We start from the raw sequence: 72,089 nt of genomic DNA on the forward strand, positions 1-72,089 counted from the left end.
ATGTCACTGTTGCCCATTCTACCTCTGTGATATAAATTAATATTAATGACTTTTAATGTGTTTCACAAAAAAACTATTAATAATGATGTAATTGGCAGATTAAAACATGTATAAACCTTTACGAGTGTAATCTTATATGAGTGTAGTCTTATAAGTTGTACCTCATATCCTCATATACTATATAATCCTCTACCATTATCACACCACATACTCATGCAGGTTTGCAGGGTCAAGACATTCTGCCACAAATTAAAAAATCACCTCAAACATGCCTTCAGCTCACAGCACCCAACATTCACATTACATTCACAGGGCCTTCGCAGGTTTCCTCTCTCACTAAACGATTCACTCTTTATTCACAATTGTTACTTGCTTGAATGCAGTGATTTAGTGATGTCTAATCTGTTTTTTCCATCTCGCTTTGCATCTGCTGTCATCTATCACTCTGTCATCTGGCCCAGTGTAAGTACATACTCTCCGCCAGCAGTGGCCAAAGGATGTGAGTAATATGCTAAAGTGGCTTTTCCTTAGAACAGCTTGGCTGAACTTTACTATAACAGTCGACCTGACCACTGTCTACTTCGCCAAGACCACAATGAGACTGTCTTTATTGGGTAGGCCCTACCTGACTGTCTGAGAGAATGAAATAAGCTGTTTCTGGCCCCTGGTGAACAACACAGCAGGAAGAGGTGCATTCTGGGTCCCTGAGGGGGCCCCCTGGAGGAGAGACGGTGGGTGTGGCCCCCTCTCGCTGTGGTTTTACAGCTCACTTGTCATCGCTGCAGATGCACTGGCAAAGCAACCAGCACTTTGCCTCAGGCTTGGTGTTCACACCGAACATAATCCTGGCTCAGGCTGTCATTTCTGCAACCTCCAGCTTTTCTGAAGCACTCTTTTACGATGTTGTTGTTTGGCCCTGATTTGGGCCTTGCTTTGTGTTTCTGTTTTGCTTCAAGGACAGTCATAACAACATCCATGGCTTCTTTTCTTAGCCCTGGACATTTTGATTAGCGTGTGTGCTTGCGATAGTGAGCATGTGGCTGAGTCTGGGAGTATCCATAGGGACTGGGTAGGCTATCCTAAATCAATATTTAAAGTCATTTTTACCACCAAACAATCATTACACCAAAAGTCATATTAAGAAATACAAAGTTAGGAGCTCATTCCAGATACATAAGTACTGAGCAACTTTAACCATAAAACATCTCTTAGCATGTAACTGCAGTTTGTGAAAAACAGATCCTCTTTCTGATGCCCATTTAAGAGGCACTAGTAAAATTTTAAACCTTTGTAACCAAGCATTTAACAGTGTTACAAAGTGAAATGAAACTGAAAATAGAAAGTCCATCAAAATTGTATTTAAAGCAACACCAAGAGCCTTTTATCCCCATTTGCCGTTTTTGTGCACTTTCAACATTCAGATTTAATTTCTGCCTTTTGCTGGATATAAAAGTCTTTGGGAAAAGAAAAAATGCAAGTGTCATGTGCATATGATAGCTGCTGTTTTCATGTGTGAATTATGAATGTAGACACAAATAAGAAAGCAAGAAAGGTTTTGCTGTTTTTTAATTGTGCCCCAAGGACCGGTTGACATCACAACATGTGACATTAACCAAAATGAGACTTCTACCAGAGATTACTTGGAAAAAACAAATTAATCACGTCACCAGACATATACTGTAAACATTGCAGCAGAACACAAGAGTAGCCTTTAGATCTGGTTTTTCCAACTTTTTTAAAGTGACCCACATTTTGTCCATGATTTTTATTGTGATTCATCCAACAAAAACGGTACATCATATTAAACATTTACTACTTCCCAAAACGAAAAATAGTCTATTTTTTAGACACCACTATTAAAAATAATCAGAATTATGCTGAATCCCATTTCACTTCTTGCCCTTACCACTTAGTCTTACCCATCCATTTTGGCTAAGGGTAGCTACATCTCAATTCTTATTGGGAAAGAGGGCAAGGGCGAAGGGTTAAGACTATATAGGACTTGAAAGACGATTTTTTCAAAAATACATTTCACACAGTGGTATTAATGCCTTGTGAATCAATGGCATGAGGTTAGCACAAGTGACTAAATAAACCCACAAATATCAATATTTTCTCTTTTAATTCTAGGATAACAATTGTATTATGAAGGTTTAATGTACATTTAATATATTAGGACCCTTCTTTCATAACTAACATAAACAATTGCTAGCAGTATCCTGATGTTTCTCTAGATAGCTACTTCATTTTCAGTTAAATGATGAAACAATTGCAGTCTAGTGCATGAGGCTAATGCAGTATTTAATGGGGAACTTGAAGTTTTGAAACAATACTGCCGAATAAGAAGCTGAATTCAGCTTTATATCACAGAAAAGTGAGGAGTGGGTGATAATATATGATTGTAAAATGCTTTTGAAGGCATATGATGAATGAATGAATGAACTGAATGAATGAAGCACTGTCCTTTTTTATTTCTGTTCTGATGACGTATCAGGCTCTTGAATAGTTGTCCCTGTGTAACTGTGTTTCAAGAATGACACTCGAAAACAAATAGTAGGAGTAACAAATAAAAAGTGGAATTCACCTTTAAAGTCAGAACAGCAGCAGGTGGGCTAAGTAGATAGTCTGGGTCACAGCACAACATAAAACCTGCACCATTCAGGTATATGTTCATATAAAAACTGTTATATGTCCTGTTAAAATATGCAAATTTAATTTGTTTTTCTCTTCAGCCAATTTTTTGGTCCAGAGTTTGAAAATCCTTGCACTAGGTCATGCTTTTGTTACGGTTTTTTTTAATATACAAATCTCTGCTGGTGCTCTTTAAGTACTTAAATAATCCTCTGTCTATCCATAAGTGCTTGAAATAAGTTTGGTCTGGCCGGATATTCGAAAAGATTCCCCCATGTTTCTCTTTCCTGGACAAGCATATGTTGTCCTACTCAGCCATTCATGGAAGCACCCAGTAAGATGACCTATATTTTGAAGACTGTTCTTCATATTGTGCTTGGCTGTCAGGCCTTTGGAACGTATGGCTCAGTGCCTCAGGGCCTGCCTCATACCAAACGCTATTGAAGAGACATGAAATGTATGCTTTCTTGGAGTAATAAATTCTGATGTGATAATAAGCACCTTGGGATCCATATGTTTGTGTGAGCACAATAAGCTGTAAGTCTTGGCAGTGTGATTGAGCACGCCTGCATGTAAATTAAAGAAAGAACACTGCATTTGCGCATGCTTCTGAAGGAATGCACTTACATAATCTCTAACAGATAGAGTATGCTGCACTGAAAAATAGATGAAGAAAATAGGTGTAGCTGAGCTTGACCTGTAGATATCATCGTAAATGCTGCTATAACTGTTAGGTATAACAAAATTAGGTAGACATCACATAAATAGGGTGTCCACCTTAATGGTTAATCTTCAGTACTTTCAGTTAGGAAATATTAATGTTAGAGATTGCACCATATTTATATATTTTTTATATTATATTTATTTATATTATATTACATTTTCTTACGGAACCAATGCAAATTGTATTAGCTTTAAGCTTCAATTACATTGAAACTGTTTGCACCATTGGTGAACATGTACGGTACCCTGTTTTCCAGCAGTGTACTGATATCCATCCATCCATTATCTGTAACCGCTTATCCAAATTAGGGTCACGGGGGGTCCAGAGCCTACCTGGAATCATCGGGCGCAAGGCGGGAATACACCCTGGAGGGGACGCCAGTCCTTCACAGGGCAACACAGACACACACACATTCACTCACACCTACGGACACTTTTGAGTCGCCAATCCACCTGCAACGTGTGTTTTTGGACTGTGGGAGGAAACCGGAGCACCCGGAGGAAACCCACGCGGACAACACACCAACTCCTCACAGACAGTCACCCGGAGCGGGAATCGAACCCACAACCACCAGGCCCCTGGAGCTGTGTGACTGCGACACTACCTGCTGCACCACCGTGCCGCCCTGTACTGATATCTAGCTCTCTATTTCCATCTGGATCTTCACCACACAAGCTTCACTTTCTGTTCTCATTCATTAATCTTCAAACCATTTTAGATTCTTCTTCCCTGAAGATGTTTGAACTGTTCAGGATCTACCCCTCTTCTGTACTTTTCTTTCTCTTCCCTTCCCTTTCCTAGTCTTTCAGTGATCTCTGCTGGAAAAAAAACACACACACAGTGGTCTGCTGGCCTGTCAATCAAAGCAAGTGACCTGTCCTGTCTCCCTGGGTAATAGATCTGGGCCCGGCCTGAAAATCCCTGCCTTTCAAAATCCAAGGAACATTTACAGCCAAGTTTAACACAGTGATCCTAAACCTGTAGTTAAGCATAGAACTGCTAAAGAGGGGTTTTATAAGGCTGGTCCCAGAAAAAGGGATTGTATGACAAAATTAGAGGCTGCTAAAAATGTCAAGCCAGACATGGGAGAACTTTTCATGGAACATATACCTTACTTTCCCATGTTGATGGGTGATTTTGAGGAATTACAAGCTTGCCTTCCTACATATACATCATTTTCAGTTTGCTCCTAAATTCACTGTACACATTTTGTGGTCTATACGTCTGCTGACATCAACCATGGCCTACATTTGTAAATCAGGTTCTTGCTCGTAGACGGCAAAGGGAGTGCCGGGTGATTTAAGGTTTGTTTGTTTGGACTAAACTTATAGGCTTTAGGTTTCTGTGTGCCATAACACTGAATAGCTTGTGCGGTCTTGTATAAGAGCTCTGTCAAAGAGAGAGAGAGAGAGAGAGAGAGAGAGAGAGAGAGAGAGAGAGAGAGAGAGAGAGAGAGAGAGAAGGCAACCTACAGCTTACTGCCCACCACCATTTGTCTGTGTCTGAATAATGTGCCTTTACAGAACTAATGGCACACTGAGGTTTGAGCCTAGGTCATGGCATATTCATCCGTCATGTGCTTGAGAGCCGTACCCTGCTGGCTGAAGCCAGAAAAGCAGAAGTGCTTCACAAACAAATGGTGCAGCAGTGATTAATTGCACTTTTACAGAGCACAAAACTGCTCTCTCCTTCATTCTTCCCTCCTTCACCCACTAGTACAGAAAAACGTAAACAAAAACACTCTGGCCATTGTTTCTGCTTGGCGTTCCATGCTAGTGGAGACAATGGGGGACTGCTGGAGATCTGTGAAAGCTCCTTCTTAGGATTTTTGCTCTCATCAAGAGGACATAAGCAGGTCCAGTTGTAGGCTATCATATTACTTCACTTATCATTCTCATCACCTGCTGACAGTCAAAGGCTTCTTTGTCTTTTACTCTCTTTCTCTATTGTTTCTGCTTCATGAGATTTTCTGTGGTTGTCAAGTCTTATGTAACACACATTCACCTTTGGCTAAGTTTGAGTAATGGCACCGTCACACTCCCCCAAGTTCTGACATCATTCTTCCAGGTGTGAGGGATGTTGTTTCACCCATGTCTCACATAGAACTGAACGCTAATGGCCCTCAGCTACAGATGTCTGGGAAGTACATTAGCAAAAACAACTCCCTGTTTCTTTACCAGATGCAGAGGTAGAAAAACTGGATCCCATCTTAAAGGAGACAGAGTTAGCTGCTCCCTGATGCCCAATCTCTCTCAATTGGATTACTGTTGGCTGTGATCTACAGCTGACCCCTATGCCAGTCTGGAACTAGCTGGTGGAGCATGAATAGACATACCACATAGCCATCTGTTCCACAGTGGAAACAAAATGAGTGTTCATGTAGTGTTTTCCTCACCCAGCTGTGCCTTGACTCCTTAAACACGGTTTTTGGCGTTGCACCTTTCAGCAACAGCTTGATCCTAATGCAGTTGAAGGAAATCTCACACTCTGCCAAAGCCCCAATATGCCTTACAAATGGAGGCGGGTAGAAGGGAATAAATCTTGCTCAATTGTGTAATTTATGATAACATTTTCTTCAAATCTTATTTATGGGTAGAGTGGAGTGCTGCCTTTATCAATAGTATGTTTAGGCAAAAAAAGTAACATTAAAAACTAAATACCTATCCAGTGAAGGAATAGCCAAATATTAATAAGAATTACAGTCATATACTGTAAAAAATCCCCCACAATATTTGGCAAAATTGCTGCCCGTAAATTACCATACATTTACAGCGATTTTTTACAGCTAAAAACCTCTTATTCCCAATAAGGTAAAATCACAGTAGGAAAAACAATCAAATTAACAGTTTTATTCAAAGCAATTTTAGACCATTTATATTGCTCCATTTGTCAAGAAATATTCACAAAATATAAGCAATAGGCTGCTGCTACAGTGTCAAAAATGTTAATTTTTAAATAACATATATAAGGAGAGAGAGATATAAGGTTTTGTTCTAACAGTGATGGTATATGTACATACACACAAACATATTCTTTACATATACGCATCGCTACTGTTTTGTTAGTAACAGAAACTAGTCCTTTCTCATTTTAACTTTATTCACTTTTGTTTAAAATATGTTGTTCTGTAAGCTGTTCAGTGCTTCTCTGACCTCTTACACATGCTGTTCTGCCAGGTTCCTCTTAAAGGTCTTGAGTCATATTTTCAATGAAATATATGTTAACCATGGGTGTAAGCCAACTCCCAAATGCTGCACCATCAAACACAGCCAGCTCATGATGAGATGCCAAGAACCAAATGAGTACTTGCCTACAAAGAGTGAACCTAACCACATCTTTCAGTTTCTTTGGGCTCATCTTCAGTTTCTTTTGGGTTTTTTATCTGCGCACTTTCATTTTATCCCCTTTGGAGGTTATGTAAAACAGGACCCTGAGAAAAGGCGTGCTGAGCAAACAGGTGAAAGCTGGGAGGATCAAAGTTGCCCTAGATGCGACCCAAAAAGTTGGTCCTTGAGTATACTGATCTCAAATAATGCTGTCACACGAATAACCCACACGTTTTAAAATTAAGTTTGGGCCTTGGGAATGAGTGGGAATGTGTGTGTGTGTGTGTGTGTGTGTGTGTGTGTGTGAGAGAGAGAGAGAGAGAGAGAGAGAGAGAGAGAGAGTTGTTGTTGTTGCCATGGCATTGACTCATGCAGTCATGTGTTCAACTTGTCGATTATGAACTTTAATCTTAGATAAAATTCAGGATAGTCATTTGTTTACACAGTAAAACTTTACCAGGACAAAAGTTATTGTTTCCCTTCAGCAAGCAGGATAAATCTAATGACCATGGATTTAGCCACTAAAATAAAAAAGCAATACTGTTCTTGGTAAATGCATAGCCTTTCTTCCACTTTTGGTGATTCATATGAAGGCCCTAGGTCTTACAATAATTATTTCTACAATAAAAGGTTTAGGTTATATAAAGAAATTTCTCAGTGAAAACTATGCAATCAAAGTAAACTACTAAGCTCTAAATATTACTTATATATCATGTATTTCAGTTTTATAGTAGTTCCTAAATTTCTTTTACAGAGCATAATCATATAACATGTATACTATAAATGTGCACTATTTCTATAACTACTCCATTCGATTCCACAATAAGTGTAATTTCACTATATAATGTGTATCATACTCCAGTCCTGGATCATGGCTTCACAAAATTAAGAATTCTATCTTATTTTGCCCCCAGATTTAATACTAACCTTGTATACACAAGTGGTCAGACTCTGTAATTGGAATTCTGGGTGGGTAACACCCTCTCTAGCTCTCCAGCTAGTAACCTGGGGTTCAATTCCTGATCCAGGCAAGCACAGTTCGCAACACAAATAAAAGTCCTTTGGCAGGACTCTGAATAGTCCATCCAGATAAGACCATTTGAGAAATATTATGAGTATGAGTTTATAAGTCTTAAATAGACATTAAATTTATTTATAAAAGCATGAAAATATGCTCAGCTTGTCCAACCAATCCACCTGTGTCTACTTTGATAAGTTATAACATGGCTACTGAGTTGAAGCAACTGTTTTATCAATGCCACATTAGCAGCTGTTTGGGCTGCTAATGGTAGTCAAGGCAACATCTGCCCATCTGCATAACCACGACAACACACTGGTAGTGTCTGGGCACTCTAAAGCCATGGCATCATGTTTACTTGACCTTCATTTGTTGAAAAGAGCAGCCTTTTTCCTGCTCACACACAAACACAGCGGCACATGAGCCTAAAGTCATCTATCCCAAAGCCAAGAGTTGTCTAGAAGGGTAAATGAAATGTAGTGTAAAGCATTCGAATAAGAGGAAAATCTGTTACTGCAGCTAAATGGGTGGGGGGATCTAGCTGAATGTATTCAAGCTGATGCATAGGTTAGAATCTAAGCTAACCCTGAGCTAAGACACTGCTAGAAATAAGACATAGAATAAGAGCAAGACAGAGCCTTTCCATGAGTGTAATCACAAATTGTTCATGTACATATTTACAATTGTTCTGTACATATAATACAATCAAAGCTCTTAACCTCCAAAAAAAGTTGGATGAGCAGGTATCCACAAACCTTTTGGCCATGTACGATGTTTTCACATGGGAATGTCAAGAAAACAATGGCAGGAAAGAGAGTGTTAAGACAATGACTAAAGGGAGCAAGACTTCTTGTCACGAGCTGGAGTCTTCAAACCATGTTTGTATGCCTGCTTGTTTGGGTGTTCACTTCTCTGCACATATCTGTAATCTTAACGTCATCTGTGCAGCGTTTAAAGGAAACCGCATGTGTGTGAAGCTCTCAGCTCATTCCTCAGTCTCTCACCTGGAGCCCACACTAACCCACACCACAACCACCTCGTGCTACACTCTGAATCAGCCCAACATTGTTATTCACCTCCTCACAGTTTTTCTGTCTGGCCCTCACCTCTGCTCTCCTTTCCCTTAATACACACGTGGATAGACACTTCGTGTGGCCTCTTGGAAGGCTAGCATGATTTCTGTTTTTTTGTTTTTTTTTTCACTCCTCCACTTTTATCTCTGTGTCTGTGGTTTCCTGTGGAGCCGGGAGAGGGACAATCAGAGGAACTGCACAGTCAAAGTTTGTCCAAAACATCCAAATCCTCTGCCATTCGCTGCCTCGCTCGCTCCCTCATTCACTCACTCACTCCCTCACTCCCTCCCTCCCTCCCTCCCTCACTCACTCACTCACTCACTCACGTTCTCTCCCACTATCACACACTTACTTCTTTACTCATTAACACAAGCACTCACAAATGCAGTCAATTTCTTACAATTGCATGCTCACTTTCTTCCTCTGTAACTCATTCATTTGATGAAGGTCTCTGTTATTGACTCAGTCTCTCATTAACTCAGTCACTCACTAGATCCCTCCCTCCATATCTTAGTCATTCTCTCTCTCTCTCTCTCTCTCTCTCTCTCTCTCTCTCTCTCTCTCTCTCGCTCTCTCTCTCTCTCTCTCTCTCTCTCTTTCTCTCTCTCTCTCTCACACACACAAACAAACTAACTGCTACTCCCACAAACTGACTCACCTTCTCATTCTTGGTCACTCTGATTTCTCTACTCTAACGCTCATTCAACTCTCTCCCTGTGTCTCTCTGGTGTCTCCCCTTTCTTCAAACATGTGGCGAGGTGCTGGAGACCAGCAGAAAGTAGGAAGGGTTATGTCCTGCTCAGATAGCAAGCTCTATGGGCTCTATGAGCGAGAAAGAGACCTTACCCTGAGTAGCACACATTCACTGTTCAGTGGCTGTTTGTATTACACATTTTCTCCACTCAAGTCATGGTGACTGTGCAAAACTTGATCATCTGGAGTGAATGCATGTGTACTCAACTGTGGGAAAACCAGATGGACTTTACATTTGCATTCTCATTTAGCAGACTCTCTTATCCAGTGCTTTGTTCTAGCTGAATGTGTTCAAGCTGATGCATACACTGACAGAAAATGTGTCACTGTGGTGGTACCTTTTTCTTTCTCTGTGGTGGTACCCTGAATGGCACATATTTGTACCTTTAATTAGGGAACATAACTGTACCTTTTTTTTATAACTGTAGATTTTAAAATTGTGTTGATTTCATACACCCAATTTCATCTCCAGGACTTTTATTATTTTTTTTTATTTGACACAGTTCTGTAATGAATGATTACAAACATGTATCTCTCCTTCTGCAGAAGAGAATGTAATGTACCTTTAGGGAACAAAACTGGACTTTTACACACTGTTGTACCTTTAAAGGTACATTTAAACTTTTTGTACCTTTAGTGACCAATAATCTACCACTACCGTGCCTTTTATTCTGAGAGTGTATAGGTTAGAATCTAAACTAACCCTGAGCTAAGACACTGCTAGAAATAAGACATAGAATAAGAGCATGACAGAACCTTTCCATGAGTGTAATCACAAATTGTTCATGTACATATCTGCACTATAAAAATATGTTTTTTGGGGGCGGGGGGTTCTGTACATATACTACAAACAAGCTGTAAACTATTTGCTTAAAATAATTAACTCATCAAGGGCATTGAGCAATTTTGGGTAACATGCTTACTGTTACCCGATTTTTAGTAGTAAAAATCATACTTCACTTTGTGCACATTACATAGTTAAAAAATATCTACAGGGTGGGCAATTTATATGGGCACACCTTAATCAAATGGGCATGGTTGGTAATATTAACTTCCTGTTTGTGGCACCTTAGTATATGGGAGGGGGAAACTTTTCACGATGGGTGGTGACCATGGTGGTACTTTTGAAGTTAGCCATTTTGGATCCATCTTTTGTTTTTTCAATGGGACGACAGTCATGTGACACATCAAACTTATTGGGAATTTCACAAGAAAAACATCGGTGTGCTTGGTTTTAATGTAACTTTATTCTTTCACGAGTTTCTGACCACTTATAAAATGTGTTCAAAGTGCTGCCCATTGTGTTGGACTGTCAGTGCAACCCTCTTCTCCCACTCTTCACACACTGATAGCAACATCGCAGGAGAAATGCTAGCACAGGCTTTCAGTATCCGTAGTTTCAGGTGCTGCACATCTCGTATTTTCACATCATAGACAATTGCCTTCAGATGACCCCAAAGATAAATGTCTAAGGGGGTCAGAACGGGAGACCTTGGGGGCCATTCAACTGGCCCACGATGACCAATCCACTTTCCAGGAAACTGTTCATCTAGGAATGCTCGGACCTGACACCCATAATGTGGTGGTGCACCATCTTGCTGGAAAAACTCAGAGAACGGGCCAGCTTCAGTGCATAAAGTGCATCATCATGTAGCAATTTTGCATATCCAATGGCCTTGAGGTTTCCATTCATGAAGAATGGCCCCACTATCTTTGTACCCCATATACCACACCATACCATCAAGATGTGCACTTGTAAATAACTAATGAAAGAATAAAGCAACCTGATATCGTGGCTGAAACGTACCTATGCTACTAAAAGACCACACCAGCTAAAACGTACATTTAACTACGTTTAACTTGATATGTGCCCCCTAGCCTCTAAGGCTGCTTGGAAAACGGCATGCTGAACCAAAGCATTCAAGTGGAAGATTATTTAACTTTTTTTAGTGGAAAAATGTGTTTTATATATATATATATATATATATATATATATATTCACTCGGCAGGTTACAGCTGCTCTTACTCCCGTGCGAATCTAAACTACAATCCGGCATTGAGGGAAATGTAGTTTAGTTTAGCGCGCAAGTAAGAGCAGCTGCAACCTGCCGAGTGAATATATATATATATGTAGGATATTTTATTTTGCTTGACACCAAGGCCTCCCTCTAGATTTATATATATATATTCATTCATTCATTATCAGTAACCGCTTATCCAATTCAGGGTCGCGGTGGGTCCAGAGCCTACCTGGAATCTTTGGGCGCAACTCCTCACAGACAGTCACCCGGAGCGGGAATCGAACTCACAACCTCCAGGTCCGTGGAGCTGTGTGACTGCGACACTAACCTGCTGCACCACTTCCACTTGAATGCTTTGGTTCAGCATGCCGTTTTCCAAGCGGCCTTAGAGGCTAGGGGGCGCATATCAAGTTAAACGTACTTAAATGTACGTTTTAGCTGGTGTGGACTTTTAGTAGCATAGGTACGTTTCAGCCATGATATCAGGTTGGAATAAAGTTACATTAAAACCAATCACACCATTGTTTTTCTTGTGAAATTCCTAATACGTTTGATGTGTCACATTCTTCCCATTGAAAAAACAAAAGATGGATCCAAAATGGCCGCCATGGTCTCCACCCATCTTGAAAAGTTTCCCCCCTCCCATATACTAATGTGTCACAAAGAGGAAGTTAATATCACCAACCATTCCCATTTTATTAAGGTGTATCCATATAAATGGCCCACCCGGAATTACCTGCAAAAAGTTCATAAATCTTACAAAATTACATTGTGGCAGCGCTGGGTGTAGAAGAAGCTGAAGAGCTCACAGGGGAGCTCCAAGCATTCGTGGTGGCTGCCCTTTTGGTTAGTTCTGGGATGTTTTGGGGTTATTTAAGGGGTTTTCTGTTCTTGCTCCTTTCTGCCTAGTGCCCTTATAAGGGCAATAAATAAAGGTTGCTTTTTGCACTAATGGCTCAGTCTGGTTTCCCTGCATATTCCCGGCCTGCATATTAATCACAACTGGCAATTTAGAATTTATATTTCCCAATTTTAAAAGTACTTTTGCATTTATTAATGTAGTAAAATAAAATTGAACATATTAAGTAGGCATTATGGGATGTACAATGCAAATTTAACTTGTTAAACTCTACCCAGAATGTGGGTGCTATTTGTTGCCTCAGATTTTTTTTCAGTGTGGACAGATCTCCACTCAGTGTTGGAAAATGGCAAAGGATTCTGCTGTTTGGACAGCCAAAGAATGCCAGAAGAGTCTTGATGCTTTGTTCTTGAAGGATGGTGGGTCAAGCCAAATCATATTTACATTGTTTTCTTATTTTGTGTGTTAACTTATCTTAAGAGATGTGTTTACTCTTCAAGGTATTTGTATATGTTTATATATAGCACAATGCTACCCAATACTGGTCCTGGTGTATTAGCTGTACATGTACTTTTTAAAGCTTTTTTTTGTTGTGTATAATTTTAATTCAGAATTCAAACATTGTATCTCTCTTTTGTCACTTTATGGTGACTGTTGTGTAGTATTAAAGATTATAAAAGATGCTGTATAATAAAATAATGAAAAATATGTGTTAAAAACACAGCATTCATGATTGTTAATAAAGAACTTAATATTTAATTTGTCTGAACCAAAACAAATGGATGCACAGGCTTTTGCAGCACTTTTTCCTTAATGTTCGTTGAACTCATAACAAATGCAGTGACGAATAACTCTTCCCCCCCTTGCCCAAACTACTTAATTTTTAGGTTATTACTGGTTGAATAAAATGCTAATTATCATTCTATTACTATGAAGTAGTTACCATAAAATCACCAAAGAGCAGGAGAATTTTTGAATTTTGAATTACAGTTATACTTTATACAATCACACACACACACACAAACAAAACAAAACGATAAACAACACTTGTGCTAGTGTCTTGCATAACTTTTCTCAACTCAAAACAGACCCAAAAGAAGGCCTGGACATTTCTTGACTGCAGCTTGAAACAAGTGACACAGCAGGTGTATCAAAAAAGAGCACAAAATAGTCCACATATACCATAACAGAATTCTTCAAAGCCTTGAAATAATAACACTCTGCAGGCCTCAAGTGGCACATACAGCAAACCCACTCACACTGAAGGGCCATCTTGAAAATCTTCACCACCAACCTACACTAGGTGTTCATTTGATAATTTGATGACAAAGCTTCTTTGACTACCGAACAGCTGGACGCGAACCACAGCTCTGCAGGCCTCCCAGGGGCAAACCCAGTGACTGACAGGCCCCCTAAATGGCCGACATTAACTCTAATCTTCAATAACTCTACCTGCAACTCTGCACCCCACCAGCCACAGACATAGAAACAGTTCTCCCTATATCCAGCTCTGAAATTCAACTGTCGACAAGATAAGCCAGCTAATAAAGACGTTCATTCCCCCCCCTCTGGGGGCTGGAATTTATGAGTGATGCTTCGCACGTTGGTCTGAAAGGTCTGGCGCAGACCTCAAATGCAAAAACGCCCTGGAAGGAGCTCTCAAGGCTGGTCTGTAAAGGAGGACTGGGGTAAGAGAAGAGGGGCTCTTCTAGCACTCTCTGAGCACATTGAGAGGCCCATAATGGCACAAGCTGGGGAATTTTTTTTAGAGGGGCTGGAAAGGGGAGCTTCCCAACTCCCCAAAAGAGGCTATAGACACAACTATGCTGTGCTGCATGCTGCCTGCCTCTTCTACATCTCCCTCACTGACAGATAACTGCTCACAAAACAATGCTGTTCTCAAAATCATCCACTAACTGCAAACACTACTGGGATGCTGCACAAAATGTGAATAAAAACAGAATGCAATGATATGTTTATATCATTTAAACCCTATATTTAACTGTAAAATATTACAAAGACAGTGTTCCAAATGTCGAAACTCCATTTTTGTAATTCAGTCTAAAATAGAAAAGAACTTGGTATTTGTTCATCTACAATAGCATTAAAAATACAGAGAGTCTCAAGAATCTCTGTATATAAGGGATAAGGCTCAAAACCAACATTTGCTGGCTGTGGTCTCTGGGCCCTCAGGTGGCACTACATGAAAAACAGACATGGTTCTGTAGTGGAAATCACCACACGATTCCCAAAACCACTGTCTGTGAACAAAGTTCATCACTGGATCCACAAACGCAAATTAAAACTCTGTCATGCAAAGAAGAAACCAGATGTAAACAGGATCCAGAAACGCAGCTGCCTTCGCCAGGCCCAAGCTCATTTAAGATGGACTGAGGCATAGTTGGAAGTGTCCTGTGGTCCAACAAATTAAAATGTGAAATTCCCTTTAAGAAATCATGAATACCACATGTTCTGGGCTAAAGGGGACAGAGAACATTTGGCTTGTCATGAACGCACAGTTAAAAAGCCAGTGATGCTAAAAAAAGCTGTGATGGTAATAATAATAATAATAATAATAATAATAATAATAATAATAATAATATGTTATTCTTATATAGAGCTTTTCTAAAACCCAAACATGCGTATAATCATTGGTATAGAAACATTCAACACACAAATAATACAGGTTCAACAGTTACAGAGAAACAACAAACCAGCAGCACTATTACAAGGAACCTAAAATTAGCAGGTTAGGCCAAAGGGAGGCTATAAGCAAGTGACAAGAGGTAAGTCTTAAGATTGCATTTGAATATGGAAAAAAAATGGAGATTGTTTAACCACAGATCGAAGAAAATTCCATTGTCAAGGAGCAAGCCTAGAGAAAGCTCTAGGTATGAGGGGCATTAGTGCATTGTGACATGGGTGACTTGTAGAACTGATCTTTAATGCTGAACAATATATACAGGTTTGGAGCAGCATGCTGCCATTGAGATCTCCTTTTTCATTAAAGGCCTTTCTTATTGCAGTACACACTGAAAACTACTGGTGCCTTATGAAACTTAATCTATATAATAGAGACCTACAATGATTGGTCTCATCTGTTCCGCTCCTGATGTGCACTAAATAACCAGTGTTTTTGCACACGTGCTTATCCAGCATTTCTTTGCTGATGAATAGTATTAGTAATGAGTTTGCTCTTCCTTTTGTAGCAGTAACAGCCTCCACTTTTCTGGGACAACATCCCCTCAGATGTTTCTGTGCAGATTTCAGCCATATAAACCACTAGTGATGTCAGGTAATGTTCTACGTTCATTCATTTGTTTTCGGTAACCGCTTTATCCTGGTCAGGGCCATGGTGAGTCCGGAGTCCATCTGGCATCAATGGACACAAGGAGGGAACGCACACTGCACAGGAGCCTGTCTCACACAGTCACATACATGTGGACATTTTCACAAACCAATCAACCTACTGATGGACTGTGGGAGAGAGCCATGAAGAAAAGCCACCCAGAAACAAGACACCAGACCTCAAAGTCAGTGACCTGAGGTGAGGAATGGACCCACAACCCCCTTGGTGCTGTGTGAGAGCGACACTAGCTGCAGTGCCGCCGTGCCACCCAGCTACTGTTGTTCTTGGGCTGTTTCTGGGTCATGAACACCACTCTAAGCCATCCCAGTTGTACTGCACTGAGCTCCATCACTCTAGAAATTGCAACTTCACTGCTATAAAGTATGATGCTAGGGGCTTTATATCCCTCTAGCCTGGACTAGTTCCAGTTCACCCCAATATATTTTATTACTAATTACAAGGGATTCATATATTCAATTGAATACACTACAAAGACAAGATATTTAATGTTCAAACGGATACATTTTATTTTATTTTTTTCAAATATTCACTCATTTTGAATTTGTGGCCTACACAACAAAAGACTGGAAGAGTTGAGGAATGCTCAAAAAACACATTTATGCATTTGGCAGACGCTTTTATCCAAAGCGACACACAAAAGAGGATTTAACATTCAAACTACAGCACAATTTATACAAATTACCTTACATTGAGTGCTATATGCCAGGAAGTAATACGTGCATTAAAGAAAGACTTTCAGTGCAAGAGATACTTTCAGAAGAGCTGGGTCTTCAAGGATTTCTTGAATGTGGAGAGGTTTTCTGTTGCTCTGATTGTGCTTGGAAGCTCATTCCACCAGCGTGGTACCATAGATGAGAATAACCTCGACTGACCTGTACTGGGGGTTGGCCATGTTATTTGGAAACAGTAATTGGAAACAGGTGAGTGTCATGATTGTGTATAAAGGGTATAAAAAGTGTATAAAGGCTCAGTCATTCACAACAAGGACGGGGTGAGCTTCACCACTTTGTGAACAACTGCGTGAGCAAATCCTCCAATGGTTTACAATGTTTACAACGAACAACGTTTCTCAACGTACAATTGCAAGGAATATAGGGATCATCTACAGTCCATAATATCATCAAAAGGTTCAGAGAATCTGGAGAAATATCTGCAGGTAAGTGGCGAGGCCGAAAACCAACATTGAATGCCTGTGACCTTCAATCCCTCAGGCGGCACTGCATTAAAAACTGAGATCATTCTGTAATGGATATTACCAGCACTTCAGAAAACCATTGTCAGTGAACACATTTTGTAGTTCCATCTGTAAGTGCCAGTTAAAACTATGCCATGCAAAGCAAAAGCCCTATATCAACAACAACCAGAAATACCACTGGCTTCTCTGGGCCCAAGCTCATCTGAGATGGACTGGCGCAAAGTGGGAAAGTGTCCTGTGGTCTGACAAGCTCACATTTCACATTGTTTTTGGAAATCAACAGCGTGACTTTGTAGTAAAATAGTGTGGGTACTGGACTGGCCTCCCTGCAGTCCAGACCTGTCTCCCATTGAAAATGTGTGGCGCATTATGAAACACAAAATATGAGAATGGAGACCTTGGACTATTGAGCAAATGAAGTTGTACATTTTTATTGTATATCGTCGCTGTCCAGTGAAAAATAATCGTCTGAAATAGTAACTACAGGAACAGGAAAAACCCTTCTTAACTGGTCCATTCATTATGAAATGTTGACACAATGTGAAGGACAGCTGTGTGCTGACATGATACAGTACACTAAAAACCCACAAAAATGGAGCTACATGTTGTTAACTTGACAGCAACTATATGTTGTGTATCCCTTTACAGTGGTTACATAATTCTGTCAGATCTCGATTATATTCCTGGTACCTTTAATTGGCAGACTCCCAATGAGAACACTGTGTAGTGAAAAGGGCCATGTTTTGGACAGAGCCAAAGACGAAATGAGTTAAAGACAAATTAATTCCCCTAATGCCTGGCAGGCTTTTCCAGTTCCTTGCACCACTTTCTTTTCTCTCTTTCTGTTTTTCTCCCCTCACTTTGTTCTTCATTTGCCACTTCTGTGACTATTCTTTCTCTGGCCTTCTCATCATCCCACTTGCAGATTTTGCAGATCTCCTTTTTATTTTGCACCCTCTCTCTTATACTCTCTCTCCCTTTTTTTGCATTGTGTGAGGGAACAAATCAGTAGGCGCAGTCTAATGAACAGGATTCGAATAAAACCGCCTTTACACGCCTGCTGAATGGGGGTCTGGGATTACAGACATTCGCTGGGCCCCAGACTTACACAACCTGTTCTCAGCCCTGGAAGGACACATAAACACACACACACATACACACACACACACACACATACACACACACACACACACACACACACACACACACACACACACATTTTGCACCTCACATTTGCACACATACGCGCACAGTCATAGGGCCCTAGCTTGGTGGTCTATTCAGAGGGGCACATGAGTAACGCAGAGAAGTCAACACGAGCAACTGCAAAGCTGAACACAACAGAGAAATGCCACCCAGGCTTATGCTACAGTATGCTTCAGCTAGCAGCAGATGCTAGCCATTATTGGGCCCCTTAAATCGTCAGGTGGTGATCAATAGCAGGAGTGAAATGAATGTGCAACAGTCACATAAGATTAATTCTAGCTGGGCCTCAGGTTCAGTATGGACTAAGAAAACTATAACCCATGTGCCAGAAAGCTACAATGCAGCTAAATGAATGCCTCTGTTTGCTAACCCATTTTCATGTTCTCAGTCCTGTGCCTACGGAAAAAAACAGGCCATCATTCAGACTTAAGCTGGCTTGCCAAACACAATCCCTAATCTTAGGCTAATTTACACTCTCAATAGGAATTCTTCATTGACAAGTCTTTGTAGTCTAGGCCTAGCCTTAATCAGTATCCGGAAAAGAAGCCTTCAATCGCCCAGGCCTTGTAGACTTTGTAAGGCTGAGTTGGATTAGTGGGAATGGAAGCCATGGAATTGCTTAAAATTCAAGTATTCTGACCTCTTTGGATGTAGATGCCCTAAACCAGTCTGAAGCTACTGTGCCTTGAGCTCAGCTGGGGTGCTTACTGAAAATATCTCTCTCTATGTCTAGCAATAACATAGAGGGCTATGGAAATAGCACTGCAAAACAATCTCAGGCTAGTACTGGAGCAGTGGCATGTTTGGAAGTCCATGGTCAAAAGGTGCTCACCAGTCTCAGGGTGTTTGTGATAAAGCCATTAGTGTTCCTGCCAGTTACAGCTTGGCTCTGGCCAAAGCAAACACAAAACCACTGAGCACCCGGCCTCAGGCAGTGACTTCACACACAAGCAGAGATTTATGAAAAGTGAACACTATTGAGAATCACCTGTTTTCCTCATCTAAGTCCTTCCTTTCTTTCCTTGCCTACCCCCTTCCTTCTTTCTCAAGCACTCTTAACCTAGACTTAAACTAGAACCTATTTTTACCAGAAGGGGTAATAGAATTATTTAATTTATCTTTCAAATTTCCTACAAGTTAATGAAGCACCCATCAACTAGACAGTGACCAAGGTGAAGATCTAGCCTATGACCCGAAAACCCTAGGTGTCCAAATCTACTGTCAGTACTTGTCAATACAATATATAGTGCTAGGTGTGTGTGTGTGTGTCAGCAATGTGTGCACAAGTAAACATAAATGCCATATCAAAAGGTGAAGACCAAGTTGTATGCTCAAATGTAGTGTGCTCAGTTATAAGGGATAGTAATTAGGGGCCCATTTTTCAAACACATTGTGCACCTATCATCAGGTTTTGTTATTACATCACAGTGAGTTTGATATAATAATTGCTGTTACTGAGGGGACTCTATCTTCAGGGAATTATAGAAAGTAATAAAATCAAAAATCACATTTGTAATCACTTAAATGACAGTAATTGCCCCCAGGTAAAACAAACAAACAGAACAGGAAGCTACTCTCTCACACTATTGCTTGGTCAGAACTACTGGGAAAACAACGTGTAACACAGATGACAGGCCTTGGTGGCACAGTACATTTTCAAGGGCATGCTGGGTTGCAAACACACACACACACACACACACACACACACACACACCCCACACCAGATCCAAAGGATCACTCATGCAAGGCCAGGGGGCTCACATCTGCTGTGCTAGGCAACAGAGAGAGCAGAAAGGGGGCCGAGGGGAGGGGGGGGGGCATTTACAGGAGACACTTGGCTTTGGGAGGCAGGCAGATGCCTGCTAATGCTGCACTGGCTGTCATGGTGATAGCATTACACTGTTTACAGCCTCAGTAGTGAACCCAGACTCCACACACCACATCCCTCACTCCTTCTAATGGAAATGACCAGTCCTGCAGAGAGAAGAGGGGGGCGTCACTGTCTTTACACTTTTTCTTTCCTTTCTTTGTGGGTGGCTGTAGGTTGTGTGTGTGTGTGTGTGCACTTGTGTAAGAAAGAGCTGTGAGCTTTTTTTTTAATTTTTTATATTAAATTCAGCTGGTGGTGTCACACCATTTGCTAACTCTCCACTAAACTTGCATGCTGGAAACCAGTCTAATGTGTTTTCGAAACCCCAGTGTCTGTAAAAAAAAAAAAAAAAAAAATCTGTCTTGTATGCTAGGCTTTTTCTCTCTCTCTCTCTCTCTCTCTCTCTCTCTCTCTCTCTCTCTCTGCTCAAGACATCTGGAATATTAAGGAGGATTTAGGGCAATGAAGGACTGTCCTAAATGATTTCCCCTAAACATTTCACAATGAAAATCATCTAGCTTGTGACATTTAAGATATAGTTTTAGATATATTAATACTTTTTAAGTGGTCCTGAATAAGGCAACTCTCTAATGGGACAAGGTCATAGATTTTTGGTCTCAACATTGGTAGCGACACATAAAACACATGTGGGATAGACATTCATTATTTGTATTATATATGATCTATAAAATGGCTATAACTGTCTTTGCTATTGGATTTATGTTTGTGACTTTTGGGGGGTAATGTCACTTTAAGACAGTAGGGCAATTATAGGCTGCCCTACTGGTTATATAAATCTGTGCGGAGATGGGCATGAAACAGCATTATTATTGGGAAGAAATTAGCATTGGATTTGCTTGTGTTAGAATATTTTGTAACATGCATAATTCCAAATATCACTCCCATTCTGCCAGTCAAAGGCCTAAACATCGTCTCACAGGAGATTTAACTCAGATACAAGTAGGGACAGGTATTTCCATCCACAATATTGTTAGGGGTTCGAATCCTGCTCCAGGTGACTGTCTGTGAGGAGTGTGGTGTGTTCTCGCTGTGTCTGCGTGGGTTTCTTCCGGGTGACTGTCTGTGAGGAGTGTGGTGTGTTCTACCTGTGTCTGCATGGGTTTCCTCCAGGTGACTGTCTGTGAGGAGTGTGGTTTGTTCTCCCTGTGTCCGCGTGGGTGTCCTCCGGGTGACAGTCTGTGAGGAGTGTGGTGTGTTCTCCCTGTGTCTGTGTGGGTTTCCTCTGTGTGACTGTCTGTGAGGAGTATGGTGTGTTCTCCCTGTGATTGCGTGGGTTTCCTCCGGGTGACTCTCTCTGAGTGGTGTGGTGTTTTCTCTCTGTGACATTGTGGGTTTCCTCCGGGTGACTGTCTGTGAGGAGTCTGGTGTTTTCTCCCTGTGTCTGTGTGGGATTCCTCCGGGTGAATGTCTGTGAGGAGTGTGGTGTGTTCTCCCCGTGTCTGCATGGATTTCCTCCGGGTGAGTGTCTGTGAGGAGTGTGTTGTGTTCTCCCTGTGTCTGTGTGGGTTTCCTCTGGGTGACTGTCTGTGAGGAGTGTGGTGTGTTGTCTCTGTGATTGTGTGGGTTTCCTCCAGGTGACTGCCTGTGAGGAGTGTGGTGTGTTCTCCCTGTGTCGGCGTGGGTTTCCTACGGGTGACTGTGTGTGATTGAGTGTGGTGTTTTCTCCATTTGTCCACGTGGGTTTCCTCCGGGTGACTGTCTGTGAGGGGTGAGGTGTGTTCTCACTGTATCCGCGTGGGTTTCCTCCAGGTGACTGTCTGTGAGGAGTGTGGTGTGTTCTCTCTGTGACCGTGTGGGTTTTGTCCGGGTGACTGTCTGTGAGGAGTGTGGTGTGTTCTTCCTGTGTCCGTGTGGGTTTCCTCCTTGTGACTGTCTGTGAGGTGTGTTATTACTATGTTCGCGTGGGTTTCTTCCGGGTGACTGTCTGGGAGGAGTGTGGTGTGTTATCGGTGTGTCTGCGTGGGTTTCCTCCGGGTGACTGTCAGTGAGGAATGTGGTGTTATCTCCCTGTGTCTGCGTGGGTTTCCTCCGGGTGAGTGTCTGTGAGGAGTGTGGTGTGTTCTCTCGGTGACTCTGTGGGTTTCCTCCAGGTGACTGCCTGTGAGGAATGTGGTGTGTTCTCCATGTGTCCACGTGGGTTTCCTCCGGGTGACTGTCTGTGAGGAGTGTGGTGTGTTCTCCCTGTGTCTGTGTGGGTTTCGTTCTGGTGACTGTCTGTGAGGAGTGTGGTGTGTTCTCCCCTTGTCTGTGTTGGTTTCCTCCGGGTGACTGTCTGTGAGGAGTGTAGTGTGTTCTCCCTGTGTCTGCGTGGGTTTCCTCCGGGTGACTGTCTGTGAGGAGTGTGGTGTGTTCTCTCTGTGACCGAGTGTGGTTCCTTCGGGTGACAGTCTGTGAGGAGTATGTTGTTTTCTCTCCCTGTGTATGTGTGGGTTTGTTCTGTGTGACTTTCTGAGAGGAGTGTGGTGTGTTCTCCCTGTGTCTGCGTTTGTTTACTCTGGGTGACACTCTGTGAGGAGTTTGGTGTGTTCTCTCTGTGACTTTGTGGGTTTCCTCCGGGTGACAGTCTGTGATTAGTGTGTCTGTGATTAGTGTGTTTCTCTCTGTTACTGTGTGGGTTTCCTCCGGGTGACTGTCTGGGAGAAGTGTGGTGTATTTTCTCTGTGAATGTTTTTTTTTCGTCCGGGTGACTGTCTGTGAGGAGTGTGGTTTGTTCTCCCTGTGTCTGCGTGGGTTTCCTCCAGGTGACAGTCTTTAAGCAGTGTCGTGTTATCTACCTGTGTCTGCGTGGGTTTGCTGCGGGTGACTGCCTGTGAGGAGTGTGGTGTGTTCTCCCTGTGTCTGTGTGGGTTTCCTCTGTGTGACTGTCTGGGAAGAGTGGGGTGTGTTCTTTCTGTGACTGTGTGGGTTTCCTGCGGGTGACTGCCTGCGAGGAGTGTGGTGTGTTCCCCCTGTGACTGTGTGGGATTCCTCCGGGTGACTGTCTGTGAGGAGTGTGGTGTTTTCTCCCTGTGTCTGCATGGGTTTCCTCCGGGTGAATGTCTGTGAGGAGTGTGGTGTGTTCTCCCCGTGACTGTGTGGGATTCCTCCGGGTGACTGTCTGAGAGGAGTGTGGTGTGTTCTCCCTGTGTCTGTGTGGGTTTGCTCTGTTTGACTGTCTGAGAGGAGTGTGGTGTTTTCTCCCTGAGTCTGCGTGGGTTTGCTCCGGGTGACTGCCTGTGAGAAGTGTGGTGGGTTCTCCTTGTGTCTGCGTGGGTTTCCTCCGGGTGACTGTCTTTGAGGAGTTTGGTGTGTTCTCTCCCTGTGTCTGCATGGGTTTTCTCCGGGTGAATGTCTGTGAGGAGTGTGGTCTGTTCTCCCAATGTCCGCGTGGGTATACCCCGTGTGAGTGTCTGTGAGGAGTGTGGTGTGTTCTCCCTATGTCTGTGTGGGTTTGCTCTGTGTGACTGTCTGAGAGGAGTGTGGTGTTTTATCCCTGAGTCTGCGTGGGTTTACTCCGGGTGACTGTCTGTGAGGAGTGTGGTGTGTTCTCCCTGTGTCTGCGTGGCTTTTCTCCGGGTCAGTGCCTGTGAGGAGTGTGGTGTGTTCTCCCTGTGTCTGCGTGGGTTTCATCCGGGTGACTGTCTGTGAGGAGTGTGGTGTCTTCTCCCTGTGATTTTGTGGGTTTCTTCCAGATGACTGTCTGTGAGGAGTGTGGTGTGTTCTCCCTGTGTCCGCGTGGGTGTCCTCCGGGTGACTGTCTGTGAGGAGTGTGGTGTGTTCTACCTGTGTCTGCATGGGTTTCCTCCAGGTGACTGTCTGTGAGGAGTGTGGTTTGTTCTCCCTGTGTCCGCGTGGGTGTCCTCCGGGTGACAGTCTGTGAGGAGTGTGGTGTGTTCTCCCTGTGTCTGTGTGGGTTTCCTCTGTGTGACTGTCTGTGAGGAGTATGGTGTGTTCTCCCTGTGATTGCGTGGGTTTCCTCCGGGTGACTCTCTCTGAGTGGTGTGGTGTTTTCTCTCTGTGACATTGTGGGTTTCCTCCGGGTGACTGTCTGTGAGGAGTCTGGTGTTTTCTCCCTGTGTCTGTGTGGGATTCCTCCGGGTGAATGTCTGTGAGGAGTGTGGTGTGTTCTCCCCGTGTCTGCATGGATTTCCTCCGGGTGAGTGTCTGTGAGGAGTGTGTTGTGTTCTCCCTGTGTCTGTGTGGGTTTCCTCTGGGTGACTGTCTGTGAGGAGTGTGGTGTGTTGTCTCTGTGATTGTGTGGGTTTCCTCCAGGTGACTGCCTGTGAGGAGTGTGGTGTGTTCTCCCTGTGTCGGCGTGGGTTTCCTACGGGTGACTGTGTGTGATTGAGTGTGGTGTTTTCTCCATTTGTCCACGTGGGTTTCCTCCGGGTGACTGTCTGTGAGGGGTGAGGTGTGTTCTCACTGTATCCGCGTGGGTTTCCTCCAGGTGACTGTCTGTGAGGAGTGTGGTGTGTTCTCTCTGTGACCGTGTGGGTTTTGTCCGGGTGACTGTCTGTGAGGAGTGTGGTGTGTTCTTCCTGTGTCCGTGTGGGTTTCCTCCTTGTGACTGTCTGTGAGGTGTGTTATTACTATGTTCGCATGGGTTTCTTCCGGGTGACTGTCTGGGAGGAGTGTGGTGTGTTATCGGTGTGTCTGCGTGGGTTTCCTCCGGGTGACTGTCAGTGAGGAATGTGGTGTTATCTCCCTGTGTCTGCGTGGGTTTCCTCCGGGTGAGTGTCTGTGAGGAGTGTGGTGTGTTCTCTCGGTGACTCTGTGGGTTTCCTCCAGGTGACTGCCTGTGAGGAATGTGGTGTGTTCTCCATGTGTCCACGTTGGTTTCCTCCGGGTGACTGTCTGTGAGGAGTGTGGTGTGTTCTCCCTGTGTCTGTGTGGGTTTCGTTCTGGTGACTGTCTGTGAGGAGTGTGGTGTGTTCTCCCCTTGTCTGTGTTGGTTTCCTCCGGGTGACTGTCTGTGAGGAGTGTAGTGTGTTCTCCCTGTGTCTGCGTGGGTTTCCTCCGGGTGACTGTCTGTGAGGAGTGTGGTGTGTTCTCTCTGTGACCGAGTGTGGTTCCTTCGGGTGACAGTCTGTGAGGAGTATGTTGTTTTCTCTCCCTGTGTATGTGTGGGTTTGTTCTGTGTGACTTTCTGAGAGGAGTGTGGTGTGTTCTCCCTGTGTCTGCGTTTGTTTACTCTGAGTGACACTCTGTGAGGAGTTTGGTGTGTTCTCTCTGTGACTTTGTGGGTTTCCTCCGGGTGACAGTCTGTGATTAGTGTGTCTGTGATTAGTGTGTTTCTCTCTGTTACTGTGTGGGTTTCCTCCGGGTGACTGTCTGGGAGAAGTGTGGTGTATTTTCTCTGTGAATGTTTTTTTTTCGTCCGGGTGACTGTCTGTGAGGAGTGTGGTTTGTTGTCCCTGTGTCTGCGTGGGTTTCCTCCAGGTGACAGTCTTTAAGCAGTGTCGTGTTATCTACCTGTGTCTGCGTGGGTTTGCTGCGGGTGACTGCCTGTGAGGAGTGTGGTGTGTTCTCCCTGTGTCTGTGTGGGTTTCCTCTGTGTGACTGTCTGGGAAGAGTGGGGTGTGTTCTTTCTGTGACTGTGTGGGTTTCCTGCGGGTGACTGCCTGCGAGGAGTGTGGTGTGTTCCCCCTGTGACTGTGTGGGATTCCTCCGGGTGACTGTCTGTGAGGAGTGTGGTGTTTTCTCCCTGTGTCTGCATGGGTTTCCTCCGGGTGAATGTCTGTGAGGAGTGTGGTGTGTTCTCCCCGTGACTGTGTGGGATTCCTCCGGGTGACTGTCTGAGAGGAGTGTGGTGTGTTCTCCCTGTGTCTGTGTGGGTTTGCTCTGTTTGACTGTCTGAGAGGAGTGTGGTGTTTTCTCCCTGAGTCTGCGTGGGTTTGCTCCGGGTGACTGCCTGTGAGAAGTGTGGTGTTTTATCCCTGAGTCTGCGTGGGTTTACTCCGGGTGACTGTCTGTGAGGAGTGTGGTGTGTTCTCCCTGTGTCTGCGTGGCTTTTCTCCGGGTCAGTGCCTGTGAGGAGTGTGGTGTGTTCTCCCTGTGTCTGCGTGGGTTTCATTCGGGTGACTGTCTGTGAGGAGTGTGGTGTCTTCTCCCTGTGATTTTGTGGGTTTCTTCCAGATGACTGTCTGTGAGGAGTGTGGTGTGTTCTCCCTGTGTCCGCGTGGGTGTCCTCCGGGTGACTGTCTGTGAGGAGTGTGGTGTGTTCTCTCTGTGATTGTGTTAGTTTCCTATGGGTGACTATGTGTGAGGAGTGTGGTGTGTTCTCCCTGTGTCTGCGAGGGGCTCCTCCGTGTGACTGTCTTTGAGGAGTGTGGTGTGTTCTCCCCATGTATGCTTGGGTTTCGTCTGGATGACTGTCTGTGAGGAGTGTGGTGTGTTCTCTCTGTGCCTGCGTGGGTTTCCCCCAGGAGACTCTCTGTAAGGGGTGTGCTGTGTTCTCTCTGTGACTTTTTGGGTTTCCCCCTGGTGACTGTCTGTGAGGAGTGTGGTGTGTTCTCCATGTGTCCGCGTGGGTTTTTCCTCCGGGTGACTGTCTGTGATGAGTGTGGTGTGTTCTCCTTGTGAACATGTGGGTTTCCTCTGTGTGACTGTCTGTGAGGAGTGTGGGGTGTTCTCCCTGTGTTTGCGTGGGCTTTCTCTGGGTGACAGTCTGTGAGGAGTGTCGTGTGTTCACTTTGTGACTGTGTGGATTTCCTCCAGGTGAATACCTGTGAAGAGTGTGGTGTGTTCTCGCTGTTTTCGTGTGTGTTTCCTCTGGGTAACTGTTTGTGAGGAGTGTGGTGTGTTCTCCTTGTGTCTGCGTTTGTTTTTTTCGAGTGACTCTCTGTGAGGAGTGTGGTGTGTTCTCTCTGTGTCTGTGTGGGTTTCCTCCGGGTGACTGTCTGTGAGGAGTGTGGTGTTTTCTCCCTGTGTCTGCATGGGTTTCCTCTGGTTGAATGTCTGTGAGGAGTGTGGTGTGTTCTCCCAATGTCCGCATGGGTATCCTCCGGGTGACTGTCTGTGAGGAGTGTTGTGTGTTCTCTCTGTGACTATGTGGGTTTCCTCCAGTTGACTATCTGTGAGGAGTGTGATGTGTTCTCCCTGTGTCCACGTGGGTTTACTCTGGTTGACTGTCTGCGAGGAGTGTGGTGTGTTCTACATGTCTCCAAGTGGGTTTCCTCCGGGTGACTGTCTGTGAGGAGTGTGTTGTTTTCTCTTTGTGATTGTATTGGCTTCCTCTGGGTGACTGTCTGTGAGGAGAGTGGTGTGTTTTCTCTGTGTCTGTGTGGGCTTCCTCCGGGTGACTCTTTGTGAGGAGTGTGTTGTGTTCTCCCTTTGTCTGCATGGGTTTCCTCTGGGTGACTGTGAGGAGTGTGGTGTGTTCTCGCTGTGCCTGTGTTGGTTTCCTCCAGGTGACAGTCTGTGACTCGTGTGGTGTTCTCTCTGTGACTGTGTGGGTTTCTCCGGGTGACTGTCTGTGAAGAGAGTGGAGTTTTCTCCCTGTGTCTGCGTGGGTCTCCTCCAGGTGACTCTCTGTGAAGAGTGTGGTGTGTTCTCTCTGTGTCTGCATGGGTTTCCTTCGGTTGACTTTCTATGAGGAGTATGGTGTGTTCTGTCTGTGACTGTTTTGGTTTCCTCTGGGTGACTGTCTGTGAGGAGTGTGGGGTGTTCTTCCTGTGTCTGCATGGGTTTCCTTCGGGTGACTGTCTGTGAGTAGCTTGATGTGTTCTCTCTGTGACTGTGTTGGTTTCCTCTGGCTGACTGTCTGTGAGGAGTGTGGTGTGTTCTCCCTGTGTCCATGTGGGTTTCCTCTGACTGACTGTCTGTGAGGAGTGTGGTGTGTTCTCTCTGTGACTGTGTTGGGTTCGTCTGGGTGACTGGCTGTGAGGAGTGTGTTGTGTTCTACCTGTGTCCAAGTGGGTTTCCTCCGGGTGATTGTCTGTGAGGAGTGTGTTGTGTTCTCTCTGTGACTGTATTGGTTTCCTCTGGGTGACTGTCTGTGAGGAGAGTGGTGTGTTCTCTCTGTGTCTGCGTGGGTTTCCTCTGGGTGACTCTCTGTGAGGAGTGTGGTGTGTTCTTTCTGTGACTTTGTGGGTTTCCTCCGGGTGACTCTCTTTGAGAAGTGTGGTGTGTTCTCCCTGTGTCCGCGTGGGTTTCCTCCGGGTGACTGTCTGTGATGAGTGTGGTGTGTTCTCTCTGTGACTTTGTGGGTTTCCTCAGGGTGACAGTCTGTGATAAGTGTGTTGTTTTCTCTCTGTGACTGTGTGGGTTTCTTCCGGGTGACTGTCTGGGAGAAGTGTGTTGTGTTTTCTCTGTGTCTGCATGGGACTCCTTCGGGTGACTGTCTATGAGGAGTGTGGTGTGTACTCCCTGTGTCTGCGTGGGTTTCTTCCGGGTGACTGTCTCTGATGAGTGTGGTGTTTTCTTTCTTTGACTCTGTGGGATTCCTCCGGGTGACTGTCTGTGAGGAGTGTGGTGTGATCTCTTTGTGACTGTGTTGGTTTGCTCTGGGTGACTGTCTGTGAGGAGTGTGGTGTTTTTTTCCTGTGTCTGCATGTGTTTCCTTCGAGTTACTGTCAGTGAGGTATGTGGTGTGTTCTTTCTTTGTATGAGTGGGACTCCTCCGGGTGACTCTCTGTGAGGAATGTGGTGTGTTCTCCCTGTGTCTGCGTGGGTTTCTTCCGGGTGACTGTCTGTGAGGAGTGTGGTGTGTTCTAACTGTGATTGTGTTGGTTTCCTCTGGTGACTCTCTGTGAGGAATGTGGTGTGTTCTCCCTGTGTCTGCGTGGGTTTCTTCCGGGTGACTGTCTGTGAGGAGTGTGGTGTGTTCTCTCTGTGATTGTGTTGGTTTCCTCTGGTGACTCTCTGTGAGGAGTGTGGTGTGTTCTCCCTGTGTCTGCATGGGTTTCCTCCGGGTGAATGTCTGTGAGGAGTGTGGTGTGTTCTCCCCGTGACTGTGTGGGATTCCTCCGGGTGACTGTCTGAGAGGAGTGTGGTGTGTTCTCCCTGTGTCTGTGTGGGTTTGCTCTGTTTGACTGTCTGAGAGGAGTGTGGTGTTTTCTCCCTGAGTCTGCGTGGGTTTGCTCCGGGTGACTGCCTGTGAGAAGTGTGGTGGGTTCTCCTTGTGTCTGCGTGGGTTTCCTCCGGGTGACTGTCTTTGAGGAGTTTGGTGTGTTCTCTCCCTGTGTCTGCATGGGTTTTCTCCGGGTGAATGTCTGTGAGGAGTGTGGTCTGTTCTCCCAATGTCCGCGTGGGTATACCCCGGGTGAGTGTCTGTGAGGAGTGTGGTGTGTTCTCCCTATGTCTGTGTGGGTTTGCTCTGTGTGACTGTCTGAGAGGAGTGTGGTGTTTTATCCCTGAGTCTGCGTGGGTTTACTCCGGGAGACTGTCTGAGAGGAGTGTGGTGTGTTCTCCCTGTGTCTGTGTGGGTTTGCTCTGTTTGACTGTTTGAGAGGAGTGTGGTGTTTTCTTCCTGAGTCTGCGTGGGTTTCCTCCGGGTGACTGCCTGTGAGAAGTGTGATGGGTTCTCCTTGTGTCTGCGTGGGTTTCCTCCCGGTGACTGTCTGTGAGGAGTGTGGTGTGATCTCTTTGTGACTGTGTTGGTTTGCTCTGGGTGACTGTCTGTGAGGAGTGTGGTGTTTTCTTCCTGTGTCTGCATGTGTTTCCTTCGAGTTACTGTCAGTGAGGTATGTGGTGTGTTCTTTCTTTGTATGTGTGGGACTCCTCCGGGTGACTCTCTGTGAGGAATGTGGTGTGTTCTCCCTGTGTCTGCGTGGGTTTCTTCCGGGTGACTGTCTGTGAGGAGTGTGGTGTGTTCTCTCTGTGATTGTGTTGGTTTCCTCTGGTGACTCTCTGTGAGGAGTGTGATGTGTTCTCCATGTATCTGTTTTTTTTTTCTGGGTGACCCTCTGTGATGAGTGTGGTGTTTTCTCTCTGTGACTTTGTAGTTTTTTTCCGGGTGACTGTTTGTGATGAGTGTGGTGTGTTCTCTTTGTGACTGTTTTGGTTTCCTCTGGGTGACAGTCTGTGAGGAGTGTGGTGTTTTCTTCCTATGTCTGCATGGGTTTCCTTCGGGTGAATGTCTGTGACTAGTGTGGTGAGTCTGTGTGGGACTCCTTCATGTGACTGGCTTTGAGGAGTGTGGTGTGTTCTCCCTGCGTCTGCGTTGGACTCCTTCGGGTGACTGTCTGTGAGGAGTGTGGTGTGTTCTCTCTGTGTCTGCATGGGTTTCCTCTGGGTGAATGTCTGTGAGGAGTGTGGTGTGTTCTCTCTGTGTCTGCGTGGGTTTCCTCCGGGTGACTGTCTGTGAGGAGTATGGTGTGTTCTTTCTGTGACTTTGTGGGTTTCTTCCGGGTGACAGTTTGTGAGTAGTGTGTTGTTTTCTCTCTGTGACTGTGTGGGTTTCCTCCGGGTGACTGTCTGTGAGAAGTGAGGTGTGTTCTCCCTGTGTCCGCGTGGGTTTCCTCCTTGTGACTGTCTGTGAGGAGTGTGGTGTGTTCTCTCTGTGACTTTGTGGGTTTCCTCCGGGTGACAGTCTGTGATTAGTGTGTTGTTTTCTCCCTGTGTCTGCGTGGGTTTCTTCCGGGTGACTGTCTGTGAGGAGTGTGGTGTGTTCTCTCTGTGATTGTGTTGGTTTTCTCTGTGTGACTTTCTGTGAGGAGTGAGATGTGTTCTCCGTGTATCTGTTTTTTTTTTGTTTGTTTCTCTCTGTGATGAGTGTGGTTTGTTCTCTCTGTGACTTTGTAGGTTTTTTCCGGGTGACTGTTTGTGATGAGTGTGGTGTTTTCTCTTTGCGACTGTTTTGGTTTCCTCTGGGTGACTGTCTGTGAGGAGTGTGGTGTGTTCTCCGTGTGCCCGTGTGGGATTCCTCCTGGTCACTTTTTGTGAGGAGTGTGGTGTGTTCTCTCTGTGTTTGCATGGGACTCCTTTGGGTGACTGTCTGTGAGGAGTGCGGTGTGTTCTCTCTGTGACTGTGATGGTTGCCTCTGGGTGACTGTCTTTGAGGAGTGTGGTGTGTTCTTCCTGTGCCTGCATGTGTTTCCTTCGGGTGACTGTCTGTGCTAAGTGTGGTGTGGTCTCTCTCTAACTGTGTTGGTTTGCTCTGGGTGATTGTCTGTGAGGAGTGTGATGTGTTTTTCCTGTGTCTGCATGGGTTTCCTTTGGTTGACTTTCTGTGAGGAGTATGGTGTGTTCTCTCTGTGACTGGGTTGGTTTCCTCTGGCTGACTGTCTATGAGGAGTGTGGTGTGTTCTCCCTGTGTCCATGTGGGTTTCCTCTGGCTGACTGTCTGTGAGGAGTGTGGTGTGTTCTCCCTGTGTCTGCGTGGGTTTCCTCCCGGTGACTGTCTGTGAGGAGTGTGGTGTGTTCTCGCTGTGCCTGTATTGGTTTCCTCTGGGTGACTGGCTGTGAGGAGTGTAGTGTGTTCTACCTGTCTCCAAGTGAGTTTCCTCCGGGTGACAGTTTGTGATTAGTGTGTTGTTTTCTCTCTGTGACTGTGTGGGTTTCCTCTGGGTGACTCTCTGTGAGAAGTGTGGTGTGTTCTCCCTGTGTCCGCGTGGGTTTCCTCCAGGTGACTGTCTGTGAGGAGTGTGGTGTGTTCTCCCTGTGTCCGCGTGGGTTTCCTCCAGGTGACTGTCTGTGAGGAGTGTGGTGTGTTCTCTCTGTGACTGTGTGGGTTTCCTCTGGGTGACTGTCTGTGAGGAGTGTGGTGTGTTTCCTCTGTGACTGTGTTGGTTACGTCTGGGTGACTGTCTGTGAGGAGTGTGCTGTGTTCTCCCTGTGTCTGCATGGGTTTCCTCAGGGTGACTCTTTGTGAGGAGTGTGATGTGTTCTCGCTGTGCCTGCGTGGGTTTCTTCCGGGTGACTGTCTGTGAGGAGTGTGGTGTGTTCTCTGTGTCTGCGTGGGTTTCCTCCGCGTGACTGTCTCTGATGAGTGTGGTGTTTTCTTTCTTTGACTCCGTGGGATTCCTCCGGTTGACTGTCTGTGAGGAGTGTGGTGTGTTATCTCTGTGACCGTGTTGGTTTGCCCTGGGTGACTGTCTGTGAGGAGTGTGGTGTGTTCTTCCTGTGTCTGCATGTGTTTCCTTCGAGTTACTGTCAGTGAGGTATGTGGTGTGTTCTTTCTTTGTCTGCGTGGGACTCCTCCGGGTGACTCTCTGTGAGGAATGTGGTGTGTTCTCCCTGTGTCTGCGTGGGTTTCTTCCGGGTGACTGTCTGTGAGGAGTGTGGTGTGTTCTCTCTGTTATTGTGCTGGTTTCCTCTGTGTGACTCTCTGTGAGGAGTGTTATGTGTTCTCCGTGTATCTGTTTTTTTTTTTTCTGGGTGACTCTCTGTGATGAGTGTGGTGTGTTCTCTCTGTGACCTTGTAGGTTTTCTCCGGTTGAATGTTTGTGATGAGTGTGGTGTGTTCTCTTTGTGACTGTTTTGGTTTCCTCTGGGTGACTGTCTGTGAGGAGTGTGGTGTGTTCTTCCTATGTCTGCATGGGTTTCCTTCGGGTGACTGTCTGTGACTAGTGTCGTGAGTTCTCTCTGAGTATGTGTGGGACTCCTTCGGGTGACTGGCTTTGAGGAGTGTGGTGTGTTGTCCCTGCGTCTGCATGGGTTTCCTCCAGGTGTCTGTCTGTGAGGAGTGTGGTGTGTTCTTCCTTTATCTACATGGGTTTCCTCTGGGTCACTGTCTGTTAGGAGTGTGGTGTGTTCTCCGTGTGTCCGTGTGGGATTCCTCCGGGTCACTTTTTGTGAGGAGTGTGGTGTGTTCTCTCTGTGTTCGCGTGGGACTCCTTCGGGTGACTGTCTGTGAGGAGTGTGGTGTGTTCTCTCTGTGTCTGCATGGCTTTCCTCTGGGTGAATGTCTGTGAGGAGTGTGGTGTGTTCTCCCCATGTCCGCGTGGGTATCCTCCGGGTGACTGTCTGTGAGGAGTGTTGTGTGTTCTCTCTGTGACTATGTGGGTTTCCTCCAGTTGACTGTCTGTGAGGAGTGTGGTGTGGTCTCTCTGTGACTGTGTGGGTTTCCTCTGGGTGACTGTCTGTGAGGAGTGTTGTGTGTCTTCTCTGTATCTACGTGGGTTTCTTCCGGGTGACTGTCTGTGAGCAGTCTGGTGTGTTCTCTATGTGAGTGTGTGGGTTTCCTCCGGGTGACTGTTTGTGAGGAGTGTGGTGTGTTCTCCCTGTGTCCACGTGGGTTTTCTTCGGGTGACTATCTGTTAGTAGTGTGGTGTGTTCTCTCTGTGACTGTGTGGGTTTCCTCCGGGTGACTTTCTGTGAGGAGTGTGGTGTGTTCTCTCTGTGTCTGTGTGGGACTCCTCCGGGTGAGTGTCTGTGAGGACTGTGGCGTGTTCTCCCTGTGTCTGTGTGGGTTTCCTCTGGGTGACTGTCTTTGAGGAGTGTGGTGTGTTCTCTTTGTGATTCTGTTGGTTTCCTGTGGGTGACTATCTGTGAGGAGTGTGGTGTGTTCTCCCTGTGTCTGCATGGGTTTCCTCCGGGTGAATGTCTGTGAGGAGTGCGGTGTGTTCTCTCTGTGACTGTGTTGGTTTCCACTGGGTGATTGTCTGTGAGGAGTGTGGTGTGTTTTTCCTGTGTCTGCATGGGTTTCCTTCGGTTGACTTTCTGTGAGGAGTATGGTGTGTTCTGTCTGTGACTGTTTTGGTTTCCTCTGGGTGACTGTCTGTGAGGAGTGTGGGGTGTTCTTCCTGTGTCTGCATGGGTTTCCTTCGGGTGACTGTCTGTGAGTAGCGTGGTGTGTTCTCTCTGTGACTGTGATGGTTTCCTCTGGCTGACTGTCTGTGAGGAGTGTGGTGTGTTCTCCCTGTGTCCATGTTGGTTTCCTCTGGCTGACTGTCTGTGAGGAGTGTGGTGTGTTCTCTCTGTGACTGTGTTGGTGTCGTCTGGGTGACTGGTTGTGAGGAGTGTGTTGTGTTCTACCTGTGTCCAAGTGGGTTTCCACTGTCTGTGAGGAGAGTGGTGTGTTTTCTCTGTGTCTGCGTGGGTTTCCTCTGGGTGACTCTTTGTGAGGAATGTGGTGTGTTCTTTCTGTGACTTTGTGGGTCTCTTCCGGGTGACAGTTTGTGAGTAGTGTGTTGTTTTCTCCCCATGTCCGCGTGGGTATCCTCCGGGTGACTGTCTGTGAGGAGTGTTGTGTGTTCTCTCTGTGACTATGTGGGTTTCCTCCAGTTGACTGTCTGTGAGGAGTGTGGTGTGGTCTCTCTGTGACTGTGTGGGTTTCCTCTGGGTGACTGTCTGTGAGGAGTGTTGTGTGTCTTCTCTGTATCTACGTGGGTTTCTTCCGGGTGACTGTCTGTGAGCAGTCTGGTGTGTTCTCTATGTGAGTGTGTGGGTTTCCTCCGGGTGACTGTTTGTGAGGAGTGTGGTGTGTTCTCCCTGTGTCCACGTGGGTTTTCTTCGGGTGACTATCTGTTAGTAGTGTGGTGTGTTCTCTCTGTGACTGTGTGGGTTTCCTCCGGGTGACTTTCTGTGAGGAGTGTGGTGTGTTCTCTCTGTGTCTGTGTGGGACTCCTCCGGGTGAGTGTCTGTGAGGACTGTGGCGTGTTCTCCCTGTGTCTGTGTGGGTTTCCTCTGGGTGACTGTCTTTGAGGAGTGTGGTGTGTTCTCTTTGTGATTCTGTTGGTTTCCTGTGGGTGACTATCTGTGAGGAGTGTGGTGTGTTCTCCCTGTGTCTGCATGGGTTTCCTCCGGGTGAATGTCTGTGAGGAGTGCGGTGTGTTCTCTCTGTGACTGTGTTGGTTTCCACTGGGTGATTGTCTGTGAGGAGTGTGGTGTGTTTTTCCTGTGTCTGCATGGGTTTCCTTCGGTTGACTTTCTGTGAGGAGTATGGTGTGTTCTGTCTGTGACTGTTTTGGTTTCCTCTGGGTGACTGTCTGTGAGGAGTGTGGGGTGTTCTTCCTGTGTCTGCATGGGTTTCCTTCGGGTGACTGTCTGTGAGTAGCGTGGTGTGTTCTCTCTGTGACTGTGATGGTTTCCTCTGGCTGACTGTCTGTGAGGAGTGTGGTGTGTTCTCCCTGTGTCCATGTGGGTTTCCTCTGGCTGACTGTCTGTGAGGAGTGTGGTGTGTTCTCTCTGTGACTGTGTTGGTGTCGTCTGGGTGACTGGTTGTGAGGAGTGTGTTGTGTTCTACCTGTGTCCAAGTGGGTTTCCACTGTCTGTGAGGAGAGTGGTGTGTTTTCTCTGTGTCTGCGTGGGTTTCCTCTGGGTGACTCTTTGTGAGGAATGTGGTGTGTTCTTTCTGTGACTTTGTGGGTCTCTTCCGGGTGACAGTTTGTGAGTAGTGTGTTGTTTTCTCTCTGTGACTGTGTGGGTTTCGTCCAGGTGACTCTCTGTGAGGAGTGTGGTGTGTTCTCTCTGTGATTGTGTTGGTTTCCTCTGTGTGACTCTCTGTGAGGAGTGTGATGTGATCTCTGTGTATCTGTTTTTTTTTTTTTTTCTGGGTGACTCTTTGTGATGAGTGTAGTGTGTTCTCTCTGTGACTTTGTAGGTTTTTTCCGGGTGACTGTTTGTGATGAGTGTGGTGTTTTCTCTTTGTGACTGTTTTGGTTTCCTCTGGGTGACTGTCTGTGAGGAGTGTAGTGTGTTCTTCCAATGTCTGCATGGGTTTCCTTCGGGTGACTGTCTGTGACTAGTGTGGTGAGTTCTCTCTGAGTCTGTGTGGGACTCCTTCGGGTGACTGGGTTTGAGGAGTGTGGTGTGTTCTCCCTGCGTCTGTGTGGGTTTCCTCCAGGTGACTGTCTGTGAGGAGTGTGGTGTGTTCTTCCTTTGTCTGCATGGGTTTCCTCTGGGTCACTGTCTGTTAGGAGTGTGGTGTGTTCTCCGTGTGTCCGTGTGGGATTCCTCCGGGTCACTTTTTGTGAGTAGTGTGGTGTGTTCTCTCTGTGTTTGCGTGGGACTCCTTCGGGTGACTGTCTGTGAGGAGTGCGGTGTGTTCTCTCTGTGACTGTGTTGGTTTCCTCTGGGTGACTGTCTTTGAGGAGTGTGGTGTGTTCTTCCTGTGCCTGCATGTGTGTCCTTCGGGTGACTGTCTGTGAGTAGCGTGGTGTGTTCTCTCTGTGACTGTGTTGGTTTCCTCTGGCTGACTGTCTGTGAGGAGTGTGGTGTGTTCTCCCTGTGTCTGCATGGGTTTCCTCCGGGGGAATATCTGTGAGGAGTGCGGTGTGTTCTCTCTGTGACTGTGTTGGTTTCCTCTGGGTGACTGACTGTGAGGAGTGTGGTGTGTTCTTCCTGTGTCTGCATGTGTTTCCTTCGGGTGACTGTCTGTGAGGAGTGTGGTGTGTTCTTTCTGTGACTTTGTGGGTTTCCTCCGGGTGACTCTCTGTGAGAAGTGTGGTGTGTTCTCCCTGTGTCCGCGTGGGTTTCCTCCGGATGACTGTCTGTGAGGAGTGTGGTGTGTTCTTTCTGTGTCTGCATGGGTTTCCTTCGGGTGACTGTCTGTGAGGAGTGTGGTGTGTGCTCTCTGTGACTGTGTTGGTTTCCTCTGTCTGACTGTCTGTGAGGAGTGTCGTGTGTTCTCCCTGTGTCTGCATGGGTTTCCTCCTAGTGACTGTCTGTGAGGAGTGTGGTGTGTTCTCGCTGTGCCTGTGTTGGTTTCCTCTGGGTGACAGTCTGTGATTTGTGTGGTGTTTTCTCTCTGTGACTGTGTGGGTTTCCTCCGGGTGACTGTCTGTGAGGAGTGTGGTGTGTTCTCTCTGTGACTGTGTTGGTTTCGTATGGGTGACTGTCTGTGAGGAGTGTGGTGTGTTCTCTCTGTGTCTGCGTGGGTTTCCTCCGGGTGACTGTCTGTGAGGAGTGTGGTGTCTTCTATCTGTGACTTTGTGAGTTTCCTTCGGGTGACTGTCTGTGAGGAGTGTGGCGTGTTCTCCTTGTGTTCGCGTGGGATTCTTCCGGGTGACTTTCTGTGAGGAGCGTGGTTTGTTCTCCCTGTGTCCGCTTAGGTTTCCTCCGGGTGACTGTCTGTGAGGAGTTTGGTGTGTTCTACCTGTGTCCGCGTGAGTTCCCTCCGGGTGACTGTCTGTGATTTGTGTGGTGTTTTCTCTCTGTGACTGTATTGGTTTACTCTGGGTGACTGTCTGTGAGGAGTGTGGTGTTTTCTCTCTGTGTCTGCGTGGGACTCCTCCGGGTGAATGTTTGCGAGGAGTGTGGTATGTTCTTCCTTTCTCCAAGTGGGTTTCCTCCAGGTGACTGTCTGTGCGGAGTGTGTTGTATTCTCTCTGTGACTGTATTGGTTTCTTCTGGGTGACTGTCTGTGAGTAGTGTGTTGTGTTCTCTATGTTACTGTGTTGGTTTCCTCTGGCTGACTCTCTGTGAGGAGTGTGGTGTGTTCTCTCTGTGACTGTGTTGGTTTCCTCTGGGTGACTGTCTTTGAGGAGTGTGGTGTGTTCTTCCTGTGCCTGCATGTGTTTCCTTCGGGTGACTGTCTGTGAGTAGCGTGGTGTGTTCTCTCTGTGACTGTGTTGGTTTCCTCTGGCTGACTGTCTGTGAGGAGTGTGGTGTGTTCTCCCTGTGTCTGCATGGGTTTTCTCCGGGTGAATATCTGTGAGGAGTGCGGTGTGTTCTCTCTGTGACTGTGTTGGTTTCCTCTGGGTGACTGTCTGTGAGGAGTGTGGTGTGTTCTTCCTGTGTCTGCATGTGTTTCCTTCGGGTGACTGTCTGTGATAAGTGTGGTGTGTTCTCTCTCTATCTGTATTGGTTTGCTCTGGGTGATTGTCTGTGAGGAGAGTGGTGTGTTTTCTCTGTGTCTGCATGGGTTTCCTCTGGGTGACTCTTTGTGAGGAATGTGGTGTGTTCTTTCTGTGACTTTGTGGGTCTCTTCCGGGTGACAGTTTGTGAGTAGTGTGTTGTTTTCTCTCTGTGACTGTGTGGGTTTCCTCCAGGTGACTCTCTGTGAGGAGTGTGGTGTGTTCTCTCTGTGATTGTGTTGGTTTCCTCTGTGTGACTCTCTGTGAGGAGTGTGATGTGATCTCTGTGTATCTGTTTTTTTTTTTTTTCTGGGTGACTCTTTGTGATGAGTGTAGTGTGTTCTCTCTGTGACTTTGTAGGTTTTTTCCGGGTGACTGTTTGTGATGAGTGTGGTGTTTTCTCTTTGTGACTGTTTTGGTTTCCTCTGGGTGACTGTCTGTGAGGAGTGTAGTGTGTTCTTCCAATGTCTGCATGGGTCTCCTTCGGGTGACTGTCTGTGACTAGTGTGGTGAGTTCTCTCTGAGTCTGTGTGGGACTCCTTCGGGTGACTGGCTTTGAGGAGTGTGGTGTGTTCTCCCTGCGTCTGTGTGGGTTTCCTCCAGGTGACAGTCTGTGATTAGTGTGTTGTTTTCTCTCTGTGACTGTGTGGGTTTCCTCCGGGTGACTGTTTGTGAGTAGTGTGGTGTGTTCTCTCTGTGACTGTGTTGGTTTCCTCTGGCTGACTGTCTGTGAGGAGTGTAGTGTGTTCTTCCTGTGTCTGCATGTTTTTCCATCAAGTGACTGTTTGTGAGTACTGTGATGTGTTCTCTCTGTGTCTGCGTGGGACTCCTTCGGGTGACTGTCTGTGAGGAGTGTGGTGTGTACTCCCTGTGTCTGCGTGGGCTTCTTCCAGGTGACTGTCTGTGAGGAGTGTGGTGTGTTTTCTCTGTGTCTGCGTGGGTTTCCTCCGGGTGACTGTCTCTGATGAGTGTGGTGTTCTCTTTCTGTGACTCTGTGGGTTTCCTCTGGGTGACTGTCTGTGAGGAGTGTGGTGTGTTCTCTCTGTGACTGTGTTGGTTTGCTCTGGGTGACTGTCTGTGAGGAGTGTGGTGTGTTCTTCCTTTTTCTGCATATGTTTCCTTCGAGTTACTGTCTGTGAGGTATGTGGTGTGTTCTTTCTTTGTCTGCGTGGGACTCCTCCGGGTGACTCTCTGTGAGGAGTGTGGTGTGTTCTCCCTGTGTCTGCGTGGGTTTCTTCCGGGTGACTGTCTGGGAGGAGTGTGATGTGTTCTCTCTGTGTCTGCGTGGGACTCCTTCGGGTGACTGTCTGTGAGGAGTGTGGTATGTACTCCTTGTGTCTGCGTGTGTATCTTCCGGGTGACTGTCTGTGAGGAGTGTGTTGTGTTTTCTCTGTGTCTGCGTGGGTTTCTTCCGGGTGACTGTCTCTGATGAGTGTGGTGTTCTCTTTCTGTGACTCTGTGGGTTTCCCCTGGGTGACTGTCTGTGAGGAGTGTGGTGTGTTCTCTCTGTGACTGTGTTGGTTTGCTCTGGGTGACTGTCTGTGAGGAGTGTGGTGTGTTCTTCCTGTGTCTGCATGTGTTTCCTTCGAGTTACTGTCTGTGAGGTATGTGGTGTGTTCTTTCTTTGTCTGCGTGGGACTCCTCCGGGTGACTCTCTGTGAGGAGTGTGGTGTGTTCTCCCTGTGTCTGCATGGGTTTCTTCCGGGTGACTGTCTGGGAGGAGTGTGGTGTGTTCTCCCTGTGTCCGCTTGGGTTTCCTCCAGGTGACTGTCTCTGATGAGTGTGGTGTGTTCTCTCTGTGACTGTGTGGGTTTCCTCCGGGTGACTGTCTGTGAGGCGTGTGGTGTGTTCTCTCTGTGATTGTGTTGGTTTCCTCTGTGTGACTCTCTGTGATGAGTGTGGTGTGTTCTCTCTGTGACTTTGTAGGTTTTTTCCGGGTGACTGTTTGTGATGAGTGTGGTGTGTTCTCTCTGTGACTGTGTGGGTTTCCTCCGGGTGACTTTCTGTGAGGAGTGTGGTGTGTTCTCTCTGTGACTGTGTTTGTTTCCTCTGGGTGACTGTCTGTGAGGAGTGTGGTGTGTTCTTTCTGTGTCTGCATGGGTTTTCTCTGGGTCACTGTCTGTTAGGAGTGTGGTGTGTTCTCTGTGTGTCTGCGTGGGTTTCCTCCATGTGACTTTTTGTGAGGAGTGTGGTGTGTTCTCTCTGTGACTGTGTTGGTTTCCTCCGGGTGACTGTCTGTGAGGAGTGTGGTGTGTTCTCCCTGTGTCCGCGTGGTTTTCCTTCGGGTGACTGTCTGTGAGGAGTGTGGTGTTTTCTCCCTGTGTCTGCGTGGGTTTCCTCCGGGTGACTGTCTGTGAGGAATGTGATGTTTTCTTCCTGTGTCTGCGTGGGTTTCTTCCGGGTGACGGTCTGGGAGGAGTGTGGTGTGTTCTCCCTGTGTCCGCTTGGGTTTCCTCCAGGTGACTGTCTCTGATGAGTGTGGTGTGTTCTTTCTGTGTGTGCATGGGTTTTCTCTGGGTCACTGTCTGTTAGGAGTGTGGTGTGTTCTCTGTTTGTCTGCGTGGGTTTCCTCCGTGTGACTTTCTGTGAGGAGTGTGGTGTGTTCTCTCTGTGACTGTGTTGGTTTCCTCTGGGTGACTGTCTATGAGGAGTGTGGTGTATTATTCCTGTGTCTGCATGGGTTTCCTCTGTGTGACTGTCAGTGAGTAGTGTCGTGTGTTCTCCCTGTGACTGGGTGGGATTCCTCCGGGTGACTGTCTGTGAGGAGTGTGGTGTTTTCTCCCTGTGTCTGCGTGGGTTTTCTCCGGGTGACTGTCTGTGAGGAATGTGGTGTTTTCTTCCCGTGTCTGCGTTGGTTTCCTCCGGGTGACTGTCTGTGAGGAGTGTGGTGTGTTCTCCCTGTGTCCGCGTGGTTTTCCTCTGGATGACTGCCTGTGAGGAGTTTGTTGTGTTCTCGCTGTGTCTGCGTGGGTTTCCTCTGGTTGACTGTCTGTGAGGAGTTTGGTGTGTTCTCCCTGTGTCTGCGTGGGTTTCCTCTGTATGACTGTCTGTGAGGAGTGTGGTGTGTTCTCCCTGTGTCTGTGTGAGTTTCCTCCGGTTGACTGTCTTTGAGGAGTGTAGTGTGTCCTCCCTCTTTCACTGTGGGTTTCCTCCGGGTGACTGTCTGTGAGTGAATGTATGAATGTGTAAAACCTCCAGTGTGTTTTCCCACCTTGCACCAAATGATTCCAGGTAGGCAATGGACCCACCGCAACCCTGAAATGGATAAGCGGTTACAAATAATGAATGAATGAATGAATGAATGAATATTGGTAGGGACATGCCCCTACAGACCATATGCAAATCTATACCTATCAAGTGTTATCACTGTCATCCAAGTTCTAAAGAGTGTCATTGGCCTTCAAACCAGTGCAGACAGATGGTACCTAACAGAGCTGTGCTACTAGCATTCTCCTCCAAGTGTTCTCAGCTATTCAGCTAGATGCTATTTAACAGCAGAATATATGGATGTGCCTGCATGCAGTTTAATAGCGTAATTTTTCTGTTAGTTTCATAGCAACATCACAAAAAGAAATGTACTTCTACAGCCAAACGTTTGCCTGTGTTCCCTTTTCAACTGCCAGGCTCCATTTTGTCTTAACAGCATTCTATCAGCCATTTTAGACCCACTGTCTGCTCTGTCAAGTTGTCTATATCCTCAAAATATTTCTGCTTTTATCTGTCAGAAACGAAAACATTCAGTAGGTTGTGAGACCTAAAAAAGGAGGTGAAAAGAATGGTGAGGATTTTCCACTGTGTTTGCACAGTATGAATCAGAGAATGCACTGGGGGATTGTCAGTGATAGTTATAAAGCCTCATTTACATAGTGATTCTGTGAAAGAAAGCACACACACTACATGTGGAGGAACTGGCCGATCTCTTCATCAGTTCACTGTTTAAGAAAGGAAATATGGGCTGATTGAAATAAAGAGCAATTTCTACCTGCCTCACTCCATCTACTCTCCCACTATGACACTGCTTTCATGCTTTGTGAGTACAAACCCCATTTCCAGAAAAGTTGGGACATTTTGTAAAATGCAATATTTTCACTGAACAGACATGGTTTCTTTTATAATCAAATTGTGGGCCGGCAGTAAAATATGGCCTATGTTATATATATATGCCATTGGGCAGACAATATAATCCAATTTTTTCAATTGCAGTCTAAATAAGATATATTTGGGAGTTTTATCCAATTATTTTTAGTTCTTACCCAAGCAGTTAATCAGTACTGTTACCCATATCTACTGTATTTTAGAAACCAAGATGTATGAAAGAGGACGTCTATGATGTGGGGAAATGCTGTTCTCTTTGGTTTGTTTACATTCAGGATTGCAGCATCTTTTAAGGTGGAATGGTATGTTTGAAAAGAAAAATGACTGTTATTTGTACGTAGCTGAAGTTGACCTTGTCTGTAAGATTTTATTCTCTGTTTGAATGCTCACAGGCACCCATTTGTAACTTCAATTGTTTAGTTTCATAGCACATTTGGTAATGCAGTTAGCTGTCTCCTGAATTTGGAGACATTTCCACCTTAAGTGATCTGAAACAGCAAAAATAAGTCAATATTACTCACCATGGAGCAGGAATAGAGCAATATCCTCATCGCAGTTCATGCTTTTGAATGTTTGGGGTTATAGCCGTAGACTAAAACAATGAGAGGTACCTTTTCTCTCCTACGTCTAGACGAGACTGGGCATACCAGATGAGGAGACTGGGCATACAGACGGGACTGGGCATACAGACGAGACTGGGCATACCAGACGGGACTGGGCATACAGACGAGACTGGGCATACAGACGAGACTTTGTAAAAATCCATTATGTTTGTTTCCAGCACACAAAGAGTCTGGAGAGCTAGCAAATGGTGAGGAAACATCTGAATTTTACAAAAAGTGTTTTTTTTTCTTAATTATTTATTACAATCATGAAATAGTAAAATTTAGCTGAAGCAATGCGTTATCCAGTGGAAATGGGAATGTTAACATCACCTTGCAGGTCTTGTGATTCAGACGGCATAGTGAATCAGATGGTGGATCAGATGGCATAGTAAATGACGCCACCTCCCTCCAACCAGCTGATGGGTTCAGTTCCCAGGAAAGCACATCATGCTTTACTAATCAGTGTCCACAGGCAAGAATCTGTAACATGATTAGACTGTAAACCAGTCTAGACGAGAGTGTCTGCCAGATGCTGTAAATGTAATGAAGGCTAAATAAATCAATAATTTTTTTTGCCCTTGATGTAATGTTCTCATTGATCAGTAGTCAAATATTCTTAACCCTTTGACATATGAAATGTTCCACAACTTGAACATTTCCATGAATCATACATAAACCAATTAAGTATAATGGAATATATACCTCTCAGACATTACTGAACACACAGAACAGACATTCTACTAATCTTAGCATCAACAATTCATTTGTTTGAAAATCATAGAATATCATTGGGACTTAGACATATCCTGTATTTTCATCGAATATAGATGCTATTCCAGCTTTGCTTTTTAAACTAGTGTTTTTTTATCATTGCACAGCTCTATAATGAAATTTGCACCCTGAATTTAATCCACCCTTAGTTATGAACACATATACACAGCCACCCTAGCACCTGGGGAGCAGTGGGGTTAGGTGCCTTGACAAAGTGCAGTTTATCTGTTTTTTTTGCAGAAGGAAAAAGTGCTGTTCCTTCACCCTCCTTCATTTTCCTGCTGGACCCTAGCGCACTCCTAAAACCTTAATGTCATGCGAATGTTATTACATTAGGAAATTCAGACTTGATTCTAAATTGATAGCTTTTTTGTGTTGATATCTTTCTATAACACACTATACACCACAATAAAATGTCATATTGCACACACACTGTTACTATTTTCGACTATATATATAAAACTAACTCCACCCAGAAAATTATATATATATATATGATATGTATAATAATATAATAATAAATATTCTTGAAGTAGTATTAGCTCACAAGGCTCAGAGTCTGTGATGATTATTTTAACTATTTTACAGTCAAAAACTAATTCACATTACTCAGAAAATTTTAAATAAAATGTGGCAGCCTGTCTCTCTTTCTCTCTCTCTCTCTCTCTCTCTCTCTCGCTCTCTCTTTTATTGCTTCAAAAGAGAGGGTTCATTGCCCCTCATTCGTCCAGCTGTGCCTCTCTTTATCTCTAACTTCCGGAGACCATCAAGCTACTTCTCCATAGCCTTGAGACTATGTCCTGTAGCCCCTCCACCCACACCCTTCTCCGGGCCTCTCTAACCGGGCCCCAGGCCTCTGTTACATCAAAGCATGGTCCCTGGGCTTCTCCACAGTTTTAAACGAGAGGAAACCTTACTGCATGGCACTCTTTTGTCATGTCACTTTCCCTTTCACCTCTTCTGAAGTGCACCTACCTATCTCATTCATTTAGTTCTTGTAAAAGGGAGACTGCCAAGTTCATAAAGAGCTTTGGTGGCTTGGGTGCATTGTTGAGCATCAGCCGTAAAAATCGATCCCTTTGGGTCTGGAACAATAGAGGCCTCTCTGGGTATGGAACAGTGGGGAGAATAGTGACAAGCCTACCGGGAAAACAGAGGGAAAGTGTGTGTGTGTGTGTGTGTGTGTGTGTGTGTGTGTGTGTGTGTGTGTGTGTGTGTGTGTGTTTGAATGTGTGACACTGCTGGATATGACTGAAGTTCAAGTTTGGGCAAGCTCAGGACACTTTGATTTCTAATATCCACCATAGCTGGCACATTTCCCTCATTTTCTCACAAGATGACAACAATACTACAAAACACGACCCCGCACTCCTAACCTCCTTTACCACAGTGTCTTTTGTGCAAACAAATATAAACATGGTTGCTCAACAAAAAGAGGCTAGCTGACCTCATTCACTTTTCATAAGCGCAAATACAGGTCCACACAACTGCGTAACTGTTTGTTTTGCAAGCAAACCCTTTATTAAATGCCACAAACTGTATAACTCTGGCAGCAAACATAAGTGTGCTATATGCAGAGCTATGAAATAGATAGTAGAGCAACTTGGAGAAGATAGATATTGATACTTTTATTTGATGTGTAGATAACTTGATCTGACAAAGCAGATTATATAAAGTCCCCAATTTTGGCAAAGAACAACATGAATAGAATTAGATTTTATTGGTCTCTTGTGCTTAAGCAATCCTCTAATAAAACTAGTAAAAACAACTTCTCACTTATGTAAATCACACCCTGCACACAATAAATCAATCAATCCAACAATAAAGGAAGATTTGTGCATCTTTTAGGAAGTGATAATGACATGGAAGCACAGAGGACACACATGGTGTAACCTCGTTTAAAACATGCTCCTGATTTAAGCATGTGATAAGGGCCAATGTCAAATTCTCATGAAAGGTTATAGTGCTAATCAGATTTTAGAGTTTTGATGCTTTTTGCATGTTAAGAAGATGAGGTTGCAGGACTCACACTCTCCTAGAATCTACGGTCCTCAATTTATAGTGACTCTATGACACTATGCTACAGGTGGAATACAGCAGTAAAGCTTATTTAAATATAAATGCAATCACATTTAGTTGTACTTATGTAATTACATGTATAACTACTATCAAGATACACTTCTGTAACTACATGAGTATAATGTGTATTTACATACATTGTCCTGATAAACTCCTGTCTTTGACAGTGAAGAAACCACCTGTAGTTATGATATTATTGTACATAGGTTTGTAGTTGCACAAAATATTAGATATATTTTATATACACATAATGTATATACCTATATAAAAACCTGTTAGAACATGTTAAAGAACCTTGTGGAAGTGGTTAAACTGTGAGAAAATGGCTGATGTACATTTTAGAGACTAGGAAACTTTGGCCGACCACATTATTAAACCAAATGATCTGTGTGTGTGTGTGTGTGTGTGTGTGTGTAGTTTTCATTCTGAATGCTTGGTTTTGGTGCTTGGTTGTTGCTGTAAGCTGGCTAAGGTTCAAGTCATGTGGCTTCAACTTTAACATGTTGTTCGTAGAGCTGTGAAACCATGAAATCCAGATGCAGAAAGCTCCAGAAAGTGCTAAAAACTTGGTGAAGTGCAATGCAACTCTGTTCTGAAAGATTTCATGTGTGATCCATTTTTTTTTCGCAGTAACGCCTTGAAGTAGGAAACTGTCACAGTCACACATGGCGAAGCGACGAAACCGCTACGAAGTTAAATTCTAAGCAGTGCATGCCATTAACCACAGGTTGCAGATGTTCAGACACACACTCACTTTTACAGGTCAGGCTAACCGCAGGCCTATAGGAAAAGCAGCACAGGGAAACACTATGATAGCATCTGTACAACTTGCTCTAATGCTTCTCTCTTCCTTTTTGTAAACACACTGCTGTCTGGTTTACAGGAAACTGGTGCTGGCTTTTTGCCTGTCTTTGTTTTGAGCTTGTTTCCATGTGGTGTGTGTCTTTGTACGTGCCTGGGTGTGCTTATTTTTTGTTATCACTAGTTGTGAAAGCTATCAGGGGTTGAATGTATGTGTAAGTGAAACCTTAACATGTGGTTTTACCTGGGTGTTCATAAGCACATGGTGAGTGCATCTGGGTTTTTTTTTTCTTGTTCACTTAAAGGGAAAGTGATATGTGCAATTAGTCAGGCATGCAGAGTCAAACACATCCCACCAGGCAAACAGCATTTTCAGAGCCTCTAGAGACCAATGCTGGGGGGTTTAATACTCTAGCCCACACTTGGCACTGAGCATGGTGAACTTAATACTCATGTGCAGCTATCCCCTAAAGCATCTTATTTCATTTAATGCTGTAGATTACACCAAATGTGCATGCACAATTGAAGTTAGCTCTACTCAATGAGTGTGCCTTAGTGCAGCTGAATTCAGGCATTTGAAGAGAAACTTGGATTTGTTTTTAAAATTTCTCTAAAATAAATATCTGGGATAACGGTCAGTCTTTTGGAGAATTTTGAAATCATTGTTAAATTGTGAACAATGGTTTGTGTGTGTTTGATTTTATTTTCATACATTTCCTGGACTAAGAGGAAATAATACAACAATTTCTAGGCCAACAACATGCTCTCAATTCTATGAAATACTTTTTTTCAGCAACTGTTGCAGATTTCATTGATTAAAACCAAAAGGGTAAAACCCTTTTTCATTACTGAGGTTAAGACTGGGTTTATGTTTTGTGTTAGGCTTAGCAAAGACTTATCAGACATGTCTCAATAGGTTAGTACTTCATTATAATGTATCTTGTAGTTGTCCATGATCAATATGAATGTAAAACACAGAACTCCAAATAACTTCCATTTAATTGCTGGGCTCAGTTGGTGTAGATAAATGAAAACTGAAAAAAGATGGTATGACAGTGTCTTAATAGGGTATACAAACTTAACTTAGTGTGTGTTGGTGGGTGTGAGTGTGTGACAGGAGGAAGTCAGTGTGGTAAGATAATACCTGTGATGACACACCAGTGAGTACATTGTTGGGGTGGGAAACCTCAATGTGCGTACATAAGATGTAGAGAACACAAACTTGGCTGATGTGTATTGATGCAAAGGCAGATTAACTCTCAGCTGCTCACACACACACACACACACACACACACAGTCAACGCTGACTCAGTAGGGCAGACTATGCATGTGTACGTGTGTGTGTCTAGGCATCGATGTTATGAACTCAAGTTTTTAAACAGGTTGCTGCAGGTTTCCGCTAAAATAACAGCTCCCAGCAGTCACCTGTTCATTTTTGCAGTTGATGCAGCTTGCCCCACATCTTGCTTCTGATGGTGTGCTATAAAGAATAGCATTACATTCTGCAGCTTGCTTTCATATCTATTGTTTATCTTTCAAAATGATTACTGGGCCACATTAATAGGGAGTTTGTTCCAGTTTCTTGCTACAATAGCCTCTACTCGTATATCGTATTGAATTGTGTGCCATCACTGCAGAGAACTCAGCTCCACTGTCTAGCCCATGCTTGGCACTGGGGCATTGTCCATGGTGAACTTAGACTCAGGTGCACAGGATAATCCTATGAACGCCTTCCCCGCTGGGGATAGGGGATTGCAACTATTCCCCTTGAACGAGGAATTCCAAGTAGGCGCGGGTCATCAGCGCGTGTTGATTAAGTCCCTGACCTTTGTACACACTGCCCGTAGGGGCGGCATGGTGGTGCAGCAGGTAGTTTCACTCAGCTCCAGGGATCTGGAGGTTGTGGGTTCGATTCCCACTCTGGGTGACTGTCTGTGAGGAGTTCGTGTGTTCTCCGGGTGCACCGGTTTCCTCCCACAGTCCAAAAACACACGTTGGTAGGTGGATTGTTGACTCAAAGGTGTCCGTGAATGTGTGTGTCTGTGTTGCCCTTTGAAGGACTGGCGCCCCCTCCAGGGTGCATTCCCGCCTTGCGTCCAATGATTCCAGGTAGGCTCTGGACCCACCGCGACCCTGAACTGGATAAGCGGTTACAGATTATGAATGAATGAATAATTATTCTTAGTTTTTTTTTTTTTTTTCTAATTTCAACACTATTCCATAGCTTAATAAGTCCAGAGGACCTCTTTATATATATATATATATATTTGCCTTTTTTATTTACAAACATCCCAATTAGTTTTAAGGTTATTTGTGGTGATTATTGAAGATGAGTGTAGACAAATTAATATCTGTGTTTAAAATCTGTGTTAAAAACTGTGTTCTTAAAACATGGGAAGTCACTTATGTAGTTGTTATATACAAATGTTTAAGTTTTAAATGAAACTTTCATGTTAAATTTGTTGTTAGGTATGATGGGATATTTATCAACATGCTGTAAAGCTTAAGCCTCATCTGTTTTAAAATACATTTGTGGGTGGGGGATGAATAGGTTCACTTCCAAACTATCAACGTTAGAGCTTCAGTATTTGTGACTGTGATCATGTGCTGTTCTGTCTCTGAGGTGAAGTCCAAGGTCCGACGGGCCAAGACAGCAGGGCTTTCGCAGTAAAATGGTCTTTGGGGGTGGGGGGCTTCCAGCCAAATAGGGTGAGGAGGGAGAAAAAAATGTTGGAGGGGTAGGTGATCATGGCGTGAGATGCACCTGTCCCAACAGGGGAAACGCTGCTGCACTTAACCAAAGTTGGCAGTAGCTCTGTTTGACCTCGTCTGAATTAGTGATGGTGGCTCTCTGATCCCATTAGCCATAGGACCGTGCTGAACAGAGAGGAGGAAGAGGTCCAGCGAGCATGCACGCATACAGACACATGGAAAAGCACACACACACACACACACACACACACACACACACACACACACACATATAAATACATTCAGGGATTTTCAGTACCATGGGGTTATACATAGGCCTCATATATATATATCACTGGTCACAGATAATCTTTTAAATAAAAAATATCAACTTATTCAACATGTGTTTGAATGCTTCAAACTCTTTAATTAAAGATACAGTTTGTTTTAAATAACTCACAAAATGGGTTGAAATTTTCAGTGATACTTTTGCCGGAGTGTTCTCATAGTGACCACACGAGTTTCCTCCAGGTACTCAGGTTCTCTCCCACAGTCCAAAGACACATATTGGTAGGTGAATTGGCTGCTCAAAAGTGTCCATAGGTGTGAGTGAATGTGTGAGTGTGTTTTGCAATGATGTTGCAGGATAGCCACATTTAAATTTTTTTTTTTTTATATTTATACTTACATTTATACTTTATATAAAAATGTATACTATTTTTAGTTCTAATATAAACATATAATAACATTATAACATACACACTACACCACTAAAGCAAAGGCAATAGCTGGAATGCATCTGTTACATTTGCATAATACATAAGCATGTTTTTATTTCTTCAAGAAATGTCACATAAACATAAAAATAATGAATAAACATAAAAAATGAATGCAATAACAATTTTTTGTGTTAATTTATTATACATTTTGCATACATGACAGAGTAACGTCCACTTTAATTTTAAATAATAAAAGATATTTAACAGGCTTTTTACTATATACCTAATTGTGCCCCTATGACTGATTGGGAAGCAGAGGGGTACAGCTGTATCCCATTAAATACTATGTGTACCCCAGTAAATACTGTGTGTGTGTCACGCCCTTGTCTCGTCAGGTTTGTTTTCTCTATCTCAGCACATGGCTTTGTTTTGTTGTCGTACATGCCCCGCCTTTGTTCCGCCTCCTTGTCTTTACCCTCGTTATCCGTTTCAGGTGTTTCTCGTTTGTTGTGGTATTTAAGTCCCCTTCCCTCACTTCCTGGTGTCGTTCATTGTTCTTTGTAATGTTCGCAATGTTTGTAATATATCGGTTTATTGCTATATACATTGGTTTGTGGGCGCATATATTGGTTTGTTTATATCGGTTTGTGGGCATATTTCAGTTTGTGGACATATATATTGGTTTGTGTATATCGGTTTGTGGGTGCATATATTGGTTTGTGGGCATATATATTGGTTTGTGTATATCGGTTTGTGGGCATATATCGGTTTGTGGGTGCATACATTGGTTTGTGGGCATGTATATTGGTTTGTGTATATCGGTTTGTGGGCGCATATATTGATTTGTTTATATCGGTTTGTGGGCATATATCGGTTTGAGGGCCTATATATTGGTTTGTGTATATCAGTTTGTGGGCATATATCGGTTTGTGGGCATATATACTGGTTTGTGTATATCGGTTTGTGGGCATATATCGGTTTGTGGGAACGTATATTGGTTTGTGTATATCGGTTTGTGGGCAAATATATGTTTGTGAGTGCATATGTTGGTTTGTTTATATCGGTTTGTGGGCATATATATTGGTTTGTTTATATCGGTTTGTGGGCGCATATACTGGTTTGTTTATATCGGTTTGTGGGCATATATATTGGATTCTGCGCTGCATGGTAGACACTTCCTGGTGTCGTTCATTGTTCTTTGTAATGTTCGCCTTGTTCTTTGTATCGTTTGCTATGTTCAAGCCGTGTTGTTCTCGTTGTGTTTCCAGTTGGTTGTTCATGTTCATATTTGTTCATATCCCTAGTCATGTTGTTTCTGGTTCTCGTTCGTAGTCTTTTTTCTTTCCTCGTTTCGTGTTTGCCCTCTAGTTTGTTAATATTTGTTTCGTTTATTCCCTGTTAAATAAAGTGTGTTATTAGCGTGTGCGTCCGCCCTCAGTCAGTCCTCCCCTCGCTCCTAACAGTGTGCACTAAGCATAGTCCCAGAAACACACACAAACAAAGCCTGTTCCTGTTTAATTTCCTATTATATATTTACAATGATACATTGTAAATGATACTGTGCAGCTCCACTGCACCGTAACTCTTTATTTGAGGCTCTATACTCTTTCTTGATTTTCTTAAACTTGACATGCCCACGAACAATGTCACAGTTAATGCTGAGGAACCAACTTTTCTTTGGTTCCAGCTGGTTTGCAGACTAATTTATGTCAGTGGAAACATGCCAAACGGTTACAAATAAGATACACAAATGGGAACCAAACTAGTTCCACGTTGGTGGACTAAGGCTTATCTTGAGAATGACCTTGGGGGAAATACGTATTGCATCCTTTGGAGGCAGTGATGTCTTCTGTGACAAAAAAGGTGAGTAGGCAGGATGCATGTGCAGAGTTTGTTTATGAAGCTTACAATTTTCGTCAGGATATGGAAGGGTCAAAACACATGCAGTTAAATGCAATGTAGGCAAATCCATTTTAGAAACAGACCGAAGGTCAGAATTTGAGACAATGGGGAACAGGAGAAAGTCTTAGTACTCAGTCTGAAAACACAGGGATTCAAACACCAAGCCATAGCTGTTCCACGATCTGTGGTGAGATCTAAAGGTGACCAGGCTTACCTGTGGCTGCTACACAGATACTTCCCTCATTTTACAGAAAGTCATCCCTCACAATAGGTTTTTAAATCATATTTAAAAGCCTATTTATTTTCTCAGGCTTTTCATAATATGGAGTGCAAGGAATTAGAGAGCGGAGTTATGTGTCGAGATTTTTTTGATATTTTCTATAAAACAAAACACAAAACAAACCAGAAGGGAACTGAACAAGAGACAGAACACGGATTAACTAAAAAAGACAAAGCAAAGCCCTAACAGAGAACAAGAGAAGATGAGACCTAAAATGTAAATAAAGATCAGGGAAAACAAAATAACTATACAGAGTTCGGACAGATTATCAAAATCCAAAATAAAACTATAAAAATCAAAACAGAAACCAGGATGATGACAGATAGGAATAAATACATAGAGATACTAAACAACAACTAGAGACAGAAAGAGAACTATCCTAAGACAGAAAAATATAGAACCATAACAAAATAACAACCATGAAACTAGGGAATGAATCATGAAATCTATAAGAGACTAAAGAGAACAAGAGAAACACGTATAACAGAAGAGGTAGAAAACAAAAGAGCACTAGCAAGACTAAGACCTTGAATGGTAGACAAAGACAGAGACAAGAAACCAGGAATATAAACCATTAGGAAACACAAAACACCTGGGGATGATTAAGATATGTGACAGGGGTGTGGCTAAAAGAGTGTTGAATGTAAACAAAACAGGGAAGAACAAGAGAACCAAACCAAAACAAAAGGAACAGAACACAGGAAGAAATGAGACACCAATCCTGACATATTTCAGGGCTTTTATAAAGCTATCCTTAATAATTGGTTCGGCCTTGGTGTCTATGCTATTCAGTTGCTTTGTTTATTTTACTGTTTAGAATATGATCTTTCGTTTTCCCTGCACTTTTTTTCTATCAATTATTTGACCTGACTATGCAGCTTTAAGCCCTTTAATGTCTGTTTTTACTTTCAAGACTTCTCCAAATCCTTATATTACAGTTTAGCTAATTGTCTAACATTTTGTTTGACACGTTTACTTTTAAAGGTGCTGTATAAATAAAGTTGACTTAATTTCATTAAAACTAGATTTGGCAAACAATGGCTGAAACCATCGAGTACCTGCAGATGTGAGTCACTTAAAAAGGGGTGTAGCTGGACAGGATCCAGAGCTGGAATTAATAGTCCCCCCGCTCCTTAGGGAATGGTACAGTCCAAGATTCCAGAATGGAATCATGGGTCACAAGCACCACTCCTCTCAGCTCAGAGGTACTGGACTTTGCTTTCACTTTACTGTCCTCTCTTCAGAGTACAAGTTGTCATTAAAGTTTGTGTAGATGACTTGTAATCTCCCTAAGAATATCGCTGAGTAAAAAGTAGAGAGGGTAATTCAAGTAGAGCAGGGGAAGAATAGTGTTTGATAAAATCAGCTTGAACCCAACCAAACATTTATCTGAGAATTCATGTTCAAACTCAACACGATGAAGTCCCATTACACACACCCACCCACACACACACACACACACACACACACACACACACACACACACACACACGCACACACACACAAGCATTCATACTCAGCAAGAATGACAGAGGCCTGAGCCATACAAAAAGCAAGTAAAGAGACAAGCCTGTAATCTGAAATGTAATCTGAGTGACAATGCACACAAATTTATGGGAAGCCGTTCAGGAAATAATTATTATGTACTTTGTACATTTATATTGGGTTATGTAGAAACTACTTGGTTTAATGGCACATGTATTGGTTTTAAACTGTTGGTTTGTGGGTATATATCGGATTATCAGTTTATACATTGGTTTCCTAGCATATATATTGGTTTGTATGTATTGGTTTGTTGGTATATATATTGGACTCTCAGTACATACATTGGTTTTTGAGCAAATATATTGGTTTCTTGGCATATATATTGGTTTGTGGGTATATATATTGGTTTGTGGGTATCGAATTATCAGTACATATATTGGTTTTCTAGCATATATATTGGTTTGTGTATATCGCTTTGTTGATATATACATTGGTTTGTGTGTGTATATATTGGTTTATATATATATATCGGTTTGTTGGGAAATTTATTGGTTTGTGGTTATATACATTGGTTTTATAGTGAATTATATAATGGTTTGGTAGTATCTATATTGGTTTGTGGGTGTATATATATGATTATCAATACATAAATTGGTTTTCTAGCATATATATTGGTTTCTGTGTGTGTATATATTGGTTTGTATATATCAGTTTTTGGGCATATATATTGGTTTGTGTATATCGCTTTGATGGTATATATTGGTTTGTGTATATCGGTTTCTTAGTATATATTGGTTTGTATATATCGGTTTTTGGGCATATATATTGGTTTGTGGGCACATATATTGGTTTGTATATGTCGGTTTCTTGGTATATATTGGTTTGTGGGCAAAGCTGCACAAATTTACTTCTATGTCAATTAGGATTATTTTAGTTGTTTGGGATTTTGTTAATATCTTACCCAAGCCTTTCTCAAATTTGGTCATGTGAACTCGCGAGTTATGTCTTCTTTCTTATAAAATGTACACCATGCTGGTAGCACACCTACAGTAGAGAGATTAACATGCTTGCAGGAGAATAATAACATAACTTAATGCCTGGGTTGCCTAGCATTTTGCTGAGTATTGTGAGAGATATAGATCCACCATTTTCACTCAGAGGTAGAGTGAGGACTGTTCTGCTGTTTTGGACAACTGATTACGGACAGTTGTGGCATCACCGTGTTTTGAAATTATGATTCTTCAAACAATAGGGCAACTGTTTGAAGAGTTGTGCAGGTGAAAGCAAACAAATCACGAGGTACAAGTGTAAAACTGTACAAATTATAACACTGATCTCTGTTTTACGACAGGCTCTAACCTGATTGTTATCAACCTCTACAGATTCTGTCACTTTCAGTTTCCTTTAATCTTACATTAATTTATCACTGCACTGCTGCATGAACACATACATATACAGAGGTTTGTATTCATGTGTTGGCTGGATTCTATGGGAAGCCGTTCAGGAAATAATTATAATGTACTTTGTACATATATATTGGTTTATGGAGAAACTACTTGGTTTAATGGCACATACATTGGTTTTAAACTGTTGGTTTGTATATATCGGTTTGTGAGTATATATTGGATTATCAGTTTATACATTGGTTTCCTAGCATATATATATTGGTTTGTATGTATTGGTTTGTTGGTATATATATTGGACTCTCAGTACATACATTGGTTTTTGAGCAAATATATTGGTTTCTTGGCATATATATTGGTTTGTGGGTATATATATCGAATTACCAGTACATACATTGGTTTTCCAGCGTATATATTAGTTTGTGTATATCGGTTTATTGCTATATACATTGGTTTGTGGGCGCATATATTGGTTTGTTTATATCGGTTTGTGGGCATATTTCAGTTTGTGGACATATATATTGGTTTGTGTATATCGGTTTGTGGGTGCATATATTGGTTTGTGGGCATATATATTGGTTTGTGTATATCGGTTTGTGGGCATATATCGGTTTGTGGGTGCATACATTGGTTTGTGGGCATGTATATTGGTTTGTGTATATCGGTTTGTGGGCGCATATATTGATTTGTTTATATCGGTTTGTGGGCATATATCGGTTTGAGGGCCTATATATTGGTTTGTGTATATCAGTTTGTGGGCATATATCGGTTTGTGGGCATATATACTGGTTTGTGTATATCGGTTTGTGGGCATATATCGGTTTGTGGGAACGTATATTGGTTTGTGTATATCGGTTTGTGGGCAAATATATGTTTGTGAGTGCATATATTGGTTTGTTTATATCGGTTTGTGGGCATATATATTGGTTTGTTTATATCGGTTTGTGGGCGCATATACTGGTTTGTTTATATCGGTTTGTGGGCATATATATTGGATTCTGTTCAGCGAGTAGCCTGTTTTGATTGTGCTGCGCGGTTTTAATGAACCTCAGTTTGGACAAACTTTTGACATATTCCAAATAAAAACAAGTGGTCCGGTGACCGAGCTCCGCGATTATAAATACTAAATAAAAGTCATAATAAAGATAACAAAGCTCAGACTAGCCGATTGGATTACGTTCTACAACAATGTGTTTTCTACGACGCTGAAGTTAGCTCCTGATTCGCAGATCCAGATTCAGTGAGCCGCGGTGAACGAAAGGGACTGTTCGATGTGTACATAATGCTGCGCACATTGCTTTTAACGCTTCATGGACTAATGAATAGCGCTAAATACAGGAAGTAACAAACTGTTTACCCTCACAACACACAAAACAAGCCAAAAACATGTACGAAATCTTTTCTTTGTTCTTTTACACAATCGACAATTATTTTGTTTATTTAATACTAAAGGTCTCTGCAGTTTAAAATACTTTAAAGAATTTTTATACATTATAAAATAATACATTTTATGGCATATAAAAATTTCAAATTGATAATTTTTCCTTCATTTATTTTAAATGTACCAGTTAAAATAAAACAGAAAATAGTAGATATGTTAAACACATATTTAAATATGGCATATTGAGCAATTATGTACAAAATAATAATAATAATAATAATAATAATAATAATAGTAATAAAATGTGAGGCTGAGTTTCTGGAAGGACTGTGAGGTTCTTAATCACTTTGGGCCAGCACAACTACACATCCCAGGGCAATTTCCCCCTGTAAGGAAAACATGGATTTAGCCAGGCCCGACCGAAATGATTTCATACTTTAAAATTCCCTCCAGAATCTCAGTTTCACATTCGTTTTGGTTTTTGGTGCACAATTGCTTAATATGCAATGTTTCCAGATTAAAATTAAAGTATCATATAAACAAACCAAACGTCGATTGAGTAAAGGAACAAAGAAAAGATTTCGTACATGTTTTTGGCTTGTTTTGTGTGTTGTGAGGGTAAACAGTTTGTTACTTCCTGTATTTAGCGCTATTTATTAGTCCACGAAGCGTTAAAAGCAATGTGCGCAGCATTATGTACACATCGAACAGTCCCTTTCGTTCACCGCGGCTTACTGAATCTGGATCTGCGAATCAGGAGCTAACTTCAGCGTCGTAGAAAACACATTGTTGTAGAACGTAATCCAATCGGCTAGTCTGAGCTTTGTTATCTTTATTATGACTTTTATTTAGTATTTATAATCGCGGAGCTCGGTCACCGGGCCACTCGGTTTTATTTGGAATATGTCAAAAGTTTGTCCAAACTGAGGTTCAGCACAATCAAAACAGGCTACTCGCTGAACAGCACTGAGCGGCAAATTTCTACCATGCAGCGCAGAATCCAATATATATGCCCACAAACCGATATAACAAACCAGTATATGCGCCCACAAACCGATATACACAAACCAATATACACGCCCACAAACCAATATACGTGCCCACAAACCGATATATGCCCACAAACCGATATACACAAACCAATATATATGCCCACAAACCGATATAAACAAATCAATATATGCACCCACAAACCGATATATGCCCACAAACCGATATACACAAACCAATATACGTGCCCACAAACCGATATACGTGCCCACAAACCGATATATGCCCACAAACTGATATACACAAACCAATATATATGCCCACAAACTAATATACACAAACCAATATATATGCCCACAAACCGATATACACAAACCAATATATATGCCCACAAACCGATATACACAAACCAATATACACGTTAACAAACCAATATAAGCGCCCACAAACCGATATATGCCCACAAACCAATATAAACAAATCAATATATGCGCCCACAAACCGATATATGCCCACAAACTGATATACGCAAACCAATATACATGCCCACAAACCAATAAATGCACCCACAAACCGATATACACAAACCAATATATATGTCCACAAACCGATATATGCGCCCACAAACCGATATATGCCCACAAACCGATATAAACAAACCAATATATGCGCCCACAAACCAATGTATATACCAACAAACCGATATACACAAACCAATATATACGCTGGAAAACCAATGTATGTACTGGTAATCCGATATATATACCCACAAACCAATATATACCCACAAACCAATATATATGCCAAGAAACCAATATATTTGCTCAAAAACCATTGTATGTACTGAGAGTCCAATATATATACCAACAAACCAATACATACAAACCAATATATTTGCTAGGAAACCAATGTATAAACTGATAATCCAATATATAATCACAAACCGATAAATATACAAACCAACAGTTTAAAACCAATATATGTGCCATTAAACCAAGTAGTTTCTCCATAAACCAATATATATGTACAAAGTACATTATAATTATTTCCTGAACGGCTTCCCATAGGATTCTAAATAGACTTCTATTAATTTTTTTGGAAATCCAACTAAATCTTCATCATAAGAATTACTAGTATACCCCAAGCCTAACCCAAACTCTAATCTTAACCTCACCATACACTTAAAATATCTCCTCTACTTAAAATATAATGATTTACATTGTGAAGATCAGGTCCTATTCCCAGCAAGGAAGATAACTCCTCAATATATGAGTGTAAAAAAGTTTTGGTCCTCATATTGTGGCAAAAACACACATACACCACATGCTGCACACACACACACACACACACACACACACACACACACACACACACACACACACACACACACACACACATACACACATCATGTGACAGACGTGCATCAGCTCAGTAACCACTAGTACAACCTGCAAGCACACTGCATGTGTAAAGATAGAAGAGATCAAACTTAAGCTTCTTTCACAGAGTGGAACTAAAGAAACTAATTTGAAATATGAATGAAACATATTCATATGAAGGCACAAGTTATTGTTTCCCATGAGTCTGTAACCTGTGTAACCTGGACACACTAAAAGATTTAGCAATTTGTACATTTTCAAAAGCTACTTGTTTGCCTACTATTAACTAATATGATTTTGGCCTATGCCACTGCCTCTGTGTGTGTTTGTTTGTGTGTGTGTGTGTGTGTGTGTGTGTGTGTGTGTGTGTGTGTGTGTGTAGATTACTGTGCTTTCTTTTAGGCTGACTGTCTGTATGGGTGTGCTATCTGCTATTTCAGCACCTGTCCATCTGCCCTCATGGCTATAAACAGAACGTGTGAGGTAATGTGTATATGTCTGTGTAAGGCAGAGTGTATAACAGACATTTACTTTCTGGTGGGGGCCAAGGTCAAGGACACACACACACACACACACAGAGGGTCCAGAAGTGGGATGCCATGCTGTGGTCACAGTAAAAAGGTTTAAAAGGTCAGTGATCTCTTGGGTTGTCCTCTGTCTCAGTCTCCACTTTAACCCACTGTTGTGTCATTAAAAGCCATTTATGCCATTGTCACTAACACCAAGCATCAAAGGAAAACAAAGTCATCATTAGATTAACTGATTAACTGACATTTAGAAGAAGGAAAACAAAGGTTTGTCAGCATCAGCATGACCACATGGGCCTCAGAGAGAGAGAGAGAGAGAGAGAGAGAGAGAGAGAGAGAGAGAGAGAGAGAGAGAGAGAGAGAGAGAGAGTAGAGTGTGTATTTTTTTTCTACTCAGGCTGCAATAGTGCCCTCTTGTGGGAAAGTTCTGTTGTTCCATAAGTTCAACAGGCTGAGGATTTTCTTTTTCTTTTTTTTTTGTAACAATTTGCTATTTCCTTTACATCATTTATACTGATAATGACAGAGATGGAATTTGTACACATGATGACACCTATCTTTTTTTCCTTCCTTCATTCCTACTCTCTCACATTTAGGCCTCACCAGTGACATGAGGCCAGCTTGGAGATCTTTATATAAACCACCATTGATCAAATCTGCTGGGGACTTGAAATGAAGAGTACTGCATGGAGTCATAGCAGTCAATGCCTTTGTTTCTATTATAAATCCTCCGAGTGTCCATTCTGTTTTTTAAGGCAATCTGTGTTTCATTGTTTTACTCAGTGGTTTAGACTGGCAGGATTACTCCATATTTTGAAAGACTTTTTTTTTTTTTTATTGGTGAGAGTTTTAACTTTCATGCATTTATCTTTGGTTTTCCTTATCACCAGAAACACAAGAAAAAGTGTCAGCTTTTGAATTTTATTAAAGGTCAAGCAAAATCTGCTATTTATTTTAGCCAAAAGAAGATTGTGGACTCTGGGGTCTATTGTGATGTTTGTGAGGCTTTTAAAAGATTGGTACAATCATGTATTAAAGTGGATTTTCTGTTTTATAAACAGATGAATAATTTTAATGGGTTTTAGGAGCTATGGGGCTGTGCTCGGGCTCTCTGCTGAGTAGAAAATTGTATACTATCTTTTCCTGATGTTTTAAAGTAAACATTGTACATGTTGTTGCGTGACTGTTAATAAAAGCTAGTTCAGATTTCTCTCTCTCTTTCTCTCTCTCTCTCTCTCTCTCTCTCTCTCTCTCTCTCTCTCTCTCTCTCTCTCTCTCAACAATGGAGAGTACACAGGGTTATAGAATTAGACATATCTTCTGGACCTCTGCCCACCCTTAGTATATACACCACTGGGTGCCTTCACATCAGCCTTAATGTTCAACACAAACTGTGTTTTCTCTCTGGGCCTTTTTCTGTTCTAAAGTCAGTCTGGAATTCCTGATAGCTCTGTGTCTGTCTGTCTGTCTGTCTGTCTGTCCCTTTCTCCCTGTCCATGCCTGCTGACCTTCACTGATGTCCAGCGTCACTGAGTGGTCAAATGGGCTTCTGAAGAGGTGGAGATTTTTCCTCTCTTATGAAAGCTGACATTAGGAAAGAGAACAAATCTGAAATGACTTATATTCTAATGAGTTGTTTTGGAAGGTTTTGAAAGCAGGACACACCAGCAGATCCAGAATTCTCATACACATTTCTGTAGCTTAAAATTACTGTCACTCCAGCAACTGCTTTCTGTGGAGTTGTTGACACTGGGTCTGTGAAAGGTGCTATATACATAGGTCTATTATGATTATTATTTTATTTATTTATTTATTTATATATTACAAGGAGTTTTACAATGTAACTAATCTGTCAAATAATATCAAGATAATTTCAAGTCAGAATCAAACTCTCTCTCTCTCTCTCTCTCTCTCTCTCTCTCTCTCTCTCTCTCTGCTTTTTCATTACCTTCTCCCTGCCCTTATTTTTTTTTTTTACATCCCCTAATCCAATTTGGTGGAAGGGTGCCCTCCCTCTCTACCTCATTTTTGGGCTCTGGTGTCTCTTGCCTCTTCTGGGCTGAGTTTCCCCCTCTAGCCCAGCTGGCAGAAGTTATGATGGGGCAACAATGTGCCCTGAGGAGCCGGGCCTCAGTCCACTAAAAAGGTCTTATTGTCTAGAGCCTTCATCCAAGTCCATTAATTATGGGCTGCAAAGCATGTCTCTGAGTCAAAATCTCTCTTTCTCTCTCTCTCTCTCTCTCTCTCTCTCTCTCTCTCTCTCTCTCTCTCTCTCTCTCTGGCTACTTCTCACATTACCTGTCTGTCATTCTCTCTTTTTCACTTCTAATCATCATGATTCAACCCCATTTCAAATCACATTTATTAGAAAAAATGACTAAATATTCAACTGTTATGAACTAATCAAACAACAATTAATTAACAAGTGGTTTCTTCAAAATCAGCACAAAATGCTAATTTTAATGACTACTGCGGTCTCAGAACTGTTCAACCCTTTGAACAGAATCCCATAACAGCACATATTTGCAAATCAGGTGATGTATCAAGCACATCTCATGCACATAATCAATGGCTTCATTTGTTAGAAGTACTGTAAGTCAAGAGGGTTGTCCACAAAGATACGTGAAGAGGTCTTTGGTCATTGCCTTGTACAAACAAGAGAAAGGATACAAAAAAGACAGCCAAGTCACAGAATGTTCCTAGAGATACAGTTAGAAACTTTTTTTTTAGAAACTCAGATTGCAAGTTAAAGCAGCACTGCATGCACTACCTGGAGAGGAAGCTATCACAAGCTGCCACCAGATTCCCAAGTGACTGCAAAAGACATGCAGTAATGTGTGACGGCAGCAGGCACTGAGGTTACACTTTGCCCAGTAAGGTGTGTACTAAACACTGAAGGTCTCCAGGCATGAACTCCCAAATGAACATGTCCACTGACCCAAAAGCACAAGAATAATCTGCTCCGATGTGTTCAAACCCATAACCACATAAATCATAGAAGCTTGGGTTTCGGTTCTGTGCAGAAATTAAAGAAAACTCAAACTTTCAGAGCCTTTGTATTAGTGGAATTTCTGGAGGATGAAGAAAGAAATACACTCTGAATAGAACACCCTGTCTGCAGGACAGCATTGTGGTGGCTCTGTGATGCTCTGAGGCTTCTTTGCTTCCACTAGCATGGAAACCTGCAGTTAGAGTATCAGGAAACCCTAGGAGAAAATATCATGCCTCCTTTATTTACTAAAGACACTTGTCCTGAAGGGGATGAACAATTCTGAGACTTCAGTAGTCATTAAAAAGACTTGATAAATTACTTATATAACTTTCCACTGGACTCTCATTTTTCTCTCTCTCTCTCTCTCTCTCTCTCTCTCTCTCTCTCTCTCTCTCTCTTTCTTTCTCTCTTTTACACACACACACACACACACACACACACACACACACACGCACACACACAAACTCCATCATTCACTCATCTTTCCTGGGACAGTGTAACAGCAGATGCAAGGTGGGACGGTGGTGAGTGACCCATAATTAAAGCATTTTCCAGTTCTGTGGACAGGCCGAATCTGACCCTCCAGATTAGAAAGGGGAGAATATAATAGGAGAATTGAAGGAGGGACTTCACAGATGCTGTAATAAGTTAAGAACAGAAAGGCAGAGATGTGGAAGTAATGCAGTAGAGGAATGTGACCCCCTGAGCCCTCCTAGGCTCCAGACAAGCGCTGCTGATTTCAAAGGAGGCAACTAAATACCTGGCAGTTTAGGTTTACTGGAGCCATGTTCTCTCACGAACTGCAGATCTATAGGCCTCACCAGAATCAGACTGTTAAAGTTTTGCCATATTTTTTCTAGTGAAAATATAGACCCAAAGACGGTTGGACCAGTGCCAGGGTTGGATCTGCACACCTACAGTTCCTCATTACAAATAAACACAGATGCTCTACTGACATTCTTTAGGTGTTTGGTAAAATTGTAATTTCACACTATGGTTGTATGGTGATTAACCCTATGGACCCTATATATATATATAGCTATTTTGCTATTCCGTTTATTTGTCAGTGCCTCTTTCAGTTGCATTTAAACAGTAATTATGTGACATATTGAATATGGCTATGTTGTTTTATTTTCTAAAGAACCTTAGCTACTCAAATATGTAATCACTTGAGGTTTTCATGCTGACCGATAAATCAATTTTTCTATAAATTTGTCATGTTTTGACCAAAAATTTTACCTAGCGCCTGCTTTTTTTTCATATTTCTCAATGTACAGCCTTGAAATCATATTCCCACATCGGATATCTTGACACAGATTGTTAGTGTGAGGTGTATTTTAGTTGAAAACATAAGCATTTTTGATGCTAATTTATTACATGACATATTACTGTGATAAAATAAATTTTTAGCATCAGACGGACATATTTTTCTTGATATTCTAAGCTCTGGGATGTATGACTGATAAAGACAGTCACAGCAGGCCCAGACTTTCAGGAATTTAGTTCAGGTCAAATATGGACAATATCCCAACAAATAAAAAACATTTTGGTACTTTGGCAGTTTTCTCAGATGCTGATAATATTTACAATTATTATTATTATTATAATCTTTTTAAAAAATGATGAAATAATACTTGTTTATTTAGAAAACACACAATAAATAATTATTTAAGCTTTTTATTTTATATTTGTTGATCTAATGCAGTGTTATTTGATGTGAAACCTAAAAAAAACCTTGAAAAACTATAAATCAATAATAGGAATATGTTTTTGTTGATGACTCATATTTTTCTGCCCAGAGACAGCGTGGGTTGACGTTATTTGAGTCAAAACGAAACTGAAAGTAAACAGCGTCTTTCTTGTCCCTTTGCAGCGTTTTTTTTCTGATTTTAGCGCCTATCATTAGAGTTTTTCATGACAAGGACATAAGACAAACATTTTGAAGGAGCGCCTTGATTTTTAGGTGGTTTTTCACACTGGATTACTCCCAGAGGCTTCACAGCACCGCGATGAGAGTGCTATTTTTAGAAACGGTAGGATCTGCGCTTTCTAACGGTATACGGAGCTCACAGACGCATTCAGACATTCAAGACTTACAAAGCTGATTATATAAGGTGTGTTTCTACCCCGCAAAATGCTTTAATGGAATGTTACAGTCTAATCAGTCTAAAAAAAACTAGCCATATTCTGTGTGCAATAAGAGGGCCATAAAAGCCTGCTGCACTGTGGCAGCAGATCATTGGCCATTTTGTAGCTAAGGATAGAAGGGTAATGCCTTCCAGACCCAAGAACAAGCTTGAGAAATGCCAGTTCAGTGAGGCTGCATGCATGACCAAATACAAGAAATGTTGGAACACTGTTTAATTTACATTCATTCATTCATTGTCAGAAACTGCTTATCCAGTTCAGAGTCAAGGTGGGTCCGGAGCCTACCCGGAATCACTGGGCGCAAGGCAGGAACACAACCTGGAGGGGGCGCCAGTCCTTCACACACTCACATTCACTCACACAATCCACCTACCAATGTGTGTTTTTGGACTGTGGGAGGAAACCGGAGCACCCGGAGAAAACCCACGCAGAGAACACACCACACTCCTCACAGACAGTCACCCGGAGGAAACCCACGCGGACACAGGGAGAACACACCACACTCCTCACAGACAGTCACCCGGAGGAAACCGACGCAGACACAGGGAGAACACACCACACTCCTCACAGACAGTCACCTGGAGTGGGACTTGAACCCACAACCTCCAGGTCCCTGGAGCTGTGTTACTGTGACTCTGCTGTCTGCTGAGTAATTTAAACACATTTGCTTTTATATTTTTAGTTCATAAACTCCAATGTCAGAAGTATGTATACACATTTATTTTAAGTCTCTACTACTTCAATTAATGCTTGGCAAAATTTTAAATATCTCAATAAAATTAACTGTTGAATATGATTTGTTGAGTGCAACCTTTGAAGATATTTTAAGTTAGAATCACTCAATCCTGTTAAATCATTTGTATATTAGGGTTTACAGCGTATTTAATTGGGCGGCACGGTGGCGAAGCAGGTAGTATCGCAGTCAAACAGCTCCAGGGGCCTGGAGGTTGTGGGTTCGATTCCCGCTCCGGGTGACTGTCTGTGAGGAGTTGGTGTGTTGTCCGCGTGGGTTTCCTCCGGGTGCTCTGGTTTCCTCCCACAGTCCAAAAACACACATTGATAGGTGGATTGGCGACTCAGAAAGTGTCCGTAGGTGTGAGTGAATGTGTCTGTGAAGGACTGGTGCCCCCTCCAGGGTGTATTCCCGCCTTGTGCCCAATGATTCCAGGTAGGCTCTGGACCCACCGCGACCCTGAATTGGATAAGCGGTTACAGATAATGAGTGTATTTACTTGACAATTTTGAATTTGAGAATTTTTTTTATGTTTTTAAAAATATTTGCGCACCCCAACTTATCTGGAACTGGTGCCTTTACAAAAATCTTAAGAACTGCAGATGTATGTATGGATGACATGGCAAGCAGTAAAAAGTTCAAATAAATTTCCCCCTTTTCCCACAATATGATCTGCTGATTGATAATGGTATTTCAGTGATCAATTTCTCTGTTTGGTTATGTCTTGATTTCAATGTCTATTTATACACATTTATTTAAAAAAACCCAAAGTACTAAATAAGTCTGACTAAAACATACTCTAAACCACTCTGCTATTGCAGTTTTGATTCCATCTGTTTGAGATTATCCCACTGTAGGAACTGAGGTAGCCCTGTAGTCTAAATGCTGGCCATGTTGTTTCAGCCTCTGAGGCCACGAGTCCTATGAGAGCACAACTAGCCTCGCTCCCTCCCGGAGGGTGGCATATTCACTGGGATATCCCTCCTCTCATCACACGGCATGGTGCCAACCAGAAAGGGTATCTGTCATGACTACTAATGATTGAGTAAATTTGGCAAATGCAGGGCACAGGGAATAAAAATGTAATGGAAGAAAAAGATATCTCATTGTAGATTCTTACCACAATCACATGAAACCAGTCTTGCTACCATTAACCTTCAGCTCCATCTAAAACCTCAGCCTGAACTTAACCTTGACTCTGTAAACATTATCAATGACTATTTACCAGTCAGCTTACTGATAATCAGAGTATCCATGTGTAACTTACCTCAAAAGATGCATCAGGCTGTGAACTACCTACCTTTTTGTCCTTACCTTAAGTGGTAAATTATGTTAGTAAATAAAAAAAATCTATAAAAAATGATGGACCCAAAGAAAACAATGTTAAAAAATTGACCAAATAAAGTGTGTGTGTGTGTGTGTGTGTGTGTGGGGGGGGGGGGGGGGGGGTTATGGGTTTTTCTCACAACAGTGTGTGTACAGTATAATGTACGCTTTTACAGTGGATCAAAGGCAGCTGACAGATGGAAGGACAAAGACAGAGGGACAGGAGGGAACAAGAATGTGTTCTCATTTACAGGAACTCTACATTCCCTCTCATTACTCCTAGTGCTGAGCCTTCTTTTCACCTTGAGGGTTCATTACATAACAGATTTCCATCTCCCTCCTCCCTTCTGGCATGCCCCCCCCCCTCTCCACACCCACTCCCCTGTCTACAGACACACGTACACACACACACACACACTGCAGCCCACCCCATTCAGACCCTCTACAACTTGTCAGCTGTGAAATATTTTCATGCCTCAGATCTGAGCTGGAGATAGAAGGTCTTGAAACTTCTTGGCCTGGTTTCTCTGTCTCTCTCTCTCTCTCTCTCTCTCTCTCGCTCGCTCCCACTCATTCCCTCAATAACAGACTGATGCTTTAATCAGGTCACTGTCAGCATGACAAAGCTCTGCTTTACATCACTGACCTAAACGTTCTTTCCCTTCCCTCCATTCCCATAAATGCACCACAGAGATGGTGGTGTTGGCTGGACAGTACACACAGCAAAAGACACCTAAAAAGCAAAGAAATAATATTCCTATTCATATTCATAACACTGAAAACTTTTTAGTTACATAGCTTAGTGGCTGTTTCGAAAATCATGTGAGTTCTCAGTGCCCTTGTAGTGTTTATTACTGTCTTATTATTATTATTATTATTATTATTATTATTATTATTATAACTCATCTTATGTTTAGAACCAAATAAAACCATTGATTTGTTTTCAAAGATAATAATAAACACTAACCAACTTTAAATACATTCTGAATTGCACTTAAGGTACATCCAACAAAAGAACAATGTATTATACATCTTTCATTTACTGACAGAATACTCAGAAACTTGGAAAACTCCAGTGGTGCATCTTACAATAGGCAATTTTCCATGGCCAGCAGGGACAGATTTAAACAAGCCTTGTTATCAGTAGCCTACATATTGAATCTGCTGAATGAGTTAAAACACTTACACTTTTCTGTCATGTCTATTCCGGCCAAGTGTGTGTTGTGTCTTGTAGATTGTGGTGCAGGGTGAAACTGTAGAGGGAGTGTGAAATATTTAGCAATCGATTTTAGAGTGGGCCTGAATTCTCACACAGATCTTTTAATGACGTGATTTCTGATATGATTTATTAACAGGTAATGAAACCGAGCTACAGAAATATCATTTGAGGGGAGGGTCTTGACTGACTTTAGAAAGATATATGAAAAAGGAAAAGATACAATTTCTTAACTTTTTAGAGTTGTCATAGATTCTCTTGTCATATTATTACACAGATATCACAATACAAGCTCATTATTGCTCTCAAACATAAACCTTGTAACCCCTCAATGGCAATTTGTAAGTCAAAACAATTAAAAACCAACCAAAAAATTATTGAACTTCAAAGTAAAATGATGACTAACTAACAACAAGAAATAGGATCTAACAACAAGAATAGGATCCATGCAAGCTTTGTAATATTTATGCCTTCACAATAGAAGTCTCAATATTTTAAATTCACTAAAAGCTCATATTAAATAAATATTTGTGTTTCTTATTGTAGGTTTTTCTGAAAAACAAAAAAAAGCCTATTGTTCCACATCTACTCATCCACCATTTCTTTAAATGGAAAAGTATTAATACAAATATTAATGGAAGAAATCTTTTATAACGAAAGATATGGAGCAGATGGACACTTTGAATTTGGCACAGAGTTATGCCATGTGACTTCATCTAACTCAGAGAGGTCAGTTTTACGACTCTGTGGTGAGCAGGAGGCCACTGCCTGGCACCACTTTGGCACAGCCTTGGCACAGATTTTGATAGGAGATTATATCGAGCTCCGTTTGTCCTCTAAAATGGTTTAGTTGTGATAGTGATGGTGTTGATGGTTGTGGGATTGTGTGTCTGGGGGGCTTTTTCTCCAGTGTCCAGTGTGTGGGTCAGTGGGATTGGTAGGGTTTGTGAGGGGGTTAATGCATCCATACTTAGCATTTGTAAAAGGGGATGCACAAAAGAGAGGGTTCCTCTCGGCTGCCTGACCTGATAATGGCCAGCAGGACCCGGCTCAGGGACCGGATGCAAATGAGAGCATGTATTTGGGATGTGTGAGCGCAGACAAACAGAGGCAGGCGCTCGGAAGACTGATAATGAGTGGGAGCTGTTCCCACTACTGGGTTTGGGCAGAAATGACAGAATTAATGACTGCCACATTCCAGCAGGCACAGAGGGCGCAGCTAAGGAAAAGACAAAAGTGAGCCTGGCAAAAATGCTAATTCACCCTTCAAAGCCCCAGTGGAGGAAGTAGAGGGCCTTCAGTATATGTGAGACGTAGTCATAAGCAAATGTTTGAGTACCCTTGGTCAAGTCATACTGGTCATTTTACTGATTTTTGTGCCCAAACAAGTTAAAACACTTTCTTCACAGGGAAACAGCTGCAGTATGGATTTTTTCCCAGTGTCCTGTTTCTGTGTACTTGCTGAGTAAGTGATATTGTGCCATGGATTTATATTTATATTTACAAATACTATGTATGGATTTAATATGTAATACATGGTAGCTGATCATCACAGTGTGATTATTACATCTATAAGATAATGAACTTTGATTTCCCACACAACTGCATGACAGAGATGTTCACAAGACAATGTACAAAACTAAAATACATAATGCAATAGTGAACAACATTTATCCAGGTGTTGTGTTCAGTTTATAATGATAATATTTCCTCACTGGTTAACCACTGATGAAGCACATAGCCAAACATCTGGGGACACCTGCTCATGCTACATTTCTTCAGAAATTGAATGTAGTAATATACTCTCAACCTGTACTCTCAAATTAAGTCATGTAAATTATAGGCAGATATTCATTAATTAATTAATTCATTCATTCATTATCTGTAACCGCTTATCCAGTTCAGGGTCGCGGTGGGTCCAGAGCCTACCTGGAATCATTGGGCGCAAGGCGGGAATACACCCTGGAGCAGGTGCCAGTCCTTCTATAGGCAGATATATGCTGCTTTAATATATTTATTGTATTTAATTGTGCTGCTCTGGTACTCTCAAGTGTACCTATTCGGTATTTTTAGTCAGGGAACCTGATTGTACGATATTTTATATTCTATTCTATATTCACTGTAGAATTTTGAATTGTGTTGATTCATACTGTAAGAGTGATGGGGTGTAGGAGTAAGGGACGGAGGTAAGCACGGGAGGCTTTATTACAATAACTTAAAGGAAACTAGACAGAGGGACACTAAACACAAGGGCTAAACTATAAACAAGGCTAAACACTAAACAAGGACTATACAGAACTAAGGGCTTAAACATTAAACAAAGCTAAACATAGCTAAGGGCGGCACGGTGGCGCAGCAGGTAGTGCCGTAGTCACACAGCTCCAGGGACCTGGAGGTTGTGGGTTCGATTCCCGCTCAGGGTGACTGTCTGTGAGGAGTTTGGTGTGTTCTCCCTGTGTCCGCGTGTGTTTCCTCCGGGTGCTCCTGTTTCCTCCCACAGTCCAAAAACACACGTTGGTAGGTGGATTGGCGACTCAAGAGTGTCTGTAGGCCAAAAACACACGTTGGTAGGTGGATTGGCGACTCAAGAGTGTCTGTAGGTGTGAGTGTCTGTGTTGCCCTGTGAAGGACTGGCGCCCCCTCCAGGGTGTTATCCCGCCTTGCGCCCAATGATTCCAGGCTCTGGACCCACCGCGACCCTGAATTGGATAAGCGGTTACAGATAATGAATGAATGAATGACAACACAGCTAAACACTAAACAAGGAATCTAAACATACAACACAAGAGTTAAACAAGAAGGCTAAACACAAAGCAAGGCTAAATACAGATTATTAAACATAGAACAAGGCTAAGGTCCATGAACAAGAAACACTGACAAGGACTATATAAAGACAACACCAACAAGAAACACCTGGGTACCAATTAACATGACACTAGAAACACAAGGGAAGGGTATCACATGACCAGGGAACAATCAGGAAGCAGACCCAAGACAGGGGGAAACAGTCACATGACAAGGGGAGCACAAACAATGAACAAAAACAGAACAGAACACAAAACAACACGTTACACATACAAACAATTTCATCCCCGGGGCTTTTATTTTGTTTTATTTTATTTTCTTTTATTTTATTTTACACTGTTCTGTAATGAAAACTTTCAAATCTTCACCTATTCTTCTGCAGAAGAGAATGAAATTTAATTTTAGGCAACAAAACTGGACTTGTACATTTACACTGTTTGTAATAATGTATCTGTCCAGTACCTTTTTCCTGACATTGTATCTAGTGAGTATATCTCAATATATCAAGTAAAATAAATAACATGCCGGAGAAATATTATCAGTATGGGGGTGTCTCTGTCTACTTGGCATTCGATGAGCTTTGACCACAAGAAAGCACCTGGGGTTCCTCTGTTCTTCCTATAGAGCCATCTGCACCTGTAAATGTCTCTCATCCTCATGCCAACTGGCTAATTATTGAGAGTGGGACTTAGTTTTACTCTAACTAGAACTGCTCATTGCTTGCCTGCCTCACATTGTACTTTATTAACACAGCACAACATGTTGTTATAGACTACTGTACACACACACTGACTCCATATTTGTCCATTTATACTATGCTCTGTTCTGTTTATATACTGCTCATTGTTTATATAGTAATCTTTGTTATTTTGTTCCAGAGGATGATAGGTCCCACTTTTGAGTCTTGGACCCTTCTGATGTTTCTTTATCATGCTCTTAGTTAGTTTTTTCTTTGCCATTGTCACCTAATCTTGCTCACTTCAGGCTAGGACTTCTGTAAAGCTGATTTGTGAAAAAAAGCTGTGCATTTACACATACAATTTTATTGAATTGAAATGCCAGACTGAAATATCTGTAAAAAATGGATACATTACTTTTTCTAAAAATGTCCCCTTCATATATTACAATCAGCTAGTGTTAGGATTCATTTTAGTTTTTTGCATGGGGTGAGGTGCTGTGGGTGAATATATTTGCATAACCCCACATTTTCTGCTCACTGTAGTGGAGCGGGGCATGGTGAGCTTCAGGAACATTCGAAGTCCTTTGTGAAACCATGTGCAAAAACACCCTGCTTGGTTCAGAGTGATGAATTACAGAAAGGCTAAATCTAACTCTGACATGAGAAACAAATCTTTTCCTGAGTGTTGGGGAGTTTGTCCAAACCCATTGCTGTCAGGTGTTTCCATGTAGTCTGTACTGATTTCATGTAGAGCCTGTGGTTTTGGGGCGAGTGAGAACTCACACTCTGTTTCTCACATGGCAAGAGTGATTAACAGAACTGTGTTATGGAAGTGCTGCAGAAAACAAAGGGCCATGATCTGCTGCATGTGTAGAATGGTCCAGTGTTTGAAGAGTTTATGTCCACAGACCTGCTATTCCAACATTTTGGAAATTTTTGCTTCAGTTTTTTTAAATCGACAAACAGGGGTGGCACGGTGGTGCAGCAGGTAGTGTCGCAGTCACACAGCTCCAGGGTCCTGGAGGTTGTGAGTTCGATTCCCGCTCCGGGTGACTGTCTGTGAGGAGTGTGGTGTGTTCTCCCTGTGTCTACGTGGGTTTCCTGCGGGTGACTGTATGTGAGGAGTGTGGTGTGTTCTCCCTGTGTCTGCGTGGGTTTCCTCCAGGTATGCTCTGGACCCACTGTCACGCCCTCGTCTCGTTTAGTCTGTTTTCCTTTCTCAGCACATGGCTTTGTTTTGTTTATGTTCATGCCCCGCCTTTGTTCCGCCTCCTCGTCTTTTCCCTTGTTATCCGTTTCAGGTGTTTCTTGTTTGTTGTGTTATTTAAGTCCCCTTCCCTCACTTCCTGTGGTCGTTC

This window comes from Hoplias malabaricus, chromosome 8 (assembly GCF_029633855.1).
Source record: "Hoplias malabaricus isolate fHopMal1 chromosome 8, fHopMal1.hap1, whole genome shotgun sequence".
Lineage (NCBI taxonomy): Eukaryota > Metazoa > Chordata > Actinopteri > Characiformes > Erythrinidae > Hoplias > Hoplias malabaricus.